Genomic DNA, 71867 nt, shown 5'->3' with positions numbered 1-71867 from the left:
TCCATCTAAATTAGCTTACTTACATCTAAACGCCTCATTCTCCTGCCATCCGTGGTGTGTAATAGGGTTTATTTGTGTGCTCCATCAAAGTCAGATGTTATAATGTGGCTTTATTGTTTTTATTGGCAATGCTGTCAGCCAGTGGTTCTCAGCTGCAGTCCTGGAGATCTACTGCCCTGCACAGTTTCATCTGCTCCCTATCTCAACACACCTGATCCACTTCTTCAAGATTATCAAGCCCTCCATGAGCTGGTTTAGATGTGATGAGGCAGGGAATATTATCAGTGCAGGACCGGAGTTATGAACGCTTGGTATAGCAATGCTGCCGACCAGAGCCAGTATCAGTCTGAGCAGAAAGTGCTGAATCGGGTATCATAGAGGAAAATAATGAATCCAATTCTGTAACAAATCTTGCCTAGAACTGCTTGTAGTGCACCATAACAAAACAGCCACAGGACAACAGTGTTTCAGGAGAGGCTCATCCATTAAAGCAGTAGAGAACTGCTTTATATTTGACAGGCCTGAAGGTCCTCACACTCACTTATTTTGTCATATTGCATAATACCCAAACTTGGCCACTAGTAGCCACATGTAGCCTAATGTTAGCCTAAGAACAATTATTATAATATTGTACTGGAACTAAAATGTTTTATTTAATTTATTTGCATCTTATTTAGCAATCATTATTATATAGTACTGTGCAGGAGTCTTAATCAAAGTCCTAATCAAAACCATTTCTCTCAGTAGTAACTATGTAACAGTAACTTAAGTACAAATAAACATGAATACAGGAAAAAGTAACAAAGCTTTTTTGTTTTTAAATAAGTCCTTTATAAGAGCCAGTTAGAAGAACAACAACCAAAACTTGGTGGTTCCAGTTCCCAATGGTGACAACCATTGCATTGAATTTTACATTACATCACCAGCACATGTGATTTAACTTCATCAAACCATGTTCTACTGATGTACAATAAAAGATAGGTGGGTTTACAAAAACAGCGACACATACATACACCGATCAGGGATAACATTATGACCACCTCCTTGTTTCTACGCTCCCTGTCCATTTTATCAGCTCCACTTACTATATAGGTGCACTTTGTAGTTCTACAGTTACAGACTGTAGTCCATCTGTTTCTCTGCACACTTTGTTTGACCCCTTTTACCCTGTTCTTCAGTGGTCAGGACCCTCATGGACCCTCACAGAGCAGGTACTATTTGGGTGGTGGATCATTCTCAGCGCTGCAATAACACTGACATGGTGGTGGTGGTGTTAGTGTGTGTTGCGGTGATCTGAGTGGATCAGACACAGCCGTAGGGGTCCTGACCACTGAAGAACAGGGTAAAAGGGGGCTAAAAAAGTATGCAGAGAAACAGATGGACTACAGTCTGTAACTGTAGAACTACAAAGTGCACCTATATAGTAAGTGGAGCTGATAAAATGGACAGGGAGCGTAGAAACAAGGAGGTGGTCATAATGTTATGCCTGATCGATATTTTTTTCTCATTTAAACAAAACACTTCATCATTTAAAAAAAATGAAAACAGGTTAGGACAAGTAAAATGAAAAAATTCAAGATTTTGTAGTATTTCAAGGTCAGTACTCAATTTTAAGCAAATTTATGACACTGACCATGTTGAGGCCTTTGTATGTTTTATACACACCATACTTTGTTAATATGTTCTTGTAGGATGTCTTACTGTTTAAATGTGTGTTACTTTTAGGTGGCCGTGTAAAGATCTTAAACGAAGTGCTTCAATGAAGAACAGCCCGTTTTACAGCTTATTAGTCTTTGAAGAAAAATAATTATTAGATTGTTATAGATATCAACTCATATTCAAGTTTGCAAAATGAAAAGTAAAATCATGCCATCTCTACCTTGCATTTTGTTTGTGCAGGGAATCGGGAACACTTTTCAGGGAGCTGCGAACTGCATCATGTTTGTGCTGTGCACTCGGCCAGTGCGCGCAAGACTGGTCGCTCTGCTCTGCTGCCGAGACCGCGGAACCCAGAGCAGCTCGGACACGCTGTCCCAGCGCACGGCCCATACTAACACGGACAGGGCCAACAGCCCCCGCGCCTGGGAGAAGGAGGTTGAAGAAGAGGATTAAACTTTAAAACAGAAGCCCCTTTGCCTCATTGACCTTCACTGCCTCGGCCAGAATGCTACACTTAACCGAGCGGAGCACTCCGTTAAGACAGTGCCCTTTTGCAGTGGAGGTGCTGATCTGTGGAGTGATGACATCAGTTCTTTGTGCTTGCAGGGGGGAGAGAGAGTGCGAGCGAGTTTGCAGGTGAACGTATGAATCTGTGTGTAAGGAGTGCCAAAGACTCCAGCTCTCCTTTCATTTTAGCAAGTGCCTTCGAGGATTAAAGAAGACTGCAGTCACATGCTTCAGGCCCCAGAGCCCAAGTGCACTTTATATTAGCGACGTAGCTCTGCACTTTAAGAGAGAGCAACTCCACTGTGTTTTGTACGCTGCTATGCTGCTGGCACAGATGTGTTTTTCCTGTTCATTTTCTGTGGAAATGAAATCTCTGGCTCAGGGACACAAGGATTCAGAGGTCATTCATAATTTAGTGACCAAAACACCAAATGTGCTGTAAAGTCTTTGTTTACACACTGCATCATTTTCATCACTTTCCCTTACTGTGCACATTTTTCTTGTATGCAAGGCTGCGTACAGCGGAAAGGTGTTATATTTTCAGTAAGGTTGGATGTGCAGCACGTCTTCATTTTTAACGGCCCATATCCTACATTTTTCTAGTATTTATTTTTTTCACATTTATGGTCCATTTATGACATTTATTTGTGCTTATGTACCAAAACCAATCATAATTTATAATGACATCTATCAAAAACAGCTGTTTTTGTTATTGTGCCTTTAGACATATTACATATATATCTTTCCCTCCACAAAAATTGGCACCCTGATAATCATGAGCAAAATGAGCTGTACAAAATATTCTTTCTCTTTCATTTTTGATCTTTCATTCAAAATATTAGCAAATTCTAACCTTTATCTAAGGTGTAATGATTGAAAAAAAACTAAATCTTGTCATGAAAATATTTTTCTTAAATGAGTGTGTCCAACAATTACCCCTAGAAATTCTTAAGAGTGAAATGTAACTGAAGTATATTCCCATTCATATTTTGTGTTTTACAGTTATTAAAAACAGGGAATATATATGAGATGAAACACAGGCCAAATTCCTTCAGTCATCCATCATTATGAGAAAGACCAGAGGATACAGCAGTGATCTGCGACAAAAGGTTGTTGAGCTGCATAAATTAGAAATGACTGCAAGAAAATAGCTAAACAGTTGGAAATGCCCATAGGTCTTGAGGTCAGAACGTCAAACACCAACTATATGACCACAAGTTGTTTGGGGGGTTGCCGGAAGAAAGCATTCGCTGTAAAGAAGCCAGCCAGGAAGCTCAAACTCGGCCATAGTTTGGATCTTCCAGCAGGACAGTGATCCAAAGCAGACCTCAAAATCAACATCAAAATGCTTCAGTGACCACAGAATGAAGATTTTGCCATGGTCACTCCAGTCCCCTAAGACCTAAACCTCATCTACAGCATCCACAGTGTAGACCTCAGGATCTGAAGGATTCTATATGGAGGAATGGGCTCAGATTCTTTGCCATGTGTTCTCCAGTCTCATTAAGCTTTTATAGGCAAAGACTCAGAGCTGTTACCTTTACAGAGGAAGGCTGCACAAAGTATTAAATAAAGGGGTGCCAATAATTATGGCACAGATTTAAGAAAAATATTTATTTCCTGATAAGATTTAGTTTTTTTTTCAATCATTGTACTTCAAAAAAGTTGAATGAAAGCTCAACAGAATAAGCAATAACGAATGTTTTTACAGCCTGTTTTGCTCATGTTTACCAGGGGTGCCAATATTTGTGGAGAACACTGTATATGATTCGCTCTTTTCTGATTGGCTGCCCTATATTGTGCTTTATTTAAAAAGCAGTCTGGAATGAAACACTCCTTATAACTTCAATGTGAATGGGCTAATCGGTTGTAGGCTGAATGCATGTAAATGTGTGGATTTTTTGTGACATCACAAAAACAGTGAATTTATAACAGGCTGCTGCATATATGGACTTTAACAGTGTTTACATTCTATAACAAACTCATTTATTTCATAAAGCAAGGTCGTTCTCTAGGATATGGGCCCTTTAACTGTAATATATTTTCTTTTTCTTACTATTTTATACCGTATTATCTCATACACAGGGTATACTGTAGCATATTGTAGTCTGATGAAATGTACATTATCTTGTTTTAGGTCGCCTGTCTTTTTACTTGAGTATCTGGTATCTGAATTTAGGTCAAACTCACAGCTTTCACACTAAAAATAGAGTCAAAAAGGGGAATTTGTGCCTTTTACACAGTGCGCTTGTACTGTATTGGACACAAAGATGCATTTTATGAACTTCATGGTTTGGTTTCAGTAAAATGACACTGATCTATAGATTTATTTCTTGGAATCACTGCAACTTTCTTTCATTCTTTGCTTCTAGCCCATGGCTCTGAGGAGACTGTGCTGATATGATGGTCAGCTTCATCTGAATATTCATGATGCCCTTTAGTGGCTCCGACTTAATTTCGTCCACCACTAGTCCGCTCCAAAGTCTGCTCCTTTTTAACAAATCTCTTTTAGGCCAGTCACTGTCTCTGTGTATCATATGAAGCCAAGTGAGTGCAGCTCTCTTGGCGTTAGAGTATTTTGAGTGGGCTTTAGCTAAAACAGACAAACGGTAAATATTTAATTGCGCAGTGAGAGATGTTCTGTCAATAGGGCCCTAATACAGACAGAATACAGGAAGACTTGGCAGCTTTGCATTGGTGCTTTTAGCTCTTAGAGAAGCCGCACTGGAAGCATGAGTTGTGCTGAGGGGCGTGATGTTGGAGTGAGAAGGGGAAGTGTGTGTTTGAAACATGACTAAATGTGCAAGAGGAGGCAGGAGGGTGTTCCAAAGCTGACTAGATTATTTACACTGTCGCAAACCCTTAGGCAGCAGCTGTTGACAAGCAAGTCTTATGACTGCTCTGTAACAAGAGCTTATTAAGTGGGTGGAAATGAATGTTGTAGCATGACATGACAAGTATATGCTTGGAATGACCCATTTTTGTCACCAAAAATTGATAAATCTGCCTCGGCTGTTGTAGATCAGTATATCGCTGTTGTCAGAATAAAACCTCATATCTCCAAAACGGTAACTTTACAGGAGAAGGAAAAAAAAACCCTTCACTGCTAATGTCAGTCGATGGAACCAGACTTTTTTTCAAGTAATTTTAGCTCATTTGTTTTTGTCCATTCATCATGAAATTTATGGAAAGAGCAACAGGCATTTCCGAATTATGTCAAAAACTGAAAAGTGTTAAAAATGAAGATAGAAGGTTTGTTCCGACAACAGCGATATAGTACCGTGCAAAAGTCAAGACCTTCCCTCATTTTTAAATTTCCAGTCAAAACAGACTCCTAACAACCAAATTTCCAGTCAAAACAGACTCCTAACAACTATGCAAGACCTGGTTAACCACCAAAACTGTCACCCACAGATAAACAGTGCTTTAAGCTTTTATCTTTGAGAGAGAGGTGAAAATCAAGCTCTACTGATCTGAGATCTGAAAAAAAATCCACAGGAATTTCTGTCCATCCTTCCACTGTGAGAAGACAACTCAATGCTATGGGTCTAAAAAGACATGTAGCGGTCAAAAAGCTTGTACTGAGAAAATAAGCTGCTGGTGATCAATGGACTGACCACTCCAGAGTCCAGACCTCAGTATCATTGAACGTGTTTGAGATTACTTGGACTCCTGAAAAGAATGGAAGCTGTAATAAAGGCAAAGAGTGGGCACAATAAACACTTACTGTTTTATTTTATTTTTAGCTATTGATGCTTCTATCCAGAGGTGCCCAATCCTGGTCCTGGAGATCTACAACCCTGGATAGTTCAGATCCAACACGCCTGGCTCTAACATTCAGATGCCCCTGAAGGCCTTCATTACCTGGATCAGGTGTGTTAGATTTGGGTTTGGATCTAAACTCTGCAGGGTGGTAGATCTGCAGGACCAGGATTGAGCACCCCTGCTCCTAACTAATCTAATTTTCTGTTAAATTTATGTTTTTTGCTTTTGACTTTGAAAGAAAATATATTGTGCATGGTGGCCTTGTGCACTTTTGCTCAGTACTGAAACATTTACACAGTAATTAACTAATTTATAACTAATTTATAACACTCGTGTTAGCATTTTTTTCCCATTATTTTTAACACCATTTGAGTCAGCTACTATTTATGCTGCCTAACATATCAAGATGAATGGACCAGTAGAAATGGTCCATTACTTGTGATAAAACCTCATTATACTAACACACATTAACACTAAGAACATTCATTCCTTCTCCTATAAAGTTACCATGCTGGAGATAAAATAGTGTAAGTATGAGTGTTTAGGGATAAAAGCGTAGCTGTTATCCTGCTGTTTTTGCTGTTTGCTCTTGATAAGCAGTACTTATTGCTTAAATGGCATTGTTATAGACCCCTTTCCTGTGTGTAACCCTACTCCATTTCCTGTCTGTTACTTTATCCCATTTCCCTCAGGCAACCTTCCTCTAGTTTACATGCCCTATGCTGTTCCCCTCGACACCAAGCCGGTGACCTTGACCCAGCCCGCATTGCTGCAGCTTAGTGCTGTTCTGCTCTCTCAGTGTAATTCGCTCAGCACTGTAAATTCGCACTGCTGCTCTTTCCTCTCAGTGACCATCAGCCGGACCCTCATTCCTGTACTTTATTACACTGCAGAAGTACCTCCCCCTACAAAAAGACAGCCTTAAGAAAATACCATGCAGAGTCCTGGCTGTGGGGACACCCTCCTTTTTCCAAACTTCAACACAGTGTTTGTCTCCTGACCTGCCCAAATAAAGCGCTGAGGACCTCCTGCTTAAGCTGATGAGGTGCGATCAATAAGATTAATGAGCTGTTCAGGGAGGAATGGGAATGAAGCAGTCTGCAGTGGTGCACTGCAGGAGGGAGTCTATACTAGTCACACAGAGACCCCTACTGTCTGTTTCGTGCTAATGAAGTGGCCTGCATGCTGCTTGAATCCCAAACGTGGCATTAAGAGAGTTCTGTCTTAAAGGGAACTACTTTGATCATTTATTAACACTTGCAGACGGAATCTGAAATTTTCATTGATTGTTTGTAACCCAATTCTGGGCTGTGTTTAGTATGATAAAGAAAAATGCTACAGGACTTGTGCTAATTGGTCTAAAGTTTATCTAAATATACCTTAAGTAAACATCTAACAGTATTTATTTGTTTTTTTTTAATTACATATTTTATATTTTATTTACAATCAAAATAAGTTTTCTATCATTTTATTAACAAGGACACACAGTCTCATTGATGCAAAGCACTGCTATGATTGGCACAGTTTTTAATGTTAGCAGAGACTCTAAATAGGCCGACACAGCTTTCTCCGATCTTTATTACCAATAACAAGGATTTCTGTTTTATCTTTGTTTAGTTGCAGAAAATTAACAATAATTTAAGATTTAAGATGTCATTTAAGCAGTCAAATACAGATCAAGTATATCTAAATCCTAAGGGTCAGGACACAGAGTCATATAAAGATGGATGGAAGGAAATGTTATATTTATTAATTAAATTGGCTAATGGAAGAATATAGAGATTAAAGAGTATTGGCCCCAAAACAGATCCCTGGGGAACTCCGCAAGACTGGGGGCAGTGCTTAGAAGATCAGGTACCAAGCACAACATAGTATTAACATCCTCTAAAATAAGACTGAAACCATTTTAAAACAGATCCCGAGACCATCCAGTTTTGGAGTTGAGCAAGTAATATTTTGTGGTCGACTGTATCAAACGCCACACTAAGATCTAAAAGAACCTATATGAATAAGCTACCCGTCTTGAATTATTTCAAGTAAAGCTGTCTCTGTGCCGTGATGAGCTCAAAAAAACAAATTAATACACTTCTTTAAAACCATTAAGATAGTCATGGAGTCCTAGATACCACTTTCCTAAAGATTTTGCTCAAATTTGAATTATTGAAATGATAGACCAAAGGAAAATTTCAGATATGGGCATTAATAGGTTAGTCCTGCATTATAAATCTGACTGGCTGATCCACATTTTTAAATACTCAGTTTACACATATTTGATTGCACACATCCATTAAATTTTATATTAATGCCCAGGGTATTGATGTTATGTTATGTTACTTGGCAACCATAGCTTACCATTAACAAAGCACATTGCTTGCCAGAATAAATACTTATTGTGGTTATTATCAGTAATACATTATTTACTGAATTGTGGCATATTTTTGTGTCCTTTATACTTTGTATCTGCTTTACAAAACAATGATTTGCATTGTGACTAACAACACTCCTTATCCGTGCTAAGATCAACACACATCCTCCTGTGTCTTATTTAGCATCTACAAATGAACTGGTAAAATCCTTTCAAACTGACCTCTCTCTAACATTATGAACAACCTAGGCCTTTTTCCTTTAAATAATGTGTGCTCGAATGGATGAATCATCGCCCTCAGTCCTATGTTAGTCATATAATTAGTGTTCTATTACTTGATCCTTGACCACAATAAATATTCGATAAAAGTTGATGGTATTAACTGACATTAACTCAAGGACAATAGTTGTCAGTCTGCCAGTCTGTAAATGAAGTGTGTGAGAACTGTAGGTTCAGTTTAAGGTCAGGTCCTCTTACAACAGATTTTATCGGACTGTATGCTGCATATTGTCTCGTGACTCCAATAAAATGTATGATGTTAATCAAAACAGATGCAGATGATAATTTGCTGTCTTGGTTTGATACATGAGTATGACTGTGGAATCTGAATCACTGTGAAAATCAAGATATGATGGTCGGCACATCATACAATATAAATGCAGCAAAGGGCCTATATTCCTCGTTTTTCTTGCATGTATTGCTCTCCTTACTACTTACAATTAAAAACGTTGTTTTTGTTATTGTGCCTTTATGAGCCTGTTGACAGCTTGCATTAACACGCATTTTTGATGATCGGATTGGTGTTCCGATTTCACTTGACCGCATGAAAAGCCAGGTGTAAACACGCCCAGGACGCGTTGTGATTGGATTACGATCAGATCAGTCAAACCACATTCAGAGGTGGTCAGAAACGGATCTTGACCACATTCAACACGAGTGTAAATGGAATGGATTTTCAATGACCGCATACAATTACATGAGTGGAAATGAGTTAGAGCAGTTGAAAGAGGCTGAACAAGGAAAGATAGATGAAGGATACACAAGGCTGCAGGGGGTTGTTTCACAAGATAACTTAAGATAACCAAATGTCAAGTGTCCAATCAGAAGTGAAAAACAAAATGCATGGACAAGCATGAATTCCATGCTGGTCTAAGCTGGTTTATGTTAGTCTAGTGCCGGTGTAGCTGGTCACCCAGCATTGTCATCTGGGCCGAAACACACCTCATAACTTGAACACAAATGGGTGGGGCTAAACTGCTGTAAGCCAAATTGCGGATATGCAGTCGTATGCAAAGTTTGGGTGTCCCTAACATGTTTTGTTGGTTTTCTTATTGAAGATAAGTAAATATGTTAATTCTCTGTATTGGAACAAACATTTCACTAAAAACTCCACAAAACGTGTTGTTTGACCAGGACAGTATTTAAATGTACTCGTTTTTGTGGCATCATGAAAACAATGACTTTAAAACAGTCTGTTTTCACAGCTTATTTTCTGTTAAAGGACCACATGGCCTCAGAAGTAAACTGTTTACTGGCTCTTTAAATTTTCACTGAGTATGTGGATAATCCTTTCACCATCACTGAGAACAGTAGGACAGTCTGCACTGATGGACTGGAAACTGGAACCAGATTGTGCTGAAGTGCCGGTAAACCAACATCCGTCCTTCAGAACTGAGACCATTTCCTTTGCTTTGTCACCAGCACAAGTTTACTCTGTGCACTGGCAGCTTCTGCAGACACTGGAATTACTTCATCAAATGGACACACTTTTTTTCTTCACAGTACTTTGGCAGGGTGCCCACTTAATTCATTACCTCTGCAGCAGGAGAGCCAGGAGTGAAATGCAGAGTTCTTCATTCAGACGGCAGATTGTTGATTATGCAATGATGATGACGGCTCCTTGAGCTGACGACACAGAGCAGCACTCCTTGAAGGGTGAAATGAACACTGGTTCTGGAATTGTGGGAATGACTGATTCATTAAAATGTGGTTTAGAGCAGGCTTTATAATCAAGCCTCAGTCCAGAAACATTATAACTGGCAGGCCAGTTTCTGCTACTGCCACATCAGATGCTTTCAAACATTCATAACAGTTGAGGAGTCGAGTTACTAAACACACAGCATGTGCATTTACAGGCTTTCGGCTTTGCTCACAGAGTGAAAGCAATGTTTAAGCATTGATTGGAGCTTTTATGTGCAATCTCACCAAAACAGAACCTTATAATGCCCTATTGTTTGAGAAAATTTGTCAACAGAATATAATACAACATATGGCATACAATATAATACACCATATGTTTACAAAATGGTTAAAAAGAACACCTTTTGCAATTGCAATTGCATAAAACTTTAATAACCATTAAGTTCTAGATATACATAAACTGGTGCACTGCTAATATTACAAGGGAGCACTACTTTGCTCCTCCTGACATTGAGTAATTACCCTATTAAACCTCCAAAGGATTCTTCAGAATCTTATGAGAATGAAGAGCTGAGGCCATTTATCCCTGTGAAACGAGTATGGTGAGCTTTGGGTATCTTTTGTGAGAGTAAAAGTGAACTAATGATCAATAGGTGCATTAATTAAGAAAGTCTTTGTTTGTGTGTGTAATTTGCTAGGTTTTCGTTCAGGGGATGAAGGTGCCCTGCAGGAGAAAGGAAATTGCTAACGGCCAGCTCTCGAGGGATCAACAAACCTCATTTATGTGTGGATGCTGAGAAATATTTATAGCTTTAATTTGCTGCATCACTTCTTCATTTCATTAGAAGATAAGTAGTAATATGAAATTCTCCCAGTTGCAGCAGTCAATGCAAACTGCAATAAATATACCTTTGCAGTGTGTTCTGTTTATTAGCTTAACCTATTGTGTGTCTACACTTATTGGCTATTTAATCAGAAACACCTACTGTATACATAGGAGTGACAAATTAAAGAAAAATGTTGATAAATTGTCTTAATAAGGTGCTGGACGATCACTACAATAGATTCTACAAGATTCTCCAGAACGCTGCTGGAGGGATGGAACTTCCTGCGAGATATTCCCTCAAAGGGTCTTTTGATAAGAGTGGTGAATAGCGCTCTAACACTCATGTGTCAAACACAATCCTATTCGCCGGTGAAATTATTTTAACTTTCTATTCTTGTTAGCCCGTTTCACCCTGAGATGCACTACAGTCCCCAGCATGCACTGCAACATGGGGTGCGTTCTTACCCCGTTCCCCCAACAACAATCTCTGGGCCAGCAGATACACAAAAAGAAAAGATGTCTGCTGTCTAGTTCAAGCAAATAGGCAGTTGAGAGCAATTTATTTTTATTTAGAATTATTTTTGAAAAAGTTCTCAATGCCTGTTTTGCTGTTGCAGTTTTGACGTATTTTGAGTAAACAATGGCCTGTTCAGGTCATGACAAAATTTTAAGTAAGAATGAAATAAAGACACAGCTGACCCACAGATTTGTTGCAATTCTTTAATATGGCCCTTTTACTGGTTGAGTTTGACACCCCTGGTCTAACATATCAATACAAAATCTCCCATATGTGTTCAGCTGGGTTGAGATCTGGTGACGACAAAGGACGTATCTCATGATTCGCATAATTTTCATACTCATTAAACCATTCCAGATAGGAGTGGTGTCTTTCGGAATAAAGAGACCCCCTGTGAATGGCGGTATTGTCATCATGGACAGAAATATTTCATAATAGGGTAAAGGCAAACAGTCAGAATAACATTGTATTGACTTGCAGCGACAAGTGGACCCACCACAGCCCCCACGGCATAACAGAACCACCAGACCCCTCACTGTAGGGGTCATGCATTTAAGCTTGTACCATTGCACTATTCACTTAAGTTAGGCCACACATGCACTCTTCTACATGTGCAGAACATGGTGAGAGATGGCATATCTGACCCTATCACTTTCTGAGGTTTCTACACCACTGAACTTGCAAATGCGCATTCGTACTTTGTTTTGCTTTGTAATGAGGGGTTTATGTGCTGCAACTCTACTAAAAGCTTCTGTTTTTTGTGCTGCAACTCTGTGTTTTTCAGTACATATTGCACAAGCTTCACACTGAGCACACTTTTCAACCCTGTTATTGATGTCTTTCACATAAATCTAAATTAAAATGTCACTTTAGTTACTGCTGCTATTTCAACGCAGGCCAGAGGAGCAGTCTTTGTGAGTGAAACGCCTGCCATCCGTGCAGAATGAACCCTCTTTCAAAAGCTGATTGAAAAGCAAGGTCGACTAGATCTGTTCAGCATTGTTACACAAGCCACAGAGCATGGTAGGATGTTAACTGCTCGATTGTGTCTCGCAGTACACCTGTCTGAAAGCATCCGCACACTTTGTGATTATCCATTCATTTGTCTCAGCTTTCCTTCTATTTATCGATTGTATGTAGGTGCGCTTTGTACACGTACAACTACTGACTGTAACCCTTCTGTTCGGTTGTCAGCCACACTCCGTCCATGAGTGTAAAGGGATGAGCACAGGACCACAGACATTATTTGAATGCTGGACTGTTTTTAGCCCAGCAGTGACACCAAGCTAGTAGTCACTAATTAGCATAATTTGAATAATACTAATCAGTGACTATTCACTTTAATAAATTGTTAGCCACATTAGCATTATTCATTCCTTCAACCCTCGTGTGGTCTTGGGGTCTGTGGGACCCATTTGCAATGTTTACCAAAAGAAAAAATGATGAAATTTATTATTATTTCATTTTTCTCAGATTCCTTGGCCTTTGCTCATTTTCTGTGAAGAACATATAAAATAACACATTTCCACTGACTTCACTCTGTTCACCCCCTACACATTTATATTACACATGTGGTGTTGGGGTGAACCCACGGGGAATAAAGGTGTGGAGGTGCTGTGTCCTTCACTCTGTTCTCCTCCTACATGGCCTGCAGTTAATGTGTCTGTGTGTATGTATTTGTATATGTGTGTGTGTGTGAGGGTGGACAACATGGACAGGCTGCTGACTGGCTACAGCTGCTAAAGAAGAACCCTATGCTGGCCACTTGCAAAATTTAAACATCTGGTATTTTTACATAAATTGTTATGGCTGTGTTGATTTTAAAAAAACAATAATGTGGTGGGCCAACCAGACCACTGAGTAACAAAAACATCAATGCCACACAAGGATTAAACACTATGGACAAATATGTATTTAGCCATTGAAAATTCTTTTTGGTCTTTAAATCTCAGATCTCTTTAGGCAAAGCCCAAAGCAACTGCAGGGGATCTCTGCACAAGTACGAATCACTGTGTCACACTGCCAAACAACAGAAGCATATGTTCAACAAGCACTACTGCATGCACTGCAGAAGTCTCTCATTCTCCTGACACTTTCACAGGCTCAGTAGCTGTGAGGAGCCTGCAAGGGGAGCCAGAGTGCTGTGAATTTTAAACATCCAGCCTCTACACTTGACTCTCCGGGAGACAAGAGCTCAAGCTGTTCAGGCAAGAATGGTTTCTTTTAGTGTCTCCCCCTGAGGTAGAGGAAATGGCCTGTGCATGACCTACATCTGTTGCCAACTACTTGTTACCGTGATCAAAGATGGGGGCAGGCTGGGCCTGACAGAGAGCTCGAACCAGTTCCAAACAGCCCTCAGTGTTTCCTCTCTTCCCCTGTGAAAAGAAAAAGGGTTTACTCTGCTTATATGCTTCAGCTGACATCTGAGCTATGAATGCTCTCTCAAGGCAAAGACACAACAATGTCAAGAGCTCCTGACATTGTTGTGTCTAAATACATTTTTTGATATTGTAATGTGGGGGTTCTCAGAAGAAACTCAGATAAGTTGAGGTTCTGGTCCATGCTCAGCTTCACTTGAATTTCAGCAGAAATCAGCATTCAAAACACATACTCTGCCTGCTAGCTGTCGGCTTAGCTCGGTCACTCAGCTACAAACACCACATGGAATCAGAGAACTTGTAGAGAGGAGAATTACCACTCGTAATGTCTTCTGGGTTTCTCAAATGCTAGAGGGCGCTCCCAAGCGAGTCCCAAATGAATGGGTTAAGATGGAGCATTTGAGCAAAATCATAGTTTATAAATGCTTAAACATTTTAACCCCTTGTTATATTTTTAAGAGCTTTTAAACTTGAGTTATAGGAGTTTAATACGGCGCCTTGTGTACGTCCATGACGTCTGTGAGCGCAAACAGCCAATGAGATGCTCCGCTCACCAACCAATCAGCACTCAGTAGCAGTGGTTCTAACATCTTGCTGCCCAAAGCTCATTTGCTGTAGAAAAAAAGGAAATATATAGGTAAGATTTCTTTGCTTTTTTTGTGAAATACATCTTTCTACTTTCTAAAATTAAAGGAAAGTTCTGGGAAAGTTATTGGAAATTATTTTAACTTTTCATTTTTTAGCCATTTAGCTCCATTTAACCCCATTTATTGGGGAGGCCAGGCTTCTCATAAACTGACTCTGATAGCACAACCTAGCCCTGCCCTTCAAAATTAGAGTCCAAGCTTAGAGTGACAGTTTTTCCTAGTAGTCCTGTCCATTGTAAATTAAAACCTGATTGATTGATTTCACTGACCTTTCTTAACTAATTGTTGGCAGCTAATCTGATGCGTTAGGCCTTCAATCCAGTTCATGGAGGCCTAACCAATTATTTATGGTTTGGTTAGAAACGAAATGGTTAAATTGTGTATATATATGTATATATATATAATTTAACCCTTTTGTTTCTAACCAAACCATAACAATGAGATCCTGTACTACACATACTACTATAATTGCACAGTTTAAATACAACAAGCATAATGATTCCGTTAAATAATTAACAAAAATTTTTTTCAGAAATTATTATGCCTTTTCTCAAGGCTGAAAACGGCCTGGGGGTTCTTTGCTATTGCCCACCATTTTTGTCATGAACAAAGCCAACTGCACATAGTTGTAGCTCCAGCTAAAAGGATGTGAATCATCGAGCACTTTACCTCCTGCCAAGCTCTGGCTGCAGGCTAGGTTCAGACCCTTTTCTGGGTGCACTTAGGTAATGCACTGTAGGTTTACAATTACTGACTTTATCCAGTCTATTGCTGCACAGTTTATCAGCGACCTCTACCCTGTCCATCAATGAAAAGGAACCACTACTGTTGACCAGATATTATTTGGATAGTAGACTGTTCTCAGCCCAACAGTGATACCAACATGGTAGTGCTATGGTAATGTGTGTTGCAGTGGTATGCGTGTATCAGTGGCATTTCTGGATTTTTTAAGGAGTAGTTAAATGCTTAAATGCTAATGTTGCTAACAGTGAATGAAAGGTTGTAGTCACAAACCACAAATATGTTGATAGTGTAAAATACAACTCTATTTGATTCACAATGCACCATTGTCGTTGAACACAGATTCACTCTGCATCCACAAATGCAAGTTAAAACTCTATCATGCAAAGAAGAAACACCGCCGCCTTCTTTGGGCCCATGCTGATTTAAGATGGACTGAGGCAAATTCGAAAAGTGTCCTGTGGTCTGACTAATCAAAATTTAAAATTCTTTTTGGAAATAATGGGCGCTGTGTCCTCTGGGCTAAAGAGCAGAAGGACCATCCAGCTTGTTGTCAGTGCACAGTTCAAAAGTCAGCATCTGTGATGGTATGTGGGGGCGCATCAGTGCACATGGCATAGGTGACATGCGCGTCTCCAAAGACAAAATTAATACTAAAATTATACACAGGTTTTTGAGCGAATTATGCTGCCATCCAGACAACGTCTTTTTCAGGGAAGACCTTGCTTAGTTCAGCAAGACAATGTCAAAACACATTCTGGATGTATTACAATAGCATGGCTCCATAGTAAAAGAGTCCAGGTGCAAAACTGGCCTGCCTGTGGTCCAGACCTGCCACCCGTTGAAAACATTTGGTGCATTATGAAACAAAAAAATATGACAAAGGAGACCCCGAATTGTTGAGCAACTGAAATCCTATATCAAGCATGAATACAAAAACCTTTCAGTTTTAACACTGCTATAGTGCCCACCCTGAATAATCAGAGAGCAAAGCGGCCTCCACATAGCTGTAGCTACAGCTGAAAGGATGTGCATTATCGAGCACTTTCCCTCCTGCCAAGCTTCTGGCTTCAGGCTACATTCAAACCTTTTCCTGACACACACAGCAGCCCAGAATCCAGGAGTTAACACACTCTGCACACACACAGCTCACTCAGTCCTCCTGCTACATCAAACACACAAGGCCAGCCAGCCGGGGATCAAAAACACACCGTGAGCACTGCGGGCGGACCGAGGTTTTGAAGAACGTTCTCTTGTGTTTTCTTTTCTCTCTCTGTTTGTCAGTTTTCCACTGGGCTTTTGAAGAAAGGGGGGGTTCAAAGTCAGAGATATACACTAACTCAAATAGAGACAAACCCCTCATCTGTAAACATCTGTTCACCTTTCAAAACTTCACTAAACTGCAGAAAGCATTACTTTAAATACTGCATTGTAGAAAAGCTCTGTGGGTTCCTGATGTAGTTACAGTGTCCTTATATTACAGATACAGAAATTGCCTCAGAGATTTTTAATTAGTAAAGACAAATAAATTATTTCCCCACATATTCTGTTATTAACCAGGACACCGTTGACTCTCTGTGTGTGAAATGTTGAGAAACAGTGCTGAGCTGCAGGGGGCAATGATGGGTGAAATAAGAAGAATTAGACCCCCCTGCTGTGAAAACAATTCACACCTCTTTTCAAAGATGGTCATGCTGATATAAAACAGACGGCACTACTGCAGCTTTCTTGAATCAAAAAATCATGTATATCTTCGACAATAAAAACAGCATTTAAAACCAATAAAAATATGTTTATAAGTATTATAAAGAATTGAATGTTTAAGTATTTCTACTCTGATTTACTATTAAGTTTCCAAAGGATAGTTGCTGCTTTCAAAAATAATGAGCTAAATGTTTTGTTTGTTTGTTTGTTTGTTTGTTTTGGCAGTGATGATTTGAAAGCTTAAAGGATTCTTTGTATGGTTAAATGGTTTATCTCTGTTGTATATGGCTTTTTAAAGAAACTATTAAAAATAGATCCAGATGTAGCACCAAAAATTATCTGCTAATGTTACAAATCAAAGAACAATTTTTGGCGCTGTTCTGTTGTCCTGGACATCCTCTTGCAATGAATATCTGTCCTATTTTTATTGATACCACTGCTGCATATATATACTTTTTTGAGATGCCACTTTTATTATTACTTTACCACTTTTACAGGACCAATCATCCCTTGGAACCCTGATTTTTTTTTACAAAGAGACAAACATAAGACAGAAGTTCTATAATTATAGTTTCCACAAAATGTGGATATGTGGAAATATGCACTGACCGGTACAGTCAAGTACACCTCCTTGTTTCTACACTCACTGTCCATTTCATTAGTTCCATTTTCCACACAGGTGCATTTTGTAGTTCTACAGTTACAGACTGTAGTCCATCTGTTTCTCTGCATACTTTACCCCCCTTTTACCCTGTTCTTCAATGGCCGTGGTCCTTTAAGGTCCTGGCCACACTAACACACCACCACCACATCAGTATCACTGCAGTGCTGAGATACTGATGTGGTGGTGGTGTGTTAGTGTGTGTTGCGCTGGTATGAGTGAATCAGACACAGCAGTGCTGCCGGAGAACGTATAACAAAGTATGGAGAAAAACAGATGGTCTGTGATTTTAGAACTACAAAGTGCTCCTATAAAGTATAAAAGTAACTCCTGTTAAGTAGACCTGATAAAATGGAGTGGAGATATTTCTACATTTCTAAAGGAGTATTTCCAAACTGCAGACTGATATACTGGTTGTCTTAAAAAATGGGCCGATATGAAGGACCCCACAGATTTATTGCTATCAGTTAAAATCCCACCAGTAAGGTTCTGATCTTGCGTTAAAGTTGCTGGGTTTATATCTACTGTGTATGCTTTATTTCTACGGCGTATGCTGTACTACTACACTGTTAGAAATAAAGGTACTGTGCAGGTACATTTCTCATTTATCAAGGTACAAACAATGTAAATGTTTCCTCAGAGGTACAACAGTGGTTTTAAGGTCCAACTGTGCACCTTAAATAAGTTTTTCCAGGTGAAAAGTACCTATGTGGGATTGTGGGACTATGGTGGGTCTGATCAGCAAGAACGATGAGTCAGCATACAGAGAGGAGGTGGAGCAGCTAATGGACTGGTGCAGAACCAACAACCTGTCTCTGGACAAAACTAAGGAGATGGTTGTTGACTTCTGAAGACTGCAGGGTGACCACCCCCCACCTAACATCAATGGCTCTGCTGTAAAAAATCGTCAGGAGCACAAAGTTCCTCGGTGTCCACATCACAGAGAACCTCACCTGGTCCCTCAACACCAACTCCATAGTTAAGAGAGCCAGGCAGTGCCTCTACTTCCTGCAGAGACTAAAGAAAGCTCATCTCCCCCCTCCCATCCTCACCATGTTCTACAGGGAGACTGTGGAGAGCATCTTGAGCAGCTGCATCTTCGCCTGGTTTGGGAATTACACCACTTCTCACCGCAAGACCCTACAGCGAATAGTGAGGACAGCTGAGAAGATCATCAGGGGTCTATCATGGACATTTACACCACACGCTGCATCCGCAAAGCCACCAGCATTGTGGACGACCCTATCTATCCCTCACGTGGACTTATTTTACTGCTGCAGTCTGGCAGAAGGTACTGGAGCATCCGTGCCATCACTGCCAGACTCTGCAACAGCTTTGTTCTGCAAGCAATCAGGTTTTTAAATTCACAAGGACTGAACTGAAAAGCCCCTCACACACATACTTTACACTCACACACACACACACACACACACACACTCACACACACATACACACACACACACACACCTCTTTTGATGCTGTACTTGCAATATCTGAAACATTGCTGCTAATACTGTGTTTACTCAAGTGCTGTGTATTTCTACCTCAGTAACTGCTGTGCTCACATATGTTATATAACTGTGTTTAACCATATCATAGCATGTTAAATATCTCTGCACCTTATCCTCACTACCTCATGTTCAGAAATGAGTGCTGTGTCGATGCTGCACTGACCTGTCTGTTTACTGTGTCTAATGTCTGTTTTATTTATCATATTTATTGTATTGTTTCTAGTTTAATGTTTGCACACTTGTGTCTGCACATTTGCACTTCGTCTGTACTGTCTTATTTTATTCCATATTGCACCATGGAGGAACATAATTTCACCCCAGTGTGTACTTGTACACAGATGGAATGGCAATAAAGGCCTCTTGACTTGACTATTTGCTCCTTTTCATAACCTAATGTTTTAAAACAGAATAATAAAATAAAAGGCCTGGAGTCGAGACGGGGTGTGTGGAGTCAATACAACTTAGAAAATTCAATTTAAAGGATTATGGTACAATTATGTTCCCTGACTGAAGGTACTGAGATGTACCCTTCAGAGTACCACCCCAGTGACAGTTTAGACTTTTATTTCTGGGAGTGTAGAGTGTGAATATAGAATTATATCAGCCAGTATTAGTGGAAATAAAAATTTTTAAACCCTTAAAGTCAGTATCAGTATCAGTGGCAAAATGTTCATATCAGCCAGGGCTTAGGACAACCAACCACGACATGTGGTAGTGCTAGAGAAGTGACCATAAGGCCCTTTGGGTCAAATTCCAGTTAGGAAAAACCCCAAGGGCTGCTGGCCCTGATGTCATCTCCTACCCTTACTGCGCTGTTGGCAAAGATGTCTGACCCCTGTTTCCACCATGCAATAACAAATGGGCAATGATGCAGTTATCAACTCGAGACGCCTCTTAATCTTTCTCATTTATCTATCTCATGTGTATTCAGAAACAATGGTAGCTTCTTTGAAATAACTTTTATAGTCCTAATTATGTAATTCTTGGCACTAGTGCTGTTACTTATAAGCCTCATATTGCTTTTATAAGCCTCTCCAAGGTTGATACAATTTCATGATCAAGTGCGTAGTTTTCACCTGCTGGGTGCATGGCTGTAACTTTATCACAGCACACATGTATTTATAAAAGGCTGCTGGGCCAAGCATCGACTCCAATGTCCAAAGTGCATTCATAGGAAACCACGACTCGTCTTGTTTTGCCCAGGTGTTCATAGCAGCGATTAGTTACAGCTGAAAGCATGGAGAAAGACATCTTTGTGGAAAAACGAGGAGGAAGAAAAGGGGTGAGTTTCTGGTTACCCTTTATTTGGTCCATTGATCCTTTGGGACTCTTTTGCTTTCCATTATTTAGTTCTCAGATTTAAACCAAAGAAGATTGCTTTATTAATGTTTGAGAAACTGTTTAGACCCATGGTGACTGATGCGCTGGGCGTTTATGAACTGTTGTTCTTTAGAGCATTTTTCCATTCTAAAGCTATTTGGATTCGTCAGAGTTGTGTCATTTGTTTGACCACTTGCTTTTGTAAACACATACTTCTCTTGCAGAGACTAACTCTGGTGTTGGCCTTGGCTACCCTGATCTCTGCGTTTGGATCGTCTTTTCAGTATGGCTACAACGTGGCTGTGGTCAACTCTCCAGCCCCGGTACTGTCTCTCAGCAGTGCTTTATATCACACTATTTTTCACTTGTTCTCATAGAAAACATTTTAATTTGTTGCTATAATATCTTTCAGATCTCCTGAGTTTTCATTTTAGGGTCTTCAAGGGTTTATTCAATACTTATTTATTTCTCTTAAACGGCCTTTTAGGCTCAGTCAAGAAATGTAAAAAAGTCAGTCTTTTATGTTTAACCTCAGAAGATGTTATAGGAAGCAACAGTTTTAATCTTTGGTAGTTTCTTTTTAACTTCTCAAGCTTTCAGAACTTGTATACTCTTTACTAGGACAAAGATTTCTGGTATTTTCTCAGGAGATTTGAATCAGATATGTGACAAAAAGCCTTAAATCTCAAACTGGTCTTGAAATGTGGATGATTTTGCCTGTGAGATATAACAGTAGGGATGCACCGATATGGGAATGTGGGGCCGATACCAATATTTTTCATGTACATATTTGTCGATACCGATGCAGATACATGAACATTCATAAAACGTAGAAAATAGAAAAAGATCCACTTGGATTAGCATTGTGGATCAATAGGATTATAAAAGCAGTAAAATAAATAATGTTGCAGCTCAGCATCTCCAAAGCATTCTGCTCTCCTGGAGTGCCATTAATACTTTATTAAATACTGGTTTATAATATTGGTCACATCTAAACATGTTAATTTTTTTAAGCGAATATCTGCCGATAGCAGTATGATTCCATTATCACTGTGCCTCCCTATATAAAACAGCTTTAAACACCTTTTGCGGGCCCTCTTGTGGCCATTCTGCCAGTGAAATGGAAATCAGAGATTTTTAATGGACCTAATCAAATAAAATATTTTCCTCCACAACACTGATTAACTAGGATCAGATTAACTAGGACACTGTTGGCCCTCTGTGTATGAAATGGTGAGACCCTGTATAGAGCTGCTAGTGAGCAATGAGAGGTAAAAGAGGGGTGGGGTGAGAACCCCCTGCTCTGAAAACAATTCACACCTCTCTACGAAGACAGCCGAGATAAAAAAGAGTGCAAAAACTCAGGCAGCTTCAAAATAAAAAGTTATGGCTGCTGTTAAAGAGGTTTCATCCTAGATTTTTCTTTCTTATGGGCTGAAGTAGGTTCACTTCTTCTTTTCAGGACATGCAGAACTTCTATACCCGTGTGTACGAGAACCGTAATGCCACAGTTACAGGCAATGTCCTCACACTGCTGTGGTCCCTCACTGTGTCCATGTACCCACTGGGCGGCTTCTTTGGCTCACTCATGGTGGCGCCATTGGTGAACAACCTTGGAAGGTAACTGAATCTTACAACAGATATCGTCGCTGTAGTGACAAAAACCTGCGTCTTTGAACTGGTAACTTTATATTATTTGAAGAAGGTGATCCATTACAAATTACTAAGTACATCTCTTGAAATCTATTGGAATTACATTACTTAATAATTCTGAAAAAAAATAAACTGCTTATTACTGCTGCAGTACTCTGTACCGAATTATCTCATCTATTATCGAATTGTTTCCAGCATTATTCCTTAAAACAAGCAAAAATATCTACCAATACAGTGAGATAATTTCATAAATTACTCAGCCAAAAAATGTCTAGAAAGAAGTTACATAATCATATAACATTCTTACAACAATCTCTGAATGAGGAGTATTAAATAAATCAACTAGATTTAAGATGATTTTACTTGCTAAGATATCAGACAGTTGCACCACTCAGGAGCCCTCAGGAGCCCAGAGTCTTAACTTGTTTAAAAAAAATGTGCATCCAGGGGGCTCCATTCCTGTCTATGGCCCAGAGCCCCAGAATCACTAAGTCGGGCCCCTGGTGTGACCAAATAGTCAATGTAAAGGGTGGCTGGTGTTTTCATATTGTATAAAAACAATGAAAAGTAGCAGTTATAAGGTTTTGATAAGACATTTCATGCTTTGTCACAGAAGCACATAAACTAAGTCTTGGATTTAGTTACATGATGTGTATGCTTTTTAGTCAAGGCCTCTAAAAACAGTCAGAATGTGACTATTTTGCCAAAGTATCTCCTTAACAGACAGCAACAATGTCTTCTGCAAGTTTGCCAGTCTATACCTTATTTGACAGATCTCTGTGACATATGAGACATCATATCTGTTCACAGGAAAGGCACCCTCCTGTTCAACAACATCTTCTCCATTGTCCCTGCTATAATGATGGGAATCAGTGAGGTGGTGGGCTCGTTTGAGATTATTATCGTTGCTCGCTTTCTGGTGGGCATCTGCGCTGGTCAGTAGATCTCCACTCACTGCTTAAATGCAGTTTTTGCTTTTCCTTTTCATATTTGCTGCATCGTAAGCTGTAAAATGTGCATTCATCTTTTATGTTACTTGTGAATCATTTTATTATGTACTTTCATTGCCATTGATGTTGACACCTACATCAAGAAAATTGTCTTACATCTTGTACTCAGCAAATGAAAGATACCGATTCTGATTCCAGGCCTTTCGTCCAACGTGGTGCCGATGTATCTGGGAGAGTTGGCCCCTAAGAACCTGAGAGGAGCCGTCGGAATTGTGCCTCAGCTTTTCATCACTGTAGGCATCCTTGTTGCCCAGGTGTTTGGCATCCGGAGCATCCTGGGAAACGCAGAAGGTAAAGCATGCGAGGATGAGATAAGGAGAGACCGAAAGGAGGTCATGGAGGCTTGTTGTTTGAGGGACTGCTTGCGTTGCATTTGTTCTCAGACAGTGTGTCTGGAGTAGTTTCACACGTGAGGCTAAGGACATTATGAGCAATGACATTTGTCTGTCAGTTCGAATGAAATTAGGTAAAATTGTGAAAACCTGACAGATTTTTATGTAATTTAATTGTTTAGATTTACCTAGGCTTAAATGTGAAGCCACACCAGACACATTTTCTGAATCATAAAGTTTGTATGCATTGCTGAGACAAAATAAAGCCCTGACTCAGGTGTCGCAGATACAGGCTGTGATTTCATTACTGTCTGGCCCATGATTGACTAATGTTAAGTATGTATAAGGTGGTCTGTTACCCTGATAGTGGTGCTATTGTGGTGTGCTGTCCCCTCTGCAGGCTGGCCCATCATGCTGGCTCTCACTGGCATTCCTGCAGTCCTGGAACTGCTTCTCTTGCCCTTCTTCCCTGAGAGCCCCCGTTACATGCTCATCCAGAAAGGTGATGAGCAGAACGCCAGGAAAGGTAGATTTTCTTTCTTTTCTAATGCCAAATAATGTCAAATACTCTGATTTGGTATCATGACTGCCATCAAAACAGCAGGAGATTTAAGGAGATTTAACTGACTGCAGTTGCACAAAAAATGACTAGTGAGGCTATGACTAGCTTAAACCCCTAAACTCTAACTCACACCTCAGTTTGCCACTCATAACCAGGTAACTTTCTCTCATAACCACATAACGTGTACATTACTGTGCAAAAGTCAGAGATCCCTCTTCATTTATTTAATTTCCAGTGAAAACAATTATTAGGTACAAATTACTCAATTTTTCAGGATGGGAAAAAACATAAACATCTATTTAACAGAAAATTACACAAAAGCCTTAAAATGTTGAGTATTTGCTGTGTAACACTTTCCCTTTATTACAGATTCCATTCCTGCTTTCGGTTTCTCTTTAAAAAAATCCACATTTACAAAATTCAGTCTCTAAAGTTGGTTGCAACACATCCAATGATATTGAGGTGCACAAAAGTGAATAGTGGACAAATGTAATATGATCTATTTAATATTATACTTAATGTTGGGGGCTGTTGTGAACTTTTCTGTTAAATACATGTTTCCTGCTATTTTTCTGACTCTAAAATAACTATAAATAGCTCAAATGAATAAACGCAAGGGTGGTCTCTGACTTTTTGACTACTGTATATATTACTTTAAATTAACTAACTCTTAAGACTAATACCTAAAAAATAAGGTTAAAATCATAGGAATTAAGATACTTTTGCATACACACAATGAAATCAGAAGGGGAATAAAGAACAGCAAAATAAGCCCCTAAAAGCCAAAGACATGTGTGAATATTTTAAGAAATCAGAGGTCATAGGTTGAGACAAGCACCTGGCGTGTGATCACCTGCTGAAAGCCTTTCACATGCTCTAAAGTGGAAGTGATTAGGTTCCATGTGTGTTGGCTGAGCTCCTACCCTGTGGAAAAGAATAGATAAGCATGTAATGTGACATGACAATGGGTGTGACTACCTGAACATGACCTTTACGCCATGCTCTTGTACAAACAAGTGAAAACGGTAGTGAATGAACTAAATAAAGCTGGCTTGCGTGTGAAAACACCTCAACGTCCACTTCAGCAGGAATGCATTGTTTGCCAACAGATGTGTCCAAGCATGTTGTCTCCTTCTTCTCCTTCATGGCTCATTACATGCCCTCAGTGCAACAGTGTTTGTGTGGTGTCCTATTGAGCTGCTTTCAGTGTTCTCCCATCATCAGAAATTTCCAGTGAATGTGTGATTTATTTATACAATGCATACTGGGAATTGAAGTTAGTGAATTCTGTCAAACACAGGGATTCAATGCGGCACTACAGATACGGCACAAATAACACCTTAAATGCTAGTTTCTAGGCCAGAATGCCCATTGAATGCTGGGACCGGGTGTCAGTCAAAACATTTTTGATACTGATAGCAGTACTGATGCCTTAACCATACCCTGAATTTGATACCCAATCCTCTTTAAGGCTTTATCAGGGTTTCTAAAGTTAATGTGACTCATTTGACGGAACTCAAAAAATCACTACTTTTGATTTGAATATTTTTATTAGGAAGCATCTTATTGAATTCACATTGTAAAGAGTTCCAATACTTCCTTTTTCTAAACTTCCATTTTAACATTGGAAAAATATCAACATAATACATGAACATTTAAAACAAAACAGACATACCAAAATACAAAGAAAACACATTCCAAGCCAGAACCCACCACCTCATGAGTGCCTCCCTATCACTGACAAAGCATGTTAATGGAATGTTAACCACAATCTCTTTAGATATATATCACGCCTCTATATGTAATATATATGTTAGCTCTGCAAACCACTGTCTTATTAAAGGCACTTCTGTCCCTTTTCAATACTTAAGAGTAAGTTTCCTGACAATGATTAAGCCATAGGAGATGAGTTACTGCTTACCAGAGTTCCAGATACTCTAAATATAATAAGCATTGGATCTGGCTCCAGCTGTTCTTCAAGCATGTCTGAAAAAGCTGTGAATATTCTCATCCAAATCTTGTGGAGCTCGGGACAGGGTGCATAGCAATGTGAGAGAGCAGCCTCAGTTGAGTGAAATTTGTCACGCAAAAGGTGAAATATCTGGCATAAATTTATGTAATTTTACTTTAGAATAGTGTGATCTATGTAGGACTTTAAACTGAATTAAACAGTGTCATTAACAGAGCAAGTATGATCCCAAGCATCATTAGGTCATTTCACACCTAATTCTTCTTCCCATGCACTTATGATTGCCTCCATAGGGGGTGGTTTAAAAATCTAAAAAACACTGTACAGATAAAAAAATCACACAAAATCACTTCTGACAACTGACAGTTGACCTTGCTGTGTTTCAGCGCTGCAGAGTCTGCGAGGCTGGCAGGATGTGGACGAGGAGCTGCAGGAGATGCGGCTGGAGGTGCAGTCGGAGCGGGCCGACGGCCAGCTGTCTGTGTTTACCCTCTTCACCCTCCGCTCCTTGCGCTGGCAAGTGGTGTCCATCATCATCATGAACATGGGCCAGCAACTGTCCGGAGTTAACGCCGTAAGCCTCACCACACTGACCGCAAACCACTTATGCTCCTGATCTTTCCTGGACATCTTTCATGTGCTCTGATAATACTAGCATGTGCTAATTTGGTCTGATTATAGCAGTTTTAAAGGAAAAGTTCATTGAGAAATCTGATTTACACAGGTTTCTATGTAGTAAATCAGCCATAGCATTTTTGACTTCACTGGAGCTGCAAAGCAAATGTGGCTGACAATTAATGGAAGCTTAGGCTGACCAATATTTGCAATCTGTGATTTCTAACATTATATATGTTTATACGAACATCATATCAGTAGAAACAGACAAAATTCAGACTTCATGATGCCTGTTACTGTGATCTTTAGCTATGTGATGGGTGCATTTGCGCATTTGTATAGATAATAGTATGTCATATAGTGTTAGAAACCACTGAAAGTCAACCTGAAATCGAAATGCACCCTTTTATACCTTTTTTAGTTCACATCGTTGGTCATATTAAATATAATCCATTAAAAATGGAAAGGGTTCTTCTGTTGTTATAGAACCAAATACAACACATTCAACCAAACTGAATTGTGTGACATTGTGATGCAGATACCTTCATCACAACGCTGCCTTCTAAAGCACTGACTAATGAGATAATACAGGCAGCAAGGCATCCAGAGCACTGCCTTCAGTTTCAGGCACAGCCTATGTCCTGTTTCACTTGGTAAGACGTCACAAGAAAGAAGAAAAATGCATTCTGATTTCCGTTTCAAATTGACTTTAGGCAAGTCGATATAAGATTACTTAAAAACTTCACATTGTTTGAGGTACAAATGTGATGACTTAGAGGGGGTCAAACTGCTTTTTTCTGAAAGCAGAAAAAAGTGAGGCCCACTGCAATGACTTTCTTTTTTCTTGTGGGTTCACAGTGTATGTCTTAGATGTGACGCACCTCATGGGCCTGGCTTGTAACTCACTCACTCACATTCAACCAGATTGTCCACAAGGGGGAGCTACTGGCACTCTAGTTACTAGAATGAAAACGAGTCTTTTGTGCTGTGTAGCTGAAATGAGTCTTTTGTGCTGTGGACACGTGAGAAGAGTGTGCTTTCTAGGACTTTTGGGGTACTACATGCTGGTGCTTTACATCAGTGACACTTTATGTCCTTGTTTGAATGTTGACTCTGGCTGCATTGGCCCCTGTTGCTAAGCTATAGCAGGGCTGTACCTGTCAGTCAGCTGTGCTAGACAGCTGTTGTTTCAATATGCACAGACAGAAAGTTGAAACAGTGCTACTTACTGCTAGCAAAAACAAGCTAAACTAAAAAATCTTTTTTATTTGTTATCATTTTCATCCGTGAGGAGCTGCAGCCACTGATCCCTCCTTCATCACAGCTGTCACTGAAGTTCCTTATGTTTTTACAGAGAAATAGATACTTTTGAGAGTTTTTTAAGTACAAAAAAACAGAAAACAGCCACACAAACTGCACAAAACTGCAAGAGCAGCAAGCGAAATGCATCTCTCCCAATAAAAGCAATTGGAAATATGTGCACTGTTAACATGCAGTTTACACAGTGATACTTGGTAGAGTTTAATCTTCCATTACTTGTTACCTTTTTACATAACATTCTGTGAATTTAACAGAATCAAACATGAATGAAGGGAATTCTGTAATATTTGATTTTTCTTTAAACTGTCCTTTTGATTTGTATCTATACTGATATTGTTTGTTGCTCCTATCCGCAGATATATTACTATGCGGATAGCATCTTTTCTTCAGCAGGAGTGAAGGACAATGATGTTCAGTATGTGACTGTGGGAACCGGCTCTGTGAACGTCCTCATGACTTTGGCTGCAGTGAGTGTTCTAATCGCCTCAAATAACCCAAGATTGTTTTGATGTTACAGGATAGCGTCTGTTAAGGATGAGTGAAAGTGTGCATTTGTGCTGTTTCACAGGTGTTCATAGTGGAGGCCTCAGGCAGAAAGCTGCTGCTGCTGATTGGGTTCGGCATTTGCTGTGCAGCCTGCGTGATCCTCACCGTAGCGCTCAGCCTGCAGGTACAGAAATCACCACCGAGGTCTAGATAGCTTTTTTATGAAAGCTCAAAATCAATTACCTTTTATGTGGCTGCAGGCCCTCACTAGTAATAAAGCATCATCTGATAGTGCACTGTTATTGATGTCGTAAATAGACAGGGGGCAGAGTTAAAACAGAACCAGTAGATTTGGACTCTGGAACAGGAATCATGCTGCACTGGCAACTCTCTTACTACTCAATGTGTGTGAGGGGGAGGGTCATAAACGTGACAAATTTACCCCAACAGTAACAATCTGCTGCCCTGTCCACAGGACACTCTGCAATGGATGCCCTATGTCAGCATTGCCTGCGTCATCATTTATGTCATTGGACACGCCATAGGCCCGAGTAAGTGTGCATCTGGCATCATTCAAATCCATTCAGTTTTAACTCAGAGATTTTAAGAGCTACTTAAAAAGGAACCTGCATGAAAGTGTTTTAAAGTGAATATAAACTCGACTGTAAAAGCTTTGACTCATAAATTCACAGCCCGCTTCTTCCTCAGAGGAGTGTGTGGTGATAAACGGTGCTGAAAATGGAGTGAAAACTGATGAAAGGTCTCTGCTGCTGCTTCCTACAGGTCCCATTCCCACTGTGATTACCACTGAGATATTCCGCCAGTCGTCCAGGCCGGCGGCCTTCATGGTGGCAGGCTCCGTCCACTGGCTCTCGAACTTCACTGTAGGCCTGGTCTTCCCCTTCTTAGAGGTCAGTGTTCAGCTTCTATTAACAATTCCAGTGCTATGAAACAGCCCTAAGAATAATTTGATGTGGAGTATGTTAACAGTGTTAATGTTTGAATCACAACATTCAGTCCATACAGTCTACTAGAAACTAAGCTGCAAAAGCAGCCTGTTTTGATTCCTTGCTTTTGTGATGTCACCAAAACTGGCGTTTTTACATATGCCTGCCTACAGCAGTTTAGCCTGGACTGCTTTTGTAATGAGGCATGATACATGGGCAATCAAAGCGGCACACACACACACACACACACACACACATATATATATATATATTGTTTTAATGTCAAGAACGTCAAGATTTAAATTTTAATAATCTAACTTTTTCCAAGTTTCACTAAGCTATGAGAGCTCGTACGTACGTAATACATACCAAATGAGACCTTTTGTTATCCCTGGCAAATTTAAAAGGTTAAAGAATAAACACATGAGCAGTTGAAAGTTTGAGGGATGTCTAATTACTTTTAAGAACCTTTTTACGGTATGAGATTTACTGTGCTGGATAGAGCCGCAGGACCTCATCAAAGTCAGCCTGAATGAGCTAATGAGGAGGGCTGTGCTGCTCATGGTTTCCATGTGTGTGTTTCCTCAGAAAGGACTGGGAGGCTACAGTTTCATCATCTTCGCTTTCATCTGCCTCGCCACGCTCATCTACATCTGGGTGGTCATCCCAGAAACCAAGAACACCACCTTCCTGGAGATCAGCAAGCTGTTTGCTGCGAGGAACAAGGTGGAGATTGTGGTGGAGGCTGAGGAGCATAAGATGAAAGAGCCAGAAGTGAGAGACGACAGGCAGGATGTAATTACAGCTTTCTGAAAGCAGACTGCCTCACCGTCGAGGACTAAGTGCTTCTTTATGTCAGACCTTCAGTGCAAGTCTGAAATTCAGAAGCTTTTTCTTGTTTTGAAATGAATTTAGTGTTAAGAAGTGCCTCATGTCTTATCAATTCACTACCACTTAAGACTGTGTCTGTTTTTCTCGCTATAGTGGGCTAGCCCAGAAGGTCAGGCTGCCTTCAAACTCTATAGGGCACCAGAACATAAAACAAGCTGGTCTGCTTCTCGCACAATATGGAGACCATCAACTGAAGCTTAATTATATGTTTGACACCGTTCGTTAAAGTGCACCTGAGGGTTGAGGGCGAATAGCCAGTGTAATTATAGTACAAGTGCTATCTTCTAGCATTTTATATGTAAATAGTAATTATACAAGCATTTTTGTAGCCTAACGTTTGCATGTGGAGCAGCTATATCAGATTAAAACTAAAGAAAAGGTACTGTTTATAGGGTACAGAGAATGTCTTTGAATGAATAAGTTAATTTAGTTTTTAGAAACAGGTTTTATTATTAACATCCTCTTGGATTGCTTCTAGGTCCTATTTTTATATTTTATGTTCACTTCAAATCAGTTGAACATTCAGTATATACAGTAAGTATATACAGTATGTTTCTGTATTTTAGACTCATGCTATTAAAAGTCACTAATGAACTTTACTGAATGCTTGTAAATGAATTTTTCACTGTATATGAAGCATATAACACTCTATTATGATGTGACATATGAGAGAGACATTTTAAGCACAATGAAATATATAATGAAGTTTATTGATTTCATATAGATATGATTTGCTCATTGAATACAAAACACAGATATGATGTGAAAGAAAACAGAGACATTTTAAGTATGAATGAAGTAAAAAACTGAATAAAATCATACTCCAAGAACCACTTCAGTCAGTGGTTCACAGAGAGTCAGAGCAATGTGACCACAGCACATTCAGAACAGGACAGAGACCTGAATCTATGGATGCACTGATATGGAATATCCAGGCCAATAACGCTAAACAATAATTGACATCTTGTTGAGGCCGATGTTTACTGTAACAATGAATCATTTTAAGTTCACATTATAGCCCATATATGGAGTGTAATGACCATAACACGGTTTAGAACCAAAGGAACACGGCTTAATGAACTGATTTATGTCATGAATCTTTGATCTACCATGTGTTGGCCTGTGGTGTTATCCACTGTGCTATCCATTTCGTTGAGCTTTAGAAGAATTAAAAGTGACCATATGTGCATCAGTGTGTGCGCAAATACAAACAGAGCAGTCGTAGTTATTAGTTGTAATAATCACATGTAGTTTCAATCACAATAATCATATTTTCCAATTTAACGGCCAATAACATATCAGCTGCCTATATATATTGTGCACCCCTAGCTGAACCTGTGTTCCAGTGGCTCAGGAGCACTTGTGTTCAGTCTCCAGCTGAACCCCTCCATACAAGCTCAAGCGGGTGATACCCCAGCTCAGCACATTGCCTTTCCCCACATTGTCCTCGCAGCTCATCTGCTCCTGGATGTCGTCGGCAGACAGGACATAATCCCACACATTCACATCCGTCATGTGGCCTACGAACGCGTCCGAGTCTGAGATGCCCAGATAGCCGTCCTGGTCCTTCCCCAGGATGAGGACACCGCCGGCCTTGATAGTGTACCCTGCCCGCAGATACTGCTCATTTCCCACAATGCCGTTCACCCACAGCTCCGCTCCTCCAGTGTGAGAGGCCCAGGTCACGCAGTAGTGTGCCCAGTTGTGGGTGTGGAGGCTATGAGGTAAGTTAACAAACTCATTTCCAATCCAGAGGCCTGTCTCGTGGCCCATGGTGATCATGAGCTCGTTGTCGTGGCCCGAGTTGGAGTAGGACAGCACCGTGTGCACAGAACGGGGGCGCATCTGCAAATTCATGCAGGCCGTGAAGGAGTGGAGGTTCATGGTGTGAGCCACGTTGACCACTGCATAACTGCCCAGCTTGTTCTCAGGAAAGTTTAGCACCAGTGGGTATATGGCATGATCTGAAATGACAAGAGTAAATCACTGCTGTAACAATAGTTTATCTGTTAAAAAACAAAGGCTTCTAAATGGTACCTGACTCGTAGTGTATGGTTCTAGGAAACTGTTTAACTATAGAACCTAAACATAAAACTTTAACATTGGCTTGAAGGGAAATTCCACCATTTTTTCATACTTTCTATCACCAAACTGTTAACTCACACATCTCATTTGCATCATGTTAAAAGAAATCCATGGAGGTCTTTTGACCACTGAAAACATCAGAAACACATTATGGTTATGGTTCTTAAATCTTTGGTTCTTTGGTTCCCAGTTAATGACCCATTGTAACCTTTTAAGGGTTAAAATATTTTTTATTCTTACCCTTGCCTCTGTCCTTGGAGTCACCACCTGAATAGCAAGTAAGATAATGAAAGGTTAATTCTCACCTCTGTAAAATGACTAAGCGTTTTATCACCAGTTAAGAGAATCAGGGAAGTTCTGCCAGAATAACAACTGTAAGATAATTCATTTCCTCAAAGCGTGATAGCATGATTACTGTAAGCGATACCTGAGTGTATATATTTGCCGAGAGAAGTGATCATGGTTTCGATGTTCGTAAGCTTCGCCTCAATCTCTTCTTGCCTACAAAATGCTGAGAGAAGGGGAAATAAGACATATAGCTGAATACAAGAATTTTACAGCTGTTTTTAACATGATCAGCTGAAATGTGATGCGGTGTACTTACTGCCTCTGCCCAGGCGAGGGATGAAGGAGGACTCCACCACTCGTTGGTTCAGAGGCTGCGCCATGCGGTAGTCATTCCACAGAGTCTTATTCTCAAGGTCCATAATGGTGCTCTCCAGCTTCCTAATCTGTGGATTTCAGCCAATGACTATTAATCTGACAAAACGTCACCTGAAAAGATTGAAAAGATGGGTTTGAATCAAGGAGAGATGATGTACCTGGTTGTGGGACAGAATGATAGGAGTATCAAACACTGTCCACAGAATGCTCTCAAAACATGGAGGGGTCGTGAGAGAGCCCTCATATCTGTAGAAATTGGCGAGGTTCTCAGGGAGCATGGAGCGTACATTTAGAGAAGAAATATTCATGGACTGCCCTGAAAAGAGACACAGAGGAAGAGGGTTAGGACTGAAGTTGCTCATGAAAACATTGAAATAAAATATCTATGGTAGGGGTGCCCAAACGTATGAAATTAAAACAAATTGAATTTTACAACTTTACAATATATATATATATATATTTTTAGGGTAACTTTCTGGAAGGCCAGATCAAACATCCTTAGGAATCAATTTTGCACACTTTGGGCAGAACTTCCTATTACATACCTGCATATTTGACCTTTGCCAGGTTGTTGATGAACTCGGTGTAGTACGTGTTCTCAAAGTGCCCGTCCTAGATAAAGGCAAAATCACACATAAAAATATGTCCCAGAACTCAAGACATTGAATCAAATGTATCTATAATTTTTAGGTATGCACTGATATGTGAACTGTGGCCTGATGACGATACCTGATATTTTTCATGTGTGCACAGTCATATGCTAAAGTTTGAACACTCCTGGTCAAATTACATGTTTTGATGATTTTCTAAGTGAAAGTAAGTTAACATATCCTCTACAGAGAACACAGTTAATGCCATTTTCTGCTAATTTTAGTGCACAATTTCTGTTTACTTCTATTTTAATTTAACTGAGTTTAATATACGATTTAGGTTTTTTTCCAATATATTCAAATTAGCAAATAAATAGTGCACAAAATGTATATTCCCTGTAGAGCCCATGAGTGCCCAAACTTTTGTACACGACTGTATATACGCTTTAGAACATGTATAACTTGGGTCTACATGTACCTGGATTAACATTATGTAGAATCATGATCTCTGAAGTGTTACAAATGAATGCAGAAGCCCAGCATCACCTAAACATTCTGCTCTTGCTAAGGTAATAAATATTAGATGTGTAGTTTCATATATTTCATGATTACATGTGTATCCAACTTTCCAAAACAAGAGTTGAAGTCATCTCTATAGAAGACTATGATACATTTCAATATATACAAAGTGTAAGTTCCAACTTTTAACCTGTTTAGAGGGCAGCACTGAGTAAATTTAGTGTATTTGTTAGCTGTGTAGGTAATTCTAACATGTATGCTAGCAATATTAGTGTTTTTTTGCTTACATTTTCACTCTTGTGCTACTTTGCTTGACTCTATACTTTATTCTGTAGACATTAGTGTTGTGACATCTGGGATGGCGCGCAGCCGTGTAGTGTATCATTTCTAGTCAGCAAATTTGCCCACTTCAAGCTTGTACTGCAAGTTGCATTCAGTAAACAAGAAAATACAATTAAATCAGTAATCCCAATTATTTATATGACAATTAATCATCAGCTAAAATCTCATGATCATGACAGGCCTAGTATCAAACAAGAAAAACCTTATGCTAAGCTTTAATGGCTCAAATCAATCCAAAGGTTGGCTGTTAGTAAAGCATTAGCGGACGCTACGAGCTGCAGATGGACTACATACTTGAGCTGAAGAGAACGCCTGTGGCAGTGCAGCAAAAGCAGTGACCCACAACAGACAGGCCCCAATGTGGACGACCTGCATTTACTCCTCTGGGACTGAAACGGAAGCTGGCAGGCCAACACGCAATGGCTGGATCAATGGCCCCATTTAGCTCACATAGTGTTTTAAGGGTGGAGATGTCTATGCAGCTTTAGCTAAAGACAATAACTAGTGATAATAACTGTATAAGCTTACAGATTGACTTTTCATATTTATATTATTTTAATAAAATGATATTGGTTTAAATCATCTTGCTGGCATTTGTTCACTGTGTTTTCAAGTGCATGTTTGTGATGTGAAATCTGTTTTAAACCCTTATTCCACAAGGTGGCAGTATTGTAGCCAAATGGATTTTGTTTTATTTTATTCTTATTTCAGGTATAAATTAACTCAAAGAAAGAAGCAATTATAGCTGCCTATAACTGGCATGCATTTGACATAATTAGAGGTCAGTGTGAAGTATTAAATTTAGCTCTCACCTCATAGAAAAAGGCCAGAACTGCCAGACCATCTGGTTGATCTACAGCCTCTTCAAAGCTCTTGTACTTCTCGGAGTTGTAGTGGACCACGTGGAGCTGTGAAACATACAACAGAGAACAGAAAAAGAGCGCAGTTACAGTTTAGCATGAGCCAAAACTGCTGTAGAAGGTTCCGGTCTGAGTGATTCCTCATGACGATAGTGACTATAGTGTATAACACTCTCCACAGCAGAAACAGACAACCTAGAAGAAACAAATTAACAACTGACAAAATTCACATATTTCTAACAGACGTCACTGGTCATTAGTAGTCATTGGCTTTTATGTATGTTTTTAATTTCTCACTGGTTTTCATAGATCTATTCCTCATTTGTCACTCTGAAAGGTTCCTAACAGTGGCTATCGTTTATCATTGGTTCTGTCCAATGAGGGCCTCATATCTTCTCTTTATTCCATATTCACTATTGTATATTCATTGTCAGATCCTTACTCTTTATTTATGTTGCTGCTGTTGTGCTATTGTTTTGCTACTCTGCATTAAACAGAGGAGAATGGGTTCCCCTTTTTACATCTTGGCTCCTCTCAAAGCTTCTTCCTGTTGCTCTTAAGGAGTTTTTCCTTGCCACTGTTGCCTTTTGCTCACTATTTGGGGCTTGTACCCTGATTTCTGTAAAGCTGCTTTGTGTCAGTGCCATGAAAAGGTAAGAAAAAGAGGAAAATATCTCACTTCTGCCATGTAACGGATGCCATCCAGAGTATGTTCAGCTCCACTGGCCTCCAGGTCATATCCACCCCAGTGCAGGTGCATTTGAACAGCAGTGTAGCAGTGTGGCAGCCCTTTCGTTATCTTCATGGTGGGAGGGAGGTTGATTTGGACTGTTGAAACAAAAAAGAGAGAAGCAAGACAAAGTAAATCAGAGATCTTATATCTGAAGAACTGGGAGAGGTTTTCTAGAGGAGAGGCATTCATGAAACTGCATGAGTGAGACTATAAAAAGTGAATGTTACAGAATGTAAAAACTTTAAGAATATAGCTTGCTTTGACTTACTCCATGTATTTCCTTTTATTTTAACAAGCTTGGAGGAGTGGATCTAAACATGATTTCAGCCATTTGGAAATTCCAGCAACAACATATATCACCCACATTGTCTAGTATGTTCTTAGTAACAAAATAAGAAAAAGGAAATACATGAAACAAGGTCAAGAAACTCACTGGACTGTAGACACAAACATTCAGGATGATTCCTATTAACTTAACTCATAGGTCTATAAACCTGTTGTCCTTCAGATAAAAGTATTATTGAAATTTGGGTAAAAAACAAAATAAAACAATATACAAATATTCATACTAGTATTTTTGCATTCTTAAATGGTTTGGCTGAGCCTGAGGTGCCTGACATGCCTTATAAGCAGAACACTCAAAGCCCTGAAAGTGCTGGAGCCACTTGAGAGGGCAGTATGATAACTGACCATTTATGTCCATCTCAGCTGTACTGGCATTCATGTGAGTTACAACTCACCACCTTCAGTCCAGTTCCATGAATCAGATATAAATGAAGCCATAGCTTACTTTAACAGTGGGCTATAGTGTTCCTCGAAACCGTGGGCTGAAATTTGCAGTTTGACTGGGAACTGATCACCATTACTTACCATGTAATCTTACATCTGTTTACTCGAAGTTGAATTTGACCTTCAGCTCAAATGAATCAGCTGATGTAATGGGAGAAAGTGGGGTCACCACCAGCGTCTGGCCCCAGCAAAATCAAGAGTTAACAAATTATAGTGCATTTGCTTTACATTTGAACCACTAAGAGCCATGAAGAGAACCAGAACCCCTCTTTAGCGAGCTCAAGTGGCCACAGTGAGCTGAAGTCTGTACCTGAGTGGCCGTTGTTGGACATGAGGAAGTTGCCATTCTTGTGTTCTCCATATCCAGTGAGCTCAAGCTGCAGCAGGTCTGGGTTGAAGCGGACTGTACGTCGCTGGATGTCGATGGGGGACTGTTTTTCCCCTCCACAGGACGGGTATTGTTCAGCCCAGTGCATCTGGTCCAAATCCCCCTCTGTGGAAAAGGGAAACGGTTACACGCGCCTGAGCACGGACATGCAAGAAAAGGCCACCATTCTGACAGCCAACCACCACAACCCATGCATCACTCCAGTTTATCTTTTATCACATTCCAGATGCATTACTACTGTTTGTTCGCAGTTACATGGCAAAACTGTTGTGTCTTGCTGTTAGTAGCTGCGGAGTCTGCATTTAAAGGGGCAGCGTTATCTTTCAGCCTAAAAATAGATACACTGTGATTTTGTCCACCAATAGGCCTACATTTATCATGACCAGGATACATTTTTGTTACAACAGTTATACACAAACTGGCCACTTCGTTAAGTATCTGCACTCTTTGTCCATTTTATTAAGTCCATTTATTTATCATATAGGGGTTGCAATTCTACAATTACACACTGTAGTCCCTCTGTTTATCTGCATACTTTGTTAGCTCCTTTTTCCCCTTTTCTTCAGGGATCAGGATGCCAGTAGTACCCCCACAGAGCAGGTATTATTTGGGTGGTGGATCATTTCAGCACTGCATTGACACTGACTTGGTGGTGGTGTGTTGCGCTGGTATGAGTGGATCAGACACAGCAGTTTTTAAACACTGTATTCACTCATTGTCTACTCGATTAGACACACCTACTTTGTTGGCCCACCTTGTAGATATAATGTCAGAGACAATAAGTTTGTGTTAGTCATCCTGTAGTCCTTCATCAGTGGTCACAGGTCACTGTTGCTTGGATAATTTTGTTTGGTGGACCATTTTCAGTCCAGTAGTGACAATGAGGTGTTTAAAAACTCAGCAGCACGACTGTGTCTGATCCACTCATACCAGCGCAACACACACTAACACACCACCACCATGTGACTGTCACTGCAGTGCTGAGAATGATCCAGCACCCAAATAATACCTGCTCTGTCATGGCCTGTGGGGGTCCTGATCATTGATGAACAGGGAAGTAGAAACAGATGGACAGTCTGTAATTGTCGACCTTTGGTTTGTGGACCAGACAAAATGGACAATGAGTGTAGATACAAGAAGGTGTACTTGATAAAGGAGCTGGTCAGTTTATACTCAAGGACTTCAGAGCTTAAAAAACTAAAAACAAATACATTTCGTCATGGGATTGTTGACACGGAAGGCGATACGCAAGGTAGGTTTTTCTTCCTGGAAAACAAGGGACATTTTGGCCAATGAGGGTAAAAGGTGGTGGGGCCTCTCGCCTTTTTTCCACTGTCCGCAGCGCAACTCTGGACTGCACTGTGTGGGAAAGAAGCTCCAGACTATCAGCCTCTTCATAACACCCTGATGTTTGAAACCAGAGTCTGGCTTGTGGTTGAGAACTGCCCGATTCACTTATCTGGCACACTCACTAGATATATGACTAAAATTAGGCCATATGGCAATTGACACTCATGTCATGCCTTTATGATCGAAAAATCACATCAGCTAACATCTGGCACGCTGTAGTGCTTCACTGAAGGCAATGTTTAAGTGACACCAATAATATAGGCCAATAAAACCTCTATCCCTCATGAACAAGAAATATAGTAACATTACAGGAATTTAGTCCTATAAAAATCATATGGTAAAATCATAATGGCTAATGTTTACTATGTGCCGATATGATTTCCACATAAACATTATGGTGTTGTGGTAATCATGGAAATATAAGGCTGGTATAGGGGTCTAGGGATCTAGTCTGACAGGTTCCCCAGGGAACTCTGACCAATAATTCTGTAACACTGAGATTTATTTTTCTGTTTCTTTTTTAAATATGAAGGGTAATATGATCAGAACGGGTTGGGGGTGGGGGGGGGGTTGTAGAAAAAACACACCTGTTCCTGAACGTAACTTACAGAAAAAATTATTAGCAAAGTCAGCTCATCACAGATCACAGCCTGATTCTGCCCTCTCTCTCTTCTTCTCTCTCTTTCTTTCTCTCTCTGTCTCTCTCTCTATGTGTCTCTCTCCCTCTCTTTCTCTCCCTCTCTTTCTCTCTCTCTGTCTCTGTCTCTCTCTTCCTCTCTCTCCATCTCGCTCTTTGTGTATCTCTCTCTCTCTCTCTCTCCATCTCTCTCTCTCTCTGACTGCCATTGATTGTGTTTGTATGTGTATTTAACTGGCCTATTCTGAGAGACTGTTCAGCTGGTAAACTGCTAATTAAACTGAATGAAAAAATTAGTATGTTTACCAGAAGAACATCAGCAAAGAAAAGCAGTGTTGAGTAGATTGATGTTATTCCTATTTAATTCAATGGGGAAACGTTCTATACGGGTATCAGTGAGTTCATACCACTTGGAGTCTTTAAATATATAGGAGCTACTGCCTTTAGATGTTGACACTTAAGGTTACTACAGGATATAACATGCTATTAAACATTATAACAAGGAGATTACAAGAGGACAGGAATATTACACGTGCATGGAAACATTGTAGAAGTTTTCTACAGCACTATTAAAATATTATAATGTTGTATAATAATAAGGGCACACTATGGATCGATCCAATTTCACCTGATGCCCACTAATGAAGTCTCTAGAACCAAGCAAAGTAAGGGAGTGAAAGCAGAATCATTTTCAGTATTTGTAGTGGGAAATTAAAGGTCATTTAAGGCCTGCAATATTACATAATGCATTGTCCTTTATTACTTAATGCCCCATCATGCCTGAATCCATAACAGAATGGGGTTAAATGAAGGTTCTGCATTCTCACGCATCGTGATTTAATTCATAATACAATAATAATAATGATAAGTGTGTTATCACCTCATCTTAACCCTTGTGTGGTGTTGATGTTTTTGTTACTCAGTGGTCTGGTGGACCCACCGCATTACAGTTTTTTCATCAACACAGCCACAACAATTTATGTAAAAATATCAGATGTTTAAAATATCACAAGTGACCAGTGTAGGGTTCTCCTTTAGCAGCTGTAGCCAGTCAGCAGCCTGTCCGTGTTGTCCACCCTCACACACACACACACACATATACAAACACATACACGCACAGACACACACACACTAACAGCAGGCCATGTAGGAGGAGAACAGAGTGAAGGACACAGCACCTCCACACTTTTACTCCCCACGGGTTCTGCCCAACACATGTGTAATATAAATGTGTAGTTACAGTGTGAAGTCATTGAAAAGCGTTATTTTATATGTTTTCACAGCAAATAAGCAAATGCTAAGGAGTCTGAGGTTGAAATAGTAATAAATTGCATCATTTTTTCTTTTGGTAAACATTAAAATGTGTGCCACAGACCTGAACACCACACAAGGCTTAACCCATTATGTGTCAGACAACAATAACAAAACACCTCTGATAATTAGAGCACATCTTTATATTAAGAATATCAACATATGGTTATAGCACACTTAAAAAAGATGGCTCTTCAAGGATTCTTTAGTAAAGAAAAGGGTTCTGTATGGAACCATGAGCACTCTTTGCATGATTACAGGGTTCTCTGCATCATAAAAGGGTTCTTCAGACTCATGGAGAATGTGTTATAGTCTCTTTATAGAACCTTTTTGCATAGGGTTAAATATAGCACCAAAAAAGATTCTAAGCTTGACTTCACAACAATAAAAGGACCCTTTTTGGTGCTATAGAGAGCTTTTCTTTACTAAAGAACCCTTAAAGAACCCTCTTATTTAAGAATGTAGGCTAAATAATCCTGACAGGGTTTTTAAAAAGCAATACGTGAATTAGTAATACATCTTTTTTGGAAGTACGGCTGCCACCGTTAGTCTGACTAAAATGTAAACGTCTCAAACGTTTTCACTCACCTTTATAAGTCCAGTGCACTCCAGCCAAGGCAAAGCTCGCCGAAAGGAGATGTATGAGCAGGGGAAACAGCTCCATTGTGCGGCGGTGTGTGTGTGTGAGTGTGTGAGTGTGTGTGTAGCTCGGTCTTGACCCAGAGTCGCTCTCCTCAGTGAAGCACTGCTCCGCTCTCCGGGACGCAGGCCGAGTTATCTTTCCCGCCCGTATTCCGACAGGCCCCGCCCCCTGAGCTGGGATTGGCCAGCAGCATCCTGCAGGATCACCGCGAGAAACACCCGTGCACTGTTTACTTTTGCTCATTTGGGGAGAATTCATTAAAAATCAACTGCAGCTGGAAAAAACATGAGTTACTTAAGGTTTCTTTCTTTAAAAAAAGACGCACAATGCTTGACTGTAGGTGGTGGGTGTAAAAATGAATATCATCATATTTTCTATTATAATGCCCCCAGAAAGTATCTGGACATTTGTGCTTACTTAAAAATGTATTTAATTGTGTTAAGCAAAAATTATCAAACCAAATGACATCCATTTCAGTGGCATTCACCAAACAGACCAAACAGATTGTTAAAGTTTCAGCATTAAATGCTTTATACATTGCGGAGTTCATGATCCCATCATGAAGGCCACTGACACTACTGTAGGAAAAACAGCTCCCAGCTTTGACGTTTCTACCTCTGTACAGTACAGTAGTGCAGTCTGGTTGGTATTCATTGGTCTGATTAAGGGCTAAAAGTGTTTCTCTCTGAAAAAATATCGTTTTGTTGCTTATAAAGTAACCTAAAGAACTGGGTTAAATTCATCCCACCTGATTTCCAGCAAGAAAACTTATTTATTAATTTTGATTTCTACAAAGAATGAAAGAGACGTTCAGGTTAACTTTTTTTTCCACGTTCAAGTTAACTTTTTTTTTTAAACAATCTGAAAAATCTAAGCTGCTTATTCTTCTGGGTCGCGGGGGGTACTGGAGCCTATCCCAGCGGTCATTGGGCGGAAGGCATGAAACACTCTGAACAGGTCGCCAGTCCATCGCAGGGCAGACACACAGACATATACATACATACATACATAAAATTTAGCACAGGGGCAATTTGGCATGTCCAATTGGCCTAGCCACATGTCTTTGGACTGTGGGAGTAAACCCACGCAGACACACGGAGAACTCCACCAGAAAGGACCCTGGTCACCCGGCTGGGAATCAAACCCAGGCCCCTCTTGCTTTGAGGCAACAGCGCTACCCACTGCACTGATACCGATGAAGCTAAAATAAATTTTTCAATTCATACTGTAGTATACACAGTATGTTGTCCTGCACTACCTTGAATCCATTCTACACTTGAAATGTCTTGTATATCACTAGGGATATATGTTTTCTTTAGTCACACAAGTACGCGCATCATATATCAGCAATGAATCAGCATGTAGTCTGTGAAAACACTGAAAAATAAATCATATCTTGTTCCAATTTTTTAAGTGCATACTTGCTAACAGCACAATAGCACAGGAGGGTGGGGCTAGTAGGGGAACGGGTGGGAAAAATAACAGCACACAGGCTGTTAGGAAAGAGTTTTTCACATGAAATGCCAAGGGCATGTAGAAACAGAGCAGCAGTTTGCTGTTTGCCAGTGGGCTTGTGTGTTGAGAAGCAGATGGAGTTAGGTGGAGAACTGCACACTGCCATGTGCTTTCACTCAGTTATCACATTAGATGGTTTATTCTGAAGGGATGCTCCATTCCCTCTTAAGTAAACTGTTATTCCTACTTCACTCCAGTGTATAAATAAGTCTAACTGATGACGACTGAGTGCATCTTCTCTCTTTGTGACAGCACAAAGAAAACGTCACTGACAGACATGTCATGTAAACAGCAGAGCCCAGTTATTTACTTACATCAACCTTTCACAGACTGAGTGTAGTTGAGCTCACAATGGCTCTGTTAGAGGCCATTCAGTGACATTCAGAGAGCTTGTCAGTGTGGTTGGCATGTACTTGTATATGTCATTACAGAATAATGAGAGTTTGCAGGCCATATTAATGACTTCTTATTAGTATTCTCTGCATCTAAGAATTCCCAAGTGATACCGATGTTATAGTTGGTCTGCTCTCATACCGGCTCCAAAGAGTTAAACTGGTTTAAGTGTTCATTTAGGTGCATAAAAAAACTTCCTCCATGTTTTGTGAATGGATTTATGCCCCACTGAGAGACTATTTGTTGATCTTTGTGTTGTTGCCCTTAAGGAAGTAACTAGAGGCCAACAAGAGCAGACATGCCTCCCTCAATAGGGAAGCAAACCTGTTGAGTTTGTTCAGGATTATGCAATTAATGCTCACTGAAACCCACAACATGAATTTTATTCCAAAATGTTTCAGCATGTGTTAAGAATGCACATCATTCTCTGTTGAATGAATTAGAGGGACATTTTAAAGGGCAAGTTCAACGCCAAGAACAGATGTGATGTAATGAAGCATGATTTCAGATTCTCAAGTTTACGCTGATCTCCAGCATGGCAGGCCTGAAGTTCTGTGTGTCTCCTCTGTAACAGTATTCAAATTTTTACTATGGGCTCATTTGTATCCCTGTGCTCTGACTCCTGCGTCTGTCTTTGAATGTATTGTTTATGTGTTGCTCTCTCACTGTTTATGTACTGATGTCTCAAACTGTCTCTGCGTAGTTAAATGTGCTGCTGCAGCTTCCTGTTTTATGTTTTATGGTCTACGGTTGTAAAGCGTCCTGTAGTATGGAAGAGGCATATGTACATGCAGTACTGTGCAAAGGTTTTAGGCCCCTAAGCTTGTAAAATCACCATGTATCACAAGAATAAATGCAAATAATCATAAGTACAGTAAAACATAGCAAGAATTTCTTATTTCGAAAACATCGGTGATATTTTGTGTGTGAAATTTACACACAGTATAAAGAACAGTAGGCATTTTCAAATGAAAAATGGCAAAAATGGAGGTTTTGGTCCAACAACAGTAATATATACTATTGTAAAACACCACTAATGCAAGGGTTTCCCCCTTATACTGTCCCCCATACCATAACCAACCCGCTGCAAATGGCCGTTAGCTTAGTGCTAACAAATACTAGAATCCTATAGGGACAGTAGCAAATTCTTACCTCTAACCAAGTCACCTCACATAATTCACAAGTCAGTTTATGAGACATGTTGTGGGAACTTTTGTTCACCTTCTGATTATGTCACAGTCACCAGCAGGGGAAAAAAAACATTAACCAATAAGATCATGTTTATATTATTAGTATTGTTGTTAATATTATTTTTAACATAAACATGCACTGAATTTGGTCCATAAACTTTGTTGATTGGGTTTATTTGAATAATTATTAATTCATCTCATTTATGTTAATGTTACTTATGCTTTTTTTTGTTTGACATTTCGTTTTTTGAGTTTGATATTCCATCTCCTATACACAACTCTTCTAGAAATAGAGTATTTAGTATTTACCTGTAATTAATAATATAACATAAAAATGTAATATAGAAATTAATAAATCAATGTTAGCATTGTATGCTGTCACAAAAGCTGAGCAAGACATAATATTTCTCTTTCATTGCTTTTCATGAAGAGTGGAGAGTGAATTATCCTTTCAAACTTCTGCTGTACACACACACACACATACACACACACACACACACACACACACACGTATATGTGTGTGTTTTCTCTGTTCTATCTTTGTCTTTTACCGATGGACGTCAATCACTGTAGCCAAGGTGTGAGAACATGTAGTTACCATATAGTTATTTGGCCTTTGTGGTCACTACATCATTCAGGAGTAGGACGGCTATAACGCCAGACAGACACTGACCTAATGCTGCCGTAAAAAGCATATAGACCTTTCATTTTAGCATGACGTCACAAGATAAACCAAGCAAGAACTGAAATTATTTTTGATCTGTCTATATGTGATAAGTTCTAAATGGGTGACACATTATATAAGCTGCTCTCTCTGCCTTTATTCTGAGCTTAAAATGATTCTGTTAGACTAAAAATTTAAATTAATATTTTGAGGTTATTTGCTGACCAAAGGCATTTTGTTTGCATGAGCTCATGTCTCCTACTTTGGCTTCAATCTGGAAGACGAGATCCAAAGTGTAGGGCTTTCAAAATTCACAGTGTTTTACATTATCTGAAAAGCATGTAAACTACCAAAGCCATGTCACAGATGATTTAAAGTAAAATGTCTTAATGATTTAGAAAAAAAATGTCTAACTCTCAAGTTTCTCAGAATGGCCAGCCTTTCCTTTCATAAAAGCCTCATAAACATAAGTCAGTCGGTTAACAAGTTCTTGCTGGAAATTACCCATGTCATTCACAGCTCTAATGTAGTAGTACAATTTGCTTTCTCTTACAAGATGGCTTTCGGGTTGTTCTTTCAGTTTCCTCCTTCTTCAGATTCTGGTACACTTTGAGGTGTGTTTTGACCTGCTTTCCTTCTGAAAACTGATGGCATACTAGTCAACTGTAATCCTGATAAAATCCCATACCTTTGATGCGTGATATGAAAGCTATACCGGTTAAGATCACATTGAAATATTCACCTTTTGACTCATAAACCTGTCTTTTGAGTTTTTATAAAATGGCTCATCAGATAAATAAAACTAATTAATATACTCGTTACCACATTAAGTAATTTTTTTTAGGTAGGTCTGACGAGCCTTTCTTACAGTGTATGTAATGTTAAAACAATAATGATATTATAGTGATAAATTTGAAAAAAATGTTTTCTTTGGAGACTTATTTTGCCTTACCATGTCCTGCCTGTCCCTTCCACCCTGTATGTGTTTTAAAAAATTACTTTATATGGCAAAACTCTTGTTAAACACCTGTAATACCTTTTTATGTATAAGCTTGTAGAGGTGCACGTCTGGTTCCTAGCCCCCGCAGCTGACAGGTCTGTTGACAACGTGGTCAGCTCAGCCCTGCACTTCATGCTACAGCATCTCGACAGTCCTGGATCCCACTCTAGGGTTCTGTTTGTATACTTCAGTTCTGCTTTCAACACCACAGTGCCTGAGCTGCTGCAGGCCAGCTGTCTGTGCCAGACCCCATCTGGCAGTGGATCACAGATTTCCTCACAAATAGGAGCATAGGAAACAGCAGGTGTGGCCTACAGTGTTTTCACATATAGTTCGTTTTAAAAGAACCGAACCGAGTTTTGTTAAAGTGAACCAACTGCAAGTGACCTCAGTTCTTTTTGTGTTCACAATGTAAGTAAATGTAAGTAATATGTCAGCGCTGCTGTCTGTCTCAGATCAGACTTTATCCTGAGTAGAACCGTATAAATGATCCTTGGTCTGTTTTACCTGCTGAAGTGCACAGTCTTGTGGCTGTGTGTACGGAAAGCAACGAGGTCTTCACCATAAAGCAAAGCTAAAGCGGACTGGGGCCGTTTTGTTTTCACAATGCACAAATTAATCGAACCACAAAACGAACTACAAACGAACCGTGAGAGGTGGTCTCAGTTTGGTTCGTTTTTGGGGCTGTTTAGGGGGGTCTGAGCTCGTTTGGCGTGTTCACATATGCAAAAGAAACCATGACTCAGCAGTCTGAGTCCACTTCAGACACTGAAATGGCCCAAGTGTGAAACGCCCTTAGATAGCACATATCAGACCCCCGGACCCTCAGTGCTGGAGTTCCACAAGGTTGTGTACTCTTCCCCCTTTTCATCAGTCTCTCTATCAATGACTATGTCTTCAACAAACCAGCTGTGAAGATCCTCAAGTTTGTAGATGACACAACTGTGGTGGGCCTCATAGTCAGCCTACAAAAGGGAAGTTGAGCAGCTGGTCTCCTGGTACAGCAATAACCACCTGCTGCTGGACACACAAAAGACTGTACAGATGGTGGTGGACTTCAGGCGCAAGCCCCCTGTCTAAATCCCCCTTCAACATCAATGGCTCTGTGGTTTCCATGGTGGAGTCACTCAAGTTCCTGGGAACAACCATATCTAGGGGCCTGAAGTGTGAGAGCAACACAGACTCCATGGCCAAGAGAGGACAGCAGAGAATGTTCCAGAGACAGCCAAAGAAATTCAACCTGCCGCAGAGCCTGATGATCCAGTTCTACACAGCTTTCACCAAGTTTATCCTCAAGTCATCCATAAACATCTGGTCAATCTGGCCAACGCTTCAAGACATCCACAACAGGAGGGCGATGAAGCATGCTGGCAAAATTACTGCTGACCTCTCTCATCCTGGACATCTCCTGTTCCAGCCACTCCCCTGTAGTAGAAGATTCAGAGCCATCAAAACCAGCACAACCAGACATGCTAACAGCTTTTACCCTAGAGCTGTAGTACTCGTCATCCACTTCGGACACATCACACTTTAAACTTAAATTGAACCTAACAAACCTCCCTTACAGTATTACAGCATAACTCCTCTGTACCACAATGCTTATTTGCATAACTGTACATTTCAGTCATCATCTTGTAATACACTGTATATAATAGATATTACATTATATTATGTCTCCTCCAACCACCATTTGTATAGATGTTTATATTTGCATATATACAAACTTTCACACATCTCTTTAGCTCCTTTCACATTGGCTCTTTACTATTCTTTTTTCAGCTAATTCTATTTTATTCTATTAGTTAAATATTTGTTATCTGTGTGCATTCAGTATGTTGCATGCCATACATGCATGCACTCACCAAGACAAATTACTTGTATGTGTATTGCTTGGAGTAATAAATTGATTCTGGTTCTGAGTCTGAACAATTTTCATTCAATATGTTTCTCTAGAACGGAGCGCTTCACATCAAACCACTCTGAATGATATACATCTTACCCATTTATTTTTGCAGAAATAATAAATTTACTGTAATGAAACATTTACTGATTATAGACACATTTAACATGTGCTTTACAGCTCACAGCTAATTATATGACATGGTAAGCTATGATCCAACTTATAATGCATCATGTAACATTATGTAACATTATTATGTAAACAGTGGTCTCCAACGTTGGTCTTGGAGAGCTACCGTCCTGCAGAGTTTAGTTCTAACCTGTATCCAATAAGCTGCCCACCCCTTACCTAACTCTAATACATCTGATCCAGCCAATCAGGGATCGGAAAAGAGGCTGATTAGTCAAAGCAAGTGTGGCAAGGGTATCCCAGGGTTGGAGACCACTGATGTAAGCATTTTTATTCAATTGTAACGTAATACAGTATAATATTATTTAATATAATATGATAAGGCATGATTTAATATAATATAATAACAATTATCTATTATGTGCCCCTTTTCCTATTATATCAGCCAGACTTACTGGCTGATTTTCATTATTTTAGCTCAGCTACACATCTGCTCGTGGGAGGGAGCTTGAGAAAATGCCCTTTGACAGGAAATCCCTTCTGCAGTGCTATTCTCAGAGCTAACACCAGATGGCGCACTTACAGAATGGATTTTTCTCAAGGTGACCCACTGCAGCAGGCGGCCATAGAGGGTGCTCGGATTTGCACACCCACAGCATCACTGACAGCATCACAGAAACCAGAGAGAACCGTGGAGAAGTTCCAGCCCTCAAAAAGAAGCTCCTAAATGAGCAAAGAGGGAATTACCCTCATGTGGGGAAAATCTGACATAAAACAGTGTGTGCTGAATGAATGGACGAATCATGCAGGCTATCCACGTTGCATACTGTTCAAAAGGTGTTTGAAAGGATACATTTCTGTACAGACTGTTCTGAACATGTATAGTCTGCTACAAATGAATGCTGAATTAAGTTGATTTAATGTTTCTCACTATGTCATGTTAGCACGCTGCTGTTTTTGCACTGTGTATGTGTAAATAATGTAGTAGATGTTATTGTGTGTGCTTATTATTGCCTATGCTCTTCCTCTGCTCTTGCAACCTGTACCCAGATTCCCCCTAAGGGATCAATAAAGTATTTACCTATATATCTGTCTGTAGACATTTGGCATATTAATGAAATATATTGAATTAAAAGACTTCTCCTTTGTTAAAATAATCTTAAAGAATTCAAATAGAATAAAATCCTGTGGCAATTTTAAAGGACCTGTATCATATTTTGGAGTCATTCCTACTGGAGTCCCATTGAACATCCTTTAGGAATACTGTTAGACATCATCACACTTAAAAACGATTGTTCTTCAAGGGATCTTGAGTGAAGAAAATGAACCCTTTTTGAAAAGGGTTCTGCATAGCACCAAAAAACTTCTATTGTTACACGTTCGACATTGTAACAACAGAAGACCCCCTTTTGGTGCTATATAGAACCCTTTTCAAAAAGGTTCTAGACAGAACCATCTACAGCACATTCTCCATCAATCTGAAGGACACTTTCACGATGCAAAAATCCTTTAATCATGGAAAGGGTTCTTTGAATGTTCATGGTTCTATATAGAACCATTTTCTTTACTAAAGAACCACTGAAAAACAATTCGGCATCATTTAAAAGTCCTATGGGACACCTTTTAGGAATTTTATTGGGTATTGTACAGGACATCCTTAGATTTAGACAACCTACAAGGACCCCATTTTGGACATTGGACATCCTATAGGAAGCCTGTTGCACACCTTACAGGAAACCTGTTGCACACCTTACAGGGAACCTGTTGGACATCCTAGAGCAGTGGTTCTTAAACTGGTCTTCATTGACCCCCAGACTGTCCAGACTTTTGCTCCAATCTAATTTGCAACACATATGGATGGAGCCAAAATGTGGACCATCTGGGGGTCCCTGAGGACTGGTTTGAGAACTACTGTCCTATATGAGTCCTATTGGACATCCTCCAGGAATCCTATTGGACAGCCTATGGAACATCCCATAAGAGTCATTAGGAGAGCCTATGGGAAAATATAACTGGGTTTCATTAAGATTCATTTAGAAATCCACCATATATCTACAGCAGTTGTCACCAAACCAGGTCCTGGAGATCTACTTCCCTGTGGAGTCTAACTCCAGCCACAATCTGCCACACCTGCTCCAGCTAATTAACTTCTTCAGAAGTCCTTGATAGGATCCTGGATCAGATGTATTGGCATCAGGTAAAAGGGAGGATGATCGTGTTAAACGCAGGATGAGCTAAGCAGGGAAGTAGATCTTCAGGACCAGGGCTGGTGATCGCTGATCAACAGTAAATGCTTTTTACAGTAAGATACATTAAACTGTGAAATCTATTGACATGTAGCTCAAATAAATAAAGAAATTGCATTTATATTCACACATGCAGGAGATGACTTGTGCCATTTATTCTGAAGTGGGCTGTGAGACAAAAAGACAAATAAACATAAAAATAATATACATGCTAATACATGTTAGCAAGAACGTATGATGGGGTGTCTACAGCCATCACCATCACGCGCTGACACACTGTATATAGGATGTTCACATCCACACTGCATCCCCTACCAGTGAGAAGCATCAGTGTACCAGTATAGCATCCTAAGTAGCTCATGTACTGGGTTCTAGGATATTCTATGTCATGTATTCTACATCCAGTTTAAAATAGACACAGTTACAAACGTGTGGCCGGCCTAATGACAGCTAAGGTTAATGGAATTACTGAATACAGAGCAGCAGTGAAACATGAACAGCAGCTCTTTCATACGGAAGTAGTGGGTAGTCACGGTGACGCAGCGCCGTTTGTAGCTGCCGCACGTCACGTACACCTCTCCGCAGTACGGACACCACAGAAAAAACTCCAGTCTGTCTGGCTTTCCGACGCAAACCTGTTCATGTGAAGTTTTGTCCCTGCAAACAGAGCCACGGCGCTCCGTTCAACAACCCAAAACAATATGTTTTTCATGATAAACGCTGCGCTTGTATGACTGTAATAAGGTGAGGTCGTGATTGCGGGAGACGTGCGCTTCTCCATGCACGTGCCGCAGCAAGCCGCGTGAGACCAGTCTGGCCAATCACCTCGCTCAGAACCGGTCACGTGCGCTTCTTCCTGGCTGTTTTCTCCGCCTATCAGGACGCAGCAGCGCAGCCATCAGTTCTCTGTGCTCGCTGCAGCGGCGGAGAGTGAGGACGCAGCTTCGCTTACACACAGCCACTCTAAGGTGAGAGCAGCGCTCAGCGCTTGTCTGCAAACACTTTTGTCGAGGAAATGTCACTGCTAGCGGTAGCTTTAGGTATCCTAAGAGCAGCTTTCCGTCATTTTTCCTTTAAGTTCAGTTTTTTGACAGGATGTCAGGCGTTCTCAGCTCGCTGTGAGGGTGACTCATGATGCTCTTATCCGCTTCCTGTGAAGGTTCCGCCACTCGCTTTGACTTTTAGCCTCAAGGATGATATTTTAAGTTCCTCTCTTCACTTGGAGCTGTCCATTTATGGCCCTTCTGTCAGTGAGGGTGAGCACTGGGCGCTTTTTGGTGAAACATTCCGGAACGTTCTGGAATCGTTCTATGTAAGTTATTAGAACGTTTCATAAGTTCAGAACGTTCTGGAACGTAACGTGGCAAACCTTTCGTTTCCGAGTCTGAATGTTAACGGTCGCTAACGGCTGTTTCTGTTTGATAACTTACGTTTAGTTGCATCTGAGCGGTTTTTCTCTTAATCTGTTTGATTAGTTTCCGTGTTTCACGCGATTAAACAATCGAAAGTGGTCCTGCAAAAGAGGATCTCGAGACGTTTGTCATTGAGCTCCAGCAGGCCTGCAATAGGAGGGCGTGTATGATACTAATCTAGCTAACGTCCTGATTTTTACGCAGTACTGATTTTGTAATCTTGCCTTTTTTGGGCTGCGTTACTAACTGCCACAGTTACACAGTTTCAGCCTCAGTGGAAGAGCATAGGCTGAGATCAGAGCCAAGTGCATTTGAAGGTGCTTTGCTCCTGGGTGGGATGACTAATTTAGTGTAAAGTGTAATTGTTTATGGTTTTATAATGATCAGGTAACGTTATGCACACTATTCTACCATTAAATCCAGACTGCCCCAGTTAAAACAGTGCACTCTGCAGGGGCGCAGGAGCATTTGGCGCATGTGCTGCTGTCCGTCTCTGGCTTAACCCTGCCTGCTGTGTAGTTGCTGGTGGCAAATTTCCACTGACATTTAAGGCCACAGGATTTTCGATTGGTTCAGCTGTAATTCATGTGTATGTTATGGATTTATTAGCATCATACTTGAATTGTCTTAATGTCCTGAGTTTGGTCCCTTTAACATTAAAAATTGGTCTTAAAAATCCTATTCTGTAGTGATTTTTTGTAATCTTGATCATTTTGTTTCTTAAACAGTACCTTCCTGTCCCTGTTTTTGAGCTGTAGGCCTGACTTCCAGTTCTGGTATTGTATGATGCGATGTAGTGTAGTATAGTGTGGTACCAATGGCTCCAACAGTGGAAAATGAGCAGTACTAGTAGTGCCCTCACACGTGGTTACAGTTTTTGGAAATGCATCTATCTTCTAGTCACTTATTTATTCAGGGAGGAAAAAGTACTAACGCATATGGCTGAATCATGTGCACATCAGTGGTTATGACTTCTGCTGTGAGTTGATATCATAAGGCCTTCATGACTTGAGAGTGGAGTTTTAAATCCTATGCCTGTCTTAACCGGGCTGGAGCGAAGACCTGGTAATGGCTGCCTAGTAAGAAGGAGAAACGTGTGTGCTGATGTAACTCAGGAAAAAGACCACCTTCATTGAGTCAGTCCCTCCATAGCCGAGTGGTTTCTGTACTAGAGTGAATCACACATTTAGGCTAGACTGAGTCATGGTGCTTTTTTCCTTTTCCCCATACCGTGCTACTCTTTTCTGTAAGGTAGTGTAAAATGTGAAATCCCATAAGGCATATTAACTATTCAGTCATTGTTTTGGCCTGTTTTCTTTCATTTACTCACCAGCACCAGAATTAGTACCACATTGGTTTTTTTAGCATGGTTTGTCATCTTTTTTGCTTTTTTTTTTGCAGATCCTGCAACATGTCCATCCTGAAGATCCACGCTCGTGAGATTTTTGACTCACGTGGAAACCCCACGGTTGAGGTTGATCTCTACACTAAGAAAGGTAACATACAGTTGGAATTCAAACTTAGGGAGTGTCTGTTTTTCCATGTACTAAAGCAATAAACTAATTTCCTCTAGTGTTGCAATGTGATTTCCTCTATTGTGTTACCACATATTCTTATTCTCACCATGGATTTAGTTCTGCTTAAAGCAGATCTACAAAAACATGGACGCGTCTAAGACATTCAAGTAAAAATTCTTTAATGTTAATTTAGTTTTCGCTGCAAATCAGTCAATAAATACTTCAAAACAAAGCCTAACACTGAGTATTAATGGAGGAGCAGTTTAGCCTGTTAGCTTTTAGCGTGTTTAGGCTGCTATGTTTAAGCCTAGTCCTCAGTTTAAATAAAACTTTCTTGCTTCAAAATGAATTAACTGGCCATCTCCATCTCTGCTTAAATCCACATAATTACACACATATAATAGTCTCAAGGATGTAGACGTCTCCCAAAGCAGCATGAAACAGTCCATCACAGCAATCATCAATGCAAAGGCTGAGACAGACACGTTAAAGTAATATGTTGGGAACGGACGCTACACATGCTTAATACAGTGGCTGTTTCAAAAAACTGAGCCGTCAAACTGCTCTGCCTCATCAGTGTGGTGTCCAGTGGCCTGAAAGAGGGAGATCAGGTGGTAGACGGTTAAAAATAGCCCTTGTAATGGTATACAGCTTGGATTGCATTGCTGCTCACTGGAAAATGGTGTATACTGACTACACATCTTAGTTACGTTACACCTTACTGTACCCTACAGTTTTGCTGTAGTGGTTCATAAAATAAGTTTGCAAATTGACTTTATACAGTCCCTTTACATATGTTCATTTTAAAGTATCACTGTCCATTTTGAGGGAATAACGCTGGTTGTTAGAAGCCATAACAGACAAATCTGACTCTGAAACACTGAGTTGTATCTCAAGCTTGTTCAGCTTTTTCATGCGTGGCTATCTAGAGCAATGCAGCAGTTGAGCTGCTACCAAATGATCAGACTGTTAATGAAGTTCAGTGAATAGCTAATAGTGGAGGTATGGGCGCTCCATTTACAATGCCCTGAAAACTGGGAGAGCCTCTTTCCCTGCAGTTTGACTGGTGGCTCAGCCTTCTTCTGTTTTTGAGCTATGAGCTATTTTGGCTGAGATGGGATGGTGTGGTATGTATCTTCACTCTCAACCAGATTCTTCATGTTAACTGGATCAGTTAGCAAACAAATTCACCTCATTCAGATGTAACACAGTAACTGCATATTCCTGTTTTGCTGCAGTAAGAGGGATACCCTAATCAACACAATAGGCTGTAGTGTTAATAGCATTTGCAGTTTATTTTGGAGAATACTTGATTTTAATGATAAGCATGTGGATGATTGTCTCTTGACATTGCAAGCCTTGCACATAGCAATCATGCTGCCCTCCTGGTTTTACACACTTGGTTCAATTAAAAAAAAATCACTGTGTTGTGACTCTGAATTAGTACTGAAAAAAGACTCTGGTGGTCTTTTTACAGGTTTAAGGTATATACACTTTGAAAACTGGTACACAAGGTGGTCTTTCCAAAAACATTTAATCCCTTTTGCTGTGATTTCTAAAAGCAGTCATCATCTCAGCACTGGATTAAGGCACACCTGACTGCCATGTGTGTTTAGATTGACAATATGTATTATGAATAGTCTAACAATGGTTTTGCGGCACAGCTAAATTTTTTAAAGCTAAGACTCACGGCCCAAATCACTAATGTGTCTTTGGTTAAGCTCTAAATCCGTTTTGATCTGCAGACTCTGACACTGGCTCTGCTGTGATTTTCACTTAGCTGAGCACACTGAATAACATTTTGCACATGCAGATTTGACACACGTGGTTGAGTCGAAATGTGTTGGCAAGTGGGGCATCCTCAGATCTGATCGTCATTACAGTAGGCTGCACTGGAGGAAACCCCCTCCGCATTGTTCAGGACAGGAGCTGACCTTGTAAAGCAGTATGCTCGTGGATTAGTGATTTCTGTGGGGATTTGTTCCCTGACAATGAAATGATTTAGGCATTTTTTTATGAGCAAAAAAAAACACGAACATGGAAGCAGCATTCTTTCCTAAAAATGTGTACGTCGCTAGAGCTGTTATGTAACCTCTTCGCTGCAGTATATGAGAGTGGGGTGGGGTTTATGTGTGTCCTTCATGTGGAAGACATTTTTGTGACATCACTGAGTACGTCATTCGTGTGAGAGAAGGGAATTGTGGGAAAATGAGTCATGTTGACTACTGGCAGGTGTGTAGGCTGGATCTGCCTGTAGGATGTGAAATTTTTTATTTATTTATTTATTTATTCATTCATTGCCAAGGTCTCTTCAGAGCTGCAGTGCCCAGCGGTGCTTCCACTGGTATCTATGAGGCCCTCGAGCTCCGTGACAATGACAAGACCCGTTATTTGGGCAAAGGTAATCAAAGTTGATGCATAATACCAATTACTGACATAAATGATCTAATGATCTAATGTTTGACTTTTAAATGTTATTTGGTCGACATGTTTTATAATGAAAAAATGATGAAGTGAACTTGTATGTTATGTATATTGTATAAATACTGTGTATATGTTATTACTATGTTATTATAATGTAATTATATGACATAATACTTGCATTATTAACATTCAATTGTGTAATATTATGTAATGAATTATTTCGAATGAAAAGAATATTAACTTAAAGCAGGACCCTATAGACTGTGTTGATATAGTTTGTTGTATTGAAAAAGCCATTTGCTGTATTTTGCAACATAATCATATGGATTATTATTTAGAAACGGTTCAAATGTAGCTCTGCCTGCCTTTTATATTCACCCAGACTTTATTTAATTACTGCTTTAAATTCTATCGGGTCCCCCTAGACACAGCACTCTATTCTTCCTCACTTTCTGTCTCCTTTCCTTCTCAGTCTCTTCTGACTCCGCATCTTTTCTTCTCCTCTGTCAGGGGTGAAAAGAGCTGTAAAATATGTAAATGAGTTCTTGGCCCCAGCTTTGTGTAATCAGGTAAATGAGTGTGTGCAGTAACTGAAGCGAGGGGCATCGCACCCTTGTGATAATACCAGAGCATGAAGCGTTGAGTTTGCTCTCACGACTAACCGCAGTAGGCATTTACAGATGATCACAGACGTCCTGAGAAATTCTCGCTCCTCGATGTACTAATGATCCGTCACTGGAAGGGCCTGTTCTGTGATTGTCTTGTGCCGGCTCTGCATGTTGCCCTCTACTCGGGTCAGTGATGGTCTGCTTGTTCCCTGCAGGTGTCTCAAAAGCTGTTGAGCATATCAATAAAACAATTGCACCTGCCCTGGTTAGCCAGGTAGGAATATTTATTTTTTGACTAACAAAAAAAAGTGTGTGCTTTTTTAGATGACTCCAGGTGTTTTGTAATGTTTAAGGTAATAACAGAACAGTGGTTTATCTTTGACTGTACTTTGGACAGCCAGTCTGTTTACATGTTTTTACTTGATAGTGTCTTGCTCTCTGTTATGAAAACTGTTTACTAAAAATGTGTGGAAGGACAGAGAATGATGTAGTTGTTTCTAAAGACAGCCGTAGTTTTGATCAGAACAGTGCAAGTATATGATAATGCCTCTGTTCTCCTCCTAATCTCAGAATGTTGTGCACACGTTTAACAACCCTTTTGCACAAGGCTTGAGGTGAATGCTGTGTGTTTAACCCTGACTCTTGCTTGCTGACATGTGGATTGTTCTTATGACTTGTCTTTTGCTATCAAACAGAGCGTGTCTGTCCTGGAGCAGGAGAAGATTGACAAGCTGATGCTTGATATGGATGGCACAGACAACAAATGTAAGTGGCTCCCGCAGATATATTAGTCGTTTTTTTTTGTGATTATAAAAGATTTTTGGCAGTTATGTTTCATCAAATGACAGACGGATATAAAAATTTGCGCTGTTTACTCAAATAATAGAAACATATGTGGCATTTAGTATCAAAAACAATCAGGTGTTGCTTTGAGAATGGAGAAATGTATTAAATCTTGACATAAATAAGAACGTTGCTGTGACCGTGGTGGTCTCCCCTGCCGGGCTGGTCCGCCTTGATGTCATCCAATCTAAATTATATCTTTACAAACTGTTTATCTACTGCATTGATAGCTCTCAGTGTAACACCTTATTTAATTTAAGAAATCTCTAAGGCACGTGGCCACTTGGGCCACAGACTCTATACTTTTAGTGTCCAGAATGTGAAATGCTGTGGCCAGGGGAACCACACAGTTTATTGCATGTTTTGATTTGTTGCTTTTCTAATTCTTTAGCAAAGTTCGGTGCCAATGCCATCCTGGGTGTGTCCCTGGCTGTGTGCAAGGCTGGAGCTGCAGAGAAAGGCGTCCCACTCTACCGCCACATCGCTGACCTTGCTGGAAACCCAGAGGTCATCCTCCCAGTCCCTGTAAGCTTTTGCTGTGATATTTCTGTCCTTGTACTCTTGCCAGAGAAATATTTCCAGCCCTCTCTTTGGGCTGGGCTGTTCTTTTGCCATTGTTGTCAAACACAAGTTTTGGCACACCATTAATAGAGCCGTTTATACTCCCAAGGCTTTCAACGTTATCAACGGTGGTTCTCATGCTGGCAACAAGCTGGCCATGCAGGAGTTCATGATCCTGCCTGTTGGGGCCAGCAGCTTCAAAGAGGCCATGCGCGTTGGCGCTGAGGTCTACCACAACCTGAAGAACGTTATCAAGGAGAAGTATGGCAAGGACGCCACCAATGTGGGAGACGAGGGTGGCTTTGCTCCCAACATCCTGGAGAACAAAGAGGGTAAGGTTTCACATTGTTGATTTGCCGCTGCAGTGGAAAGTTCAGTGTTACTGCTGGTCACACTGTGTGCCACACTTCTGATTGTGAATAAGCAATAACTCAAACATTATCCCAGACGTTATAGAAAAAATGCAATTTTAAGGTTACATGTGTTTTCATGTCAATTGCCGTTAGGTAATATAATATTTAATCAAGTTTTACAAAAATATATGAGATTTTATAGCATGTATAAGAATTGTTAATGTTAAATAATTATAATCAATAAGTATTTATTAAAAATGGTAATTAGTAATTATTATAACATTTCTATTTAGGTATAAATATATATGTAAGTATTTGATTTCATGTACCTTTAAAAGAAAATGTGAGCTTTCTTTGTGAGGCCGTCTCAGCACAGTGTAAGTTTACCCTTGGTCCCTAAACTTAGTGCTTTTAGTACTGTAGTTGGGAATTCCTTCCCTGAAGCAGCAGATGGTTTCTAAATTCAGGCCTGGCCCCAGCAGTGCAGCCGAAGTGGCTGTAGGCCAGCCAGGCACCTGCACTGAAACCTGCTCTTGGGTAGATGTGCTGAGAGTGCTGAGTGTCTCTCAGCTGTTGGACCTCACTGTCAGCTGAAGAGCATTCTGTGCTTCTGTTAACACTCCAGCTTGAATACCATAAAAATGTTTATTGTCAAATTCCTTTATTATACAATAATATTATAGCAATAACATTTGATGGCTCGTGTGTCTCAGGTTTATTTAGACAAGCTTTTACATAAAAAGAATATTGCCATGTAGTTTAGCAGTCTGGTTTCTTAATGTCCTTCAACACGCTTAAATGCAGAGGAAAGATGCCACCATCATAAACAAATACTTCTTTTTAAACGTGTCCTTCTAAATGTCACAACAGTCCCTATATAATTCTTTATTTCTGTCCCAGCTCTTGAGCTGCTGAAGACAGCCATCAGCAAGGCTGGCTACACTGACAAAATTGTGATCGGCATGGATGTGGCTGCATCTGAGTTCTACAAGGGCGGCAAGTACGACCTGGACTTCAAGTCACCTGATGACCCCAGCCGTTACATCTCTCCTGACCAGCTGGCTGACCTCTACAAGAGCTTTGTGAAGGATTATCCAGGTCAGTTTCACTTAGCTATAGACCTAATAGCACTATATGCATTTTTTTTCTTCAGCTACTCACGGCATGCCAAAGACTTGCACAACACTGAGATGTTTTGTATACATATTCTCTAATCCATATATGACACACTGTATAATGTGGAGCAGTGCAGCACAGCAGTTCTTTGATATAATTCCTTTTTTCAGTTTACATAGTTGCTTAGCATAGTCCTAAATGTTTAGACTTCCAAAGAAATTAGTCCAAGAATGTTCAGAATGCATATTAACCAGCTACTCTGCTATGAAACAGTCAAGACCCCGTGGAGAGTTTGAGCAGACCAAGATTTAATGGGTTAACTGCTTAAAGCTAGTTACCATACTAATGTACTTTAGCTCATCACTGTATGGCTCTGAGCACGCACTGCCTCCCTCCCTGTAGCCTGGTTGCTTACATGTGCTCTGTACAGTTTATATTTAATGGAGGATGGCACCTAATACATAGTGGATATAGAAGCAAATACCACATTGTTTTTAAAGGATTTGTCATCATGTCACATGTCCTTAAATATAGCTTACTTTCCTTATACTGTCTGTCATATGTTCATATGAACATTTGTGTTTCTGTTTTTGCTTTAGGACCCCACTTGTGCATTCCAGTGGTGGTCTAACTGAATGACTAATGTTTTTTTCCTCCTTAGTTGTCTCCATTGAGGATCCCTTTGACCAGGATGACTGGGACGCCTGGTCCAAGTTCACCGCCAGCACAAGCATCCAGGTGGTGGGTGATGACCTGACTGTGACCAACCCCAAGCGCATTGCTAAGGCCGTGTCAGACAAGGCCTGCAACTGCCTGTTGCTCAAGGTCAACCAGATCGGCTCTGTCACAGAGTCCCTGCAGGCGTGAGTGTCCACAAGCATGCTTCATGTTTGTAGCCTCTTTTATACATGTTTTTAAGGTTATGTAGCCCATGTTTGTTCACCCAGTCCTTGGGGCCCTCCTGACAGTTCCACATTTTCCCTTTATCCCAGATTCCAGTTCACTGGGTTAGAGCAAAAATGTGGGATGGTCCGGTGGAACCCAGGAACTGGATTGAGAAACATGGAGTAAATGAGAAACTTTTACGCTCTTTTTCTCATCTTCCCTCTTTCTCATTGTGTAGTTGCAAGCTTGCACAGTCCAATGGCTGGGGTGTGATGGTCAGCCATCGCTCCGGAGAGACTGAAGACACCTTCATTGCTGACCTGGTGGTTGGCCTCTGCACTGGCCAGGTAAGAGAGTAACTTCTGAGCTCCAACTGTTTATTAGTTCAAATGAATGAAACATCTGCAAGTAGCCTCACTCTTTGTGTATGTGTTCCCTAATTAGATCAAGACTGGCGCCCCCTGCCGATCAGAGCGTCTGGCCAAGTACAATCAACTGCTAAGGTGGGGTCACTCAGCTACTGTAAAAATAAAAAAAATGTAGATATAAATGTAATGATGATATGCTGTATATTTGGCATATGGTTTCCCTTGTAGCAATATAGCAAGTATGTACAGTGCACAAAAACAGTCTTGCTGCACCTTTATAATTTTTTTTTATAAATTATTTAATTTGTTAACGTATTAAGTAAATTGTTTTACCATATGCAATTCAATTGAAAATACATCATTTCAGCTGTATTACAGCTTGTCAGTTAATAATTTGGGTCCAACTGAACAATAGCAAACTAGAAAACTTTCACCTAAACCCACTTGTTGATGAACTAATCCAAATACACACACGTCATGCTCAAACCAGAGATCTCCAGTGCTACTTCTGGAAAGCCACCATCCAAAATTCTGATAAATCTTGCTTTGAAAACTTAATTATTGTCTCTTAATAACAAAATGTTTGTGAGAAACTTTACAGATACACAGAAAATTTCATTATCAAAGTGAAACTTGTACTGATGACAAAAAGACAGGAACCTCATCTCTTACCTGCCATGCTCTGACCATCCAAAAGAGAAAATCCAACAAGCCTGAATGAGCAACAGTTGTGCAAACTTATGCATTCCATGCCAACAAGTCTTCAAGCTGTCATGCCAAAAAAATAATATGCAACAATATCTGATCTATTAATCTAAATAAAATACTAAATACTTAGCAACGGAGAGAAACTCTGTTTGTCCCACTAATGTTTGAGTACTTACTTACTTGCCTTATTTCATTTTACATATTACTTTATATGCTCTACCATTTTTAAGTTTCAGCTAGAAAACCTGATTATTATTACTGGTTATTATAACTTCAGATGGATGTGAAGTAATAAATAAATAGCTTGTAAAGTAATAAATAAACAAGATATAATTGTATTCAGAGTGTGACTACTTTTGAGCACTGATAGCAAAAGAGTTTATTGTGCCAGAGCTAATTAAAGCCGTTTTGATTGTAGCTGAGGACAGAGTGCTTATTATGACATTGTTTGAATTGGCTCTGCAGGATTGAGGAGGAGCTTGGAGACAAGGCCCGCTTTGCCGGCAAGAACTTCAGGAAGCCCATCTGAGGAGCAGGCCTTTCTTGGGCCTTTGTGTCTGTAACATACTCGCACTCCCACACATAGAGCCACGCAACGTCACCCTCTCCAGAACGGAGGGAGGTTGGAAAGGCATTGAAACTCAAGGTCCAAGTCTGTAGGCTATGGCACACTACTTCTGTGCCAACACGTACTCCCATCTTCTATGCTTTGGCACCCCAAATAGCACTGATCCTTTAATTATGTCTGTGTTTCTGTAAGAGATCTTTGTTTTGCTTCTCGTGAGTTGTAGTGAAACTGGTCCTCTGTTGAGTGTTTTTAGTAAACAACCATGTTGTTCAGTATGCTGCGGTGTGTAGCCCAGAGTATGTGCATTGTGTTGCCTTTGAAAAGCTGTAGTGTTGCTGTAAAGCGTGGCATACCAACAAATAAACTATACTCAAGTGGAAGAGTGTTACAGTGGTCTGTCTATGGTTGTTTTTTTTTTAAGCCTGTGTGGTTTTATATATCCATTCATCGGCACTGGTGTTAATGAGGAAGATGGTACACATGAAGTCGAACAATACACAGTCTGTGTATTGAAAGGCCTGTTTTGGCAGTAACATGAGCGGAGGGGAAAATAAAACCTCTTAGGTCCAAGTTTGGTAAGAAGATATGCCCTACTGCCTGAGGCCTGTGGAGCATGAAGAACAGGCAACAAAGGTTTCCCAAGCAGTTCACTCGGATGCTAGCTGAACATGCATCATGGTCTGGCCTGCAGGTGGAATAATCAAGGGAGGCTGTTCCATATAGACCTACCCTGTATGTCTCCTGCGTTCAAAGCATCAGGAGGTTAAGAAAACTATGTGTTACTGTTACTATCCAAGTGCAGTTTATCTGCTTTGTTCTCAGTGATGCTGTGTTCTTCAACATATTGGGTTTTTTCAAACTCATTGTTTTCAATGCTGGGTTCCCACCCCCTCCCTTGATTGAGAAGTGAGCTATTCCTATTGATCGCGGCCTTACAGGCTTCCTCTGTTCAAGGTCATGTGCCACCTAGTGGCTAGTTTGCGTCGTCTTCGCTTGGTGGCATTTAACCAAAAATATATAACATTTACTCATGAGATGAGCTTAGATCACCCTCAAATGGGTATTTAGAAGCAACAATGTCAGGAAAGGAGCAATATATTCCTATTTAGATTGGCTCTTGAGCTGTGTTAAAAAACAAATCTGCATACAATATTCAGGTTTGATGATCATGTAAGGACTACGTTGTTCTGTAGGTCTGTACTGCCCTCTGCTGTCACGTCACAATATTGCACAATCCTGAAGCATTATGCTGCTTGCTCTATTACAGGGTGTGTGAACACTGCTGAGTCTGCACATGTACTTATTTCATCTAAAACATTTAGTACATATGTACTACTCTGACATTCAGGATCAGATGATTGCTCTGCTGCAATGGCTAGTTAATTTGGTCTGCAGATTAGACTTTGTCTATAAAAAAAGCATAAACAGTAAACCAATTGGAACTGTTCAAAACCTGCCATGCTCTGACCATCCAAAAGAGAAAATCCAACAAGCCTGAATGAGCAACAGTTGTGCAAACTTATGCATTCCACGCCTAGACGTCTTCAAGCTGTCATGCCAAAGAAATGATTTGCAACAATATCTGATCTAGTAAACTAAATAAAATACTAAATACTAAGCGGCAGAGAGAAACTCTGTTTGTCCCACTAATGTTTGAGTACTTTTATTGCCTTATTTCATTTTACATATTACTTTTCATGCTCTACCATTTTTACGTTTCAGCTAGAAAACCTGATTATTATTACTGGTTATTATAACTTCAGATGGATGTGAAGTAATAAATAAATAGCTTGGAAAGTAATAAATAAACAAGATATAATTGTATTCAGAGTGTGACTACTTTTGAGCACTGATAGCAAAAGAGTTTATTGTGCCAGAGCTAATTAAAGCCGTTTTGATTGTAGCTGAGGACCGAGTGCTTATTATGACATTGTTTGAATTGGCTCTGCAGGATTGAGGAGGAGCTTGGAGACAAGGCCCAAGGGAGGGAGGTTGGAAAGGCATTGAAACTCAATTCATTGGACCAGACACTCACCGAGAACTTTATTAGGAACATTTCCTAGTTTCTACACTCATTGTCAATTTTTCCAGCTCCACTTACCATACAGGTGCACTCTGTCACAAGCATGACCAAGCATCCCTTGGAACCCTGAAAATTTGTATTATTTAGTTACTATATTTATATTTTCCACAAAATATGGATATGTGGAAATATACACTGTCCAGCCACTTGATTAAGTACAGCTCCCTGTATCTACTTTCATTTTATCAGTTCCATTTTCCACATAGGGGTACTTTGTAGTTCTACAATTACAGACTGTTGCTCATCTGGTTCTCTGCATACTTTCCTAGTCCTCTTTCATCCTGTTCTTTAATGGTCAGGACCACCACAGAGCAGGTATTATTTGGGTGGTGGATCATTGTGTGTTGTGCAGGCTCGAGTGGATCAGACACAGCAGTGCTGCTGGAGTTTTTAAACACTGTGTTCACTCACTGTCCACTCTATTAGACACCCCCTGACCTTGTTGGTCCACCTTGTAGATGTAAAGTCAGAGACAGTAACTCATCTATTGCCGCACAGTTTGTGTTGGTCATCCTCTAGTCCAGGACGCTGCCCACAGGGTTTTTTTTTTGGTTGGTGGACTCTTCTCTGTAATTGTTGAACTACAAAGTACTCCTATATGATAAGTGGAGTTGATAAACTGGACCATGAATGTGGATAAAATATCTAAAATACATACACATACATACGTGTATCTACCATATGTTTGTGTGTGTGTGTGTGTATACACACACATATATCCTATCTCCAAGAACTTAACTTTACAATACAAGGAAAAACGTTATTAACCTTTGTAGACGTAATTTTTTTTCCAAGTAATTTTGGACCATTTTTGTTTGACTGTTCATCATGAAATTTTGACATGAATAAATTGGACATAAAGGGCAACTGCCTTTTATAAATAAAAAAAAAATAGACATGGAGATATGAGGTTTGGCTCCAACAGCAACGATATATGTGTATATATAAAATCCGCTATATATACATACACACACACACACACACACACACACACATATATATATATATATATATATATATATATATATATATATATGTATATATACAAATGTGTGTGTGCAGCAAAGGTTTTGGGCGAACATGTTTTGTTGATTTTCCAAGCGAGAAAAAGTTAACAGTAAGTTAAAGTTATGGCACGTTTTATACTTTATCTTGTATTTAGGGGTTTTCAACCAACAACTAATATATTTGTGAGGATATGATTGCAACAACAAGAGCTCACTGACCTAAGGTCAGGTACTGATGCTGAATGATTACTTCTGGATCACAAATGTCTCTCCAGCTCTTCCCAAAGCTATTGGATGGTGCTCTTTCATTCCAGAGAACACAGTTATACTGCTCCACAGCCCAATGCTGGGGGGCTTTACACCCCTCTAGCCAGCTCTAGGCATTGGGTTGGTGGCCTTAGGCTCATGTGTAGCTGCTCTACAGTGTCCCATTCTACTAGCAATGCTTTTGTGTTGTACAAGTTGTTTGTGAACAATAGAAATTGTCAGCAGAGGAGAACCTTAAAGCAGCCAAATTTACTCTTTAGAAGGGCCTGGATTCCTGTGAACGTATGCTGATCTAAAATCTCATAATGAAATGTGTTTAAAATGCATTAATTAATGTTCCATAGTACTGATGATCATTTTTGTTATGAATAATTACCACATTTGTATAAATTGCCAGTTTATTATACACTGTGTGCTTAAAGCATGTCAGCAATGGTCCTGTTGTGGTCCCTTTCCCTTGATGGACAGTGTAGACAGGGGCTAATAAATTGTGTAGCGACAGATGAGCTACAGTCTGCAATTGTAAACCTACAAAGTGCACCTACAGTACTATGTAAAAGTCAGAGACCAGGGGACCCCTAACAAGCAGGTAAGACTTGGTAGACCACCGAAACTTTCACCATCAGATAAAGCTTTCATCTTTGAGAGAGGGGAGAAAATCAAGCACCACTCCTGCTTCAGATCTAAAAAAATCTCCAAGAGTTTCTGTCCATCCTTCCACTGTGAGAAGACACTCAGCGCTATGAGCCTGAAAGGATGTCAATAAGCTGTTACTGAGAAAAGAAAACAGACAAAATAGAAAGAAAACATGCACATCAAAAAAAGAAGCTGCTGGTGTTCTCAGAACATAGACTGTCCACCCCAGAGTCCAGACCTCAACATCACGGAATGTGTTTGAGATTACTTGGATTGTGAGAAGCAGAAAATGCAACCAACTTCTAAGACTGAACTTTGGAGGTGTAGAAAATTATCCCTGCAGATTTCAGATTTTTAAAAATCTGAAAGCAAGCTTCCAGAAAAAAATGAGAGCTGTAATACAGGTAAAGAGTGGACACACTAAATACCAGGGGTACGGGAAAAAAAATGATTCTTAGATGCATCGCGATGCAGACGTGGACGATTCTGAATCGATTCATAAATGTCAAAAATCGATTTTCTAAATATTTCATTTATAACGTAATGTTGACGGAACGCAAAAGGCGGAACTTGGAAGTGGGTAAGTGGAGCGCCCGGACAGTCTGTGGCGGCACAAAACAAAAACACACATGGACGAGTGAGAAACTCGACCGGCTCCCTCTGCATTAAAGCCAGGTTAGATCAGGAGTCACAACCCAAATGATAAGAAGAGACATTTTGTCCTTTCAACAAAAATCAAACCACCTTGGGAACCGCAACATTTATGTCCAGTATATGATAATGTGCTAGTTTAGGCTAAAAAATATAAACGAAAACACAGACTTACTCTGCTCTGCTTTAAGCTTTAGCTATAGCCGCTTTTCTTCCATCTCCGCCAGAAAACTTCTCCTCAAAAGTTGATTAGTTTCTTGTAAAATGTCTCTCCGCGTTCCGCTGTTTTACGAGGCTGAAGTCGCTTCTCACTCGCCAGCTTCTTGCTGAACTTTCCCGTTCCACCTTAAATTCTGACTGAGGCGGCGAATGTAAAAGCGACACCATTTAAGGTGGAACGTTGCCGATTTAACGTACCAGGAAACCAACTACGCTGCCTATAAATGCGAATAAGTCCGTTCGTCTCCAAATGTTAGTCTGTCTTTCTCTTTTCCTTTTTTTTTCCTCTTTTCTTTCGCTACTAGCCAGGCGAAACCTCGTTGCTAGGTGACCTGCAGCCCCCGCCCCCCAGCTTATTTCTAAACACTTTTAACTTGTTTCAAGTACTTTTATTAAGCTACATTATCTCACTATACTGGTAGATAATTTTGCTGATTTTAAGCATATTTCTTAAAACAAGCAACATTATTTGAAACAAGTAAAATTGTCTAGAAATATGGTAAATAATCTTAAATTAAACTTACAACAATCTCAACAGGAGAAATATTAGATTTATTGAATATACTTAAGATAATTTTACTTGACAAGACACAATTTTTTGCAGTGTAGTTGTTCAGATTTCTGTGTAATTTCTCTGTTGAATATATGTTTCTACTTGTACTTGGGCCCAAAACCCATGTGGATAAGCAGCTTAGATAACGTGTGTGTGTGTGTGTGTTTGTGTGTGTACTTGTACTTGGTTGCTTTGAAAATGAAATAAGTGAAGGGTGGTCTCTGATTTCTGCACAGTACTTTAGCTGTGGCTGTTTCTGATTAGATGACCAGTGAGTGTAAATACAAGATAGGTGTAAACTGGCAGCTCAGTGCACATAACCGCATGCCTGTGAGTGTGTGTGTGTGAGTGTACATGTTGCTGTTATATTCATCCGCTTCTTCCTCTTTGTGTTCTGGTTTGAATGGACTGTTTGTTCTGCCGCTCTCCCTGCTGGGTGCAGGTCATGCTGGTAACATAACAATCAAATAACATTCTGCCTTACTACTCTAATTTAGCTGCTGTATCACATTCCTCTCCGCTCCTCAGAACAGGAACACCAACGAGCCCCTTCATCAAGTGTCTTCACCTCTTTTCATGACAACAGGACAATGAAATTTGCCAGAATAATGCCTTTAATGTAAATTACACTTTGGCACACGGTGTGTAAAGGATTACGGATATCTTGTGGTTCAGATGAGCTGCCAAGACAAGGTAGCTCAGCAATGGAAATTAGATTCGAGCCATCTGTTTGGTGTTGGCAGGAATGATGGAGGTATTATGTTTGCGGAGGCTCCATTAAGCATGCATATTCTAAGTTACAAAAGGAAGGGGGGGGGGTCTTGGTGTGCTTATTTTTCTTTTTCCTTTGGAGCTGCTGAGCCTGTCTCTTAACCGCACTTGTAGGTATTATTGTCCGTGTGATTACAGGAGCTCTGCAGAATCCACTCTGAGTCTCTCCTCTGCCTCCTCCCGCTCCAATCACTGACGAGCCTGCTCCGGCTCCTTCCTGACAAGAGAATCACTCCGGAGCCTCCTCCTTTTTCTTCCATTTTCATTGTTCATTCGGCCTGTCATGTCGCAATGAAATAACAAGCCATCCGTTTCCGGCACAATATCTCGGAGCGAGCCTCCCGATACCTTTATCATAATGAGAAGAGAAAACAGCCAGCTGTGATCATTTCACCGTGGCGCAGCAGCAGTTTGGCTGCAGTCTGTAGTCCTTCTCCGGCGATGGGATGCCTCAGCCCAGCCATTTATCACTCAGGATCTCTTCTTTGTGGGGCAGCTACACATACATATGTAAATCATGAGGGGAAAAAAAGAGAAAAAAATGACATTAGTCTTCTCCGGGTTTCACTGGCACTCCCTTAAAATCTGATCTACATATGAAAACCAGGCACAATGCCTGTGCCAGGTTCAATCCTTTTGAATTAGTGAACGTTGTTAGATCATCTTTTTCATTGTTCCTGGCATGATCATGTGTCCTTCCATCATCTGTAACCTTGTTCAGTAATAATAACCACTTACACAAGCACTAGGCATTCTGCTACACTTAACAGCTTAACGCTTATTCTTATAGCTGTGTTTCATCATCGACCTCTGCGCTTTCTTGTCAGCTGCGATGATGCAAAATAGCACAAAAAATGGTAAAAGGTCATGATTTCAGTGATATGATGTCAAATTTCACTTAATTAGGCCATATTGTGCAATTTTCTTGTGTATTTATTTCCCCCCTAAGGTCCACTTATGACATTTGTATTGATTTCTGTACCAAAAGTAGTCATAATTCATTTTTACACAAACATGTCTCAACCTAACTTTATGCCTTAAAATTAAACAAGCAGATTGTTACTGTGCCTTTAAGGTCTGGACAAAAACATTTCAAACTACCTGTCTTCATGCCCAAAAGTGCTTCAGGTTCCCACCCATTTGCCCTCAAGATACATCACCAGAAGAGGGCTTAGAGTCTATAAACTGGAATATCTCTCTCTCAGGACTATTGCAGCACCACTGTAGGAGGCAAGTAAATATATTTACAAAAGATCTAGCAGATCTTACCTTTTTAATTTTGGTTGGAGTGCCCCTTTAAGTCTATTACTGGACTAAAGCTGTGAAGTCTAGAGCTGAGCTTAAATCCCTCTCCAGGAAAATGACTCTAAGGTTGATATAGGTAATGTAATTGAGCCCTGTTCTGACTGCCTGTATTGGGCCTCCTTATAACCTCATGAATGTGTGAAGTTATACTGTTGTAAATAGGCTGACATGTGACATCACAAAAACAAACAATTCAGAAAGAGCTATTTTTGCAGCTTAGTTTCCATATATGGACTGGACTGCGAAACATACATTTTGAAATGTTAGCAGTGTTTACATACTACATGAATCTTATTTTTAAAAGTTTCTGTTTTTTACAAAATGGGCCCTTAATGTCAAAAAGCCAGACTCTGGCATCTGTTCGCTGCATGTGTGACGACAACCTCGATTGAACTGTTGTGTGCAAAAATGACAAAGAAAGACAGAAAAACAATCAGCACTGCACTAACACTTGGATGGTATTGTTAGGAAGCACACAGGGGGTTAAGTGCAGCATTCAAGGCTCAGTGGTAATGTCTCAGGCTGATGATTCACTTGTGAATGAATCCACTGGGACTGGAGCTGTTTCTCTGAGAGGAAAAGAGAGACACACACCCTGCAGAAGGCTACACTATAAACCAATCCTTCCCCCTGCAGGGGGCCATACACTGTACACACTCACAGCCACATTAGAGTGCTAGAGACTGAAAGCGTTTATTAAAGATAATGGAGTCAATTTGTGGCCAGGGCTCGCAGTGCAGGAATATTATTGCATTCATGGGGTCACCTTCCTCATACAGGCAGTGCCGGAGACCACAGAGTAAGACGCTCAGCAGAGATGGGAAAGTGACACAACTGGGTCACGGGGTCCATTCAGGGGATTTTTAGATGGCTTCATTTTGGCAGAGTAGGCATTTTTTTACAATTCATGACATGGTTATTTTATATATAAATATACATGTGTATATATATATATATATATATATATATATATATATGTATATACGTTCCACACTGACCAAAATAAAAAAACCCAACCTTTCATTGAAGTAAATTATTTCATAAAGAAATAATTATTTTTAACAAAAGCACATGTGCACTTTGTCTTCTCCTATAACATTTTTTAAGGTTGGAGAATACAGAACAGGGAATTTGAGATCATTCCTCTTTACAGAATCTCTCCAGATGGTCCAGGGTCCAAGGTCCTCTATTATGGACTTTCCTCTTTAGCTCACCCCTCTAAGGGGTTTAGATCAGGGGACTGAGATGGCCATGGCAGAAGCTTGATTTTGTGTTCAGTGAACCATTTTTGTGTTGATCAGGATAAATGCTTAGGATCATTGTCCTGCTGGAAGATCTGTTGATGACCCCTTTTTAGTTTATTGGCAGAGGCAAACAGATTTTGATTTAAAATGTCCTGGTATTTAATGGAGTCCATGATGCCATGTATGAGGTTCCCAGGGCCTTTGGAGGAAAAACAGCCCCACATCATCACAGACCCTCCAACATACTTAACAGTGGGCATCGGGTTCTTTTCAGTGTAGTCATTCTTCTTCTTACGCCAAACCCACCATGAGTGTTTGTTGTCAAAACAAACACTCACGGTGGGTTTGGCGTTTTGACCATAGAACGCGGTTCCAGTCAAAGTCCTAGTAGCGTTTAGCAAACTTACGTTTACGGTTAGATGGCAGGAAAGGCTTTATTCTGGCATGCCTTCCAAATAATCTCTTGGCGTGGAGGTGGTGTCTGATGGTAGTTATATCAGTTGATCCTACTTTTTTCTGTAACTCTCCAACAGTGATCCTTGGGGTTCTTTAGTAGATATTGGTAGTTTCAGGTGAGTAGCTATAGTTTTATAGCCATTTCCTGCCCTATGAAGGTCAACACACTTTTCTCTTATTTGAAATGTGTGTTCTCTTGTCTTTCCCATGTAAAAGAATGACTAAGAGAATATGACCTCTGTGTCAGCTCATATATGTACCCTGGTGAAATAGACACCTAAAAATTTAAATGGAAATGGAAAAAGGCTTCAGTGACATTTTATTTCTAAACATTTCTAGGGCGCCTGTGGTTTTGTTAAAAATAATTATTTCTTGATGAGGGACTTTTTCTTCTCAGAATAAATTTATTTCAATTAAAGGTTGGATTTTTCTCATTTTTTCAGTGTCAGATTAAACTAACTCAACAAAGGGTGATTTCCTGTAGCCCTTTTTACTCATCTTTACCAGCGGTATATATACACCAATTAACCATAACGTTCCTCGTTTTGACTCTTATTGTCCATTTTATCAGTCACTCACCATATAAGTGCACTTTGTAGTTCTACGGTTACAGACTGTAACGCATACTTTGTTAGCCTCCTTTCACCTTGTTCTTCAATGGTCAGGACCCCCATAGGACCACCACAGAGCAGGTTTTTGAGTGGTGAATCATTTTTAGCACTGCACTGACACGTGGTGGTGATGTGTTAGTGTGTGTTGTGCTGGTCTGAGTGGATCAGACACAGCTGTGCTGCTGGAGTTTTTAAACACCTCAGTGTCACTGCTGGACTGAGAACAGTCCACCAACCAAAAATATACCTGTGAGCAGCGTCCTGTGACCACTGATGAAGGACTAGAGAATGACTAACACAAACTGTGCAGCAACAGATGAGCTATTGTCTCTGACTTTACATCTATAAGGTATACAGACAGATATAAATGCAGAGTGAGAGCAAGTGAACAGCACTACGTCAGCAACAAAGCCTCCATCTGAATTAGCAAAACAAAACACACCAGACC

At 40.1% G+C, this 71867-nt stretch overlaps 4 protein-coding genes across 5 annotated transcripts in view; 3 read left to right on the top strand and 1 right to left on the bottom strand.

Moving 5' to 3' along the window:
- The window catches only part of gpr157 (G protein-coupled receptor 157), a 7866-nt gene extending 3371 nt beyond the window's left edge, over window positions 1-4495 (top strand). Inside the window, exon 4 of the mRNA XM_036592084.1 lies at window positions 1900-4495. Within this exon, the coding sequence (XP_036447977.1) occupies window positions 1900-2112 (213 nt within the window). The 3' untranslated portion in view covers window positions 2113-4495. The remainder of the gene's footprint in view (window positions 1-1899) is intronic.
- A 15840-nt stretch (window positions 4496-20335) lies between these two features.
- On the top strand, window positions 20336-30905 carry LOC118822325 (solute carrier family 2, facilitated glucose transporter member 5-like). Its single transcript, XM_036591300.1, has 12 exons — window positions 20336-20483; window positions 20746-20844; window positions 21984-22141; window positions 22985-23109; window positions 23323-23475; window positions 23917-24042; window positions 26434-26621; window positions 28339-28449; window positions 28551-28652; window positions 28944-29019; window positions 29252-29379; window positions 30004-30905. Exons 1-12 carry the CDS (start codon window positions 20439-20441, stop codon window positions 30226-30228), a joined length of 1536 nt encoding a protein of 511 aa, XP_036447193.1. The 5' UTR covers window positions 20336-20438; the 3' UTR covers window positions 30229-30905.
- Window positions 30906-31383: 478 nt separating this feature from the next.
- Window positions 31384-41348, bottom strand: ca6 (carbonic anhydrase VI). The gene is made up of 10 exons (XM_036591299.1): window positions 41162-41348; window positions 37198-37380; window positions 36045-36193; window positions 35318-35413; window positions 33600-33666; window positions 33213-33370; window positions 32996-33122; window positions 32819-32902; window positions 32632-32658; window positions 31384-32270 (listed from the first exon to the last, which is right to left on the bottom strand). Exons 1-10 carry the CDS (start codon window positions 41235-41237, stop codon window positions 31657-31659), a joined length of 1581 nt encoding a protein of 526 aa, XP_036447192.1. The 5' UTR covers window positions 41238-41348; the 3' UTR covers window positions 31384-31656.
- Window positions 41349-51117: 9769 nt separating this feature from the next.
- eno1a (enolase 1a, (alpha)) lies at window positions 51118-62009 on the top strand. 2 transcript variants are annotated; one of them, XM_036590687.1, is made up of 12 exons: window positions 51118-51221; window positions 53067-53161; window positions 55488-55583; window positions 56430-56488; window positions 56910-56979; window positions 57449-57582; window positions 57728-57950; window positions 58872-59069; window positions 59749-59950; window positions 60211-60319; window positions 60417-60475; window positions 61514-62009. In XM_036590687.1, exons 2-12 carry the CDS (start codon window positions 53077-53079, stop codon window positions 61575-61577), a joined length of 1299 nt encoding a protein of 432 aa, XP_036446580.1. In that variant the 5' UTR covers window positions 51118-51221; window positions 53067-53076; the 3' UTR covers window positions 61578-62009. The 2 variants fall into 2 exon arrangements, with proteins under 2 accessions (XP_036446580.1, XP_036446579.1); XM_036590686.1 differs by lacking the exon at window positions 56430-56488 and adding an exon at window positions 56117-56175.
- Window positions 62010-71867: the final 9858 nt, after the last annotated feature.

The sequence above is a fragment of the Colossoma macropomum genome, unplaced genomic scaffold (genome assembly GCF_904425465.1).
Source record: "Colossoma macropomum unplaced genomic scaffold, Colossoma_macropomum, whole genome shotgun sequence".
In the NCBI taxonomy this organism is placed as follows: Eukaryota; Metazoa; Chordata; class Actinopteri; order Characiformes; family Serrasalmidae; genus Colossoma; species Colossoma macropomum.
The sequence above is the reverse complement of the archived record's forward strand: the minus strand, read 5'-3'. Positions and strand labels throughout refer to the sequence as shown.

What these genes read in the sequence shown, in the direction of transcription:
- LOC118822325 (XM_036591300.1), top strand. Translation starts at nt 20,439, where the DNA reads ATGGAGAAAGACATCTTTGTGGAAAAACGAGGAGGAAGAAAAGGG. An exon ending in AACTGTCCGGAGTTAACGCC is followed by an intron (nt 26,622 to 28,338) that starts GTAAGCCTCACC and finishes TCCTATCCGCAG; the next exon opens with ATATATTACTATGCGGATAG. An exon ending in TGGACACGCCATAGGCCCGA is followed by an intron (nt 29,020 to 29,251) that starts GTAAGTGTGCAT and finishes TGCTTCCTACAG; the next exon opens with GTCCCATTCCCACTGTGATT.
- ca6 (XM_036591299.1), bottom strand. Translation starts at nt 41,237, where the DNA reads ATGGAGCTGTTTCCCCTGCTCATACATCTCCTTTCGGCGAGCTTTGCC. An exon ending in AGTGCACTGGACTTATAAAG is followed by an intron (nt 37,381 to 41,161) that starts GTGAGTGAAAAC and finishes CCTTTTCCACAG; the next exon opens with AGGGGGATTTGGACCAGATG. An exon ending in TTCTGGCCTTTTTCTATGAG is followed by an intron (nt 33,667 to 35,317) that starts GTGAGAGCTAAA and finishes GCCTTTATCTAG; the next exon opens with GACGGGCACTTTGAGAACAC.
- eno1a (XM_036590687.1), top strand. Translation starts at nt 53,077, where the DNA reads ATGTCCATCCTGAAGATCCACGCTCGTGAGATTTTTGACTCACGTGGA. An exon ending in CTTTGTGAAGGATTATCCAG is followed by an intron (nt 59,070 to 59,748) that starts GTCAGTTTCACT and finishes TTTCCTCCTTAG; the next exon opens with TTGTCTCCATTGAGGATCCC. An exon ending in TTGGCCTCTGCACTGGCCAG is followed by an intron (nt 60,320 to 60,416) that starts GTAAGAGAGTAA and finishes TTCCCTAATTAG; the next exon opens with ATCAAGACTGGCGCCCCCTG.